Below are 72,089 nucleotides of genomic sequence, written 5' to 3' on the forward strand. Positions count from 1 at the left end.
AAAGTATTTTAAATATTGAATCAGTTTTAACTTTTGTGGAAAAGTACCGTGTTTAGTAGAAACTCAAAAACCAAAATAGTTGTATTCTTTTTCACTATTAATGCTATCATCTCCCATCAACAAATCTCTCTGAATTAAAGAAAATCCTAAAAATTTAAAATTCTGAAATTTAAAATACCCTATCTAGCTTGACAGGCACACTAATAGTTAACTCAGAAATATGTCAGGATTTCAATTTCTAGCTTGAGTATTCCACACTCAGACATCTGATATTTATAAAATGAAACATAAAGATAAACCTTTGGTAAAATATTATGAAATAGACTTCTAACTTTGACATCAACTCCAAACTTTCCTGTTATCACTCTGAACTTAACAGCAGGAATTGTACATATTACTAAAAACTGGATTTGACCCACAGTGGAAAAAAAAAAAAAAATCGATTGCTTAGTAGTTAGCTCCCAATCTCCTCCCAGCAACATCAATGTTGAATTTATCCACAGACGGGAAATAGGTTTGGTTTGTCTGCTTGCACAATAGGACAATGGATCAGCAGACAGCTTACCCATAATGTCAGCATTACTGAAACTATAGGTGGTAAATCCATTTAATCCAAGTATTTGTAGCCCAAACTTTCAAAGGGATGCTGGTCTAAGCTTAAGAGGACCCATAATTTTAAGAGAGACATTGTCTTCAGAGTTAAGAATTCCAGTGGAGAAGCACTAAACTCTGTTGAGAATCCTATAAAAATTAGACTTTTAGAAAATGGATCAACAATACTGAAATAAGCCTACCACACTATTCAATTTGAGCGTAAAGCAAAAAGAATTCTAAAGCAAATAGTCATTTTTTTCTTTTTTTGCTTACTAAAAATGAGAAATAGTTTAAATAGGTCTCAGATTATTTAAGCCAGCATTGAATATAAGACTGAAAACTTAGTTTTCAGTGTTTACAAATCAATTTAATTTTTAATACATGATTCATTCAATCAACAGATCTATTCAAGAAATATGTATTGAGTACTAGGACAGAGATTGTTTATTGCCTAGTGTAATATCCATTGTCCCTACTTGAAAAAAGATAAAGTGTTAGTCTCTCAGTTGTATCCAACTATTTGCGACCCCATGGACCGTGGCCCACCAGGCTCCTCTGTCCATGGGATCTTCCAGGCCAAAATACTAGTCATTCCCTTCTCCGGGGGATCTTCCCAACCCAGGGACCAGACCTGGGTCTCCTGCATTAGCAGGCAGATTCTTTACCACCTGAGCCACCAGGGAAGCCCACTGTCCCTACTTAGAAGTCCTGATTTTTAGCTGGGTGCGTGGATGTTGGAGTAAAGATCTGATCCCAAGTCTCCCTTTTATCCTGGCTCTTACCACTGGAAGGGTGAGAGGTAACCAGAAATGTTACGTAGCAGCTTCTGAGAAATATCCTTGAAAAGCAGCCGGTATATATTCTTTGCTCTGTCTTCTCGTCTTTCTCCACCTTGCTGTTTAAAATGTGTCTCTAACGAAAGAGGCTCTCTCTTGCACAAAACAATGAGCACACACCCTAGGGATGACAGACTAGAAAGCTAGAATCCACATTCATTCCTGAGGACTTTGTAGGTCAGAGCTACCACATCTGTCCTAGACTGTCCATCTTCAGACTTCAACGCAAGTGAAAAAAATAAAGTCCTATATTTTAAAATCACTTGTATTGGGGGGTTTTATATTACTGCAGTGAACCTAATCGGCACAATCTGTAAGGTAAGTACTGAAATACAAGATGACTGAAGCAGATTTCCTTGCACACAGCCAGCTAAAGTTCTAGCAATCAGTACTGAAGTATAAAGAACACTGAAGTGAATTATGACTGTTTTTGCCTGTTTGTTCTATTTTCAAACCAACTCCCTTCTTCTGGTAACAACAACCACTTTTCTTTAGAAGTTTTTCTCCCATATTATGAGATCAGATTTTCATCCCTGTAGCCTCATTCTTCAGCCAATCTATTTTGGGGGGAGGGGTGAAGGGGAGAGGTGGGAATGTAATCCAAGCCTGGCCAATTAAAGTATCAGTCAGTAAAATTGATTCAGAAATGAGCCAATTAAACTTGGCCATTTAGAATCCTGCTGTGTCACTACAAGATGTCGCATAACAAAACAACTCAGGACTCAGTGCTTACAACAACAAGCACTCATCACAGATCTGTAGGTCTTCTGGGCCTCCCTAGCTTTAGGCTGCTGACTGGACGAAGGTCTCCTCCACGTCTCTCATCCTCCTTGGACTGGCAACAACCTGAGTGAAATTCTCTTAGTGATATATGGCTGAGGCACAAGTCAAGCTAAATCATACAAGCAATTTAAGGTCTCTACTCATGTCATTCAGATTAATATTCCATTGGGGTGGGGAATATTCTGCCCACTATAGTGAACTATAAGGTCACATAGAGGATATGAAGAAGTGGAATTAATAAGGCACACAATCGATGTGTCAATTATGCACACATCTGGAGTTGCTGACACCTCTAGGGTCACAGTGGTCTTAAAAGGCTCTAAGCTCTAAGCCTTGGGTTGCATGTGCCAATCGTCCAGGCTAAAAGGATGAAGCATGTCTTCAATGGCAGAGAATGACTTAACACACGGAGAGAAACAAAGATAGCCAAAGTAAGGATGGGTGGATAGATACACAAAGCATACTGAATCCTTTACTTCAAAAGAGGAACATGCCAGAAAAAATACCAAGAATAGCAATAACAAGTGTTGTGTTGTGAGGATTCAGAAAAGTGAGAAGACCAGAGAAATTTTTGTAGCAGACATTCATTGGAATGACAAGTAAGGGTCATCTTCACCAGAGTAGACATAAAAATGATTTTCAGAAAAGCAAATTATGCAGTCTCTAGCAGTCATTGTTGGCTATACACCTAATTTCCTTGCCCTGCCTTCTGTTACAGAGGTTGATAAAACTATTCACTTCCCTAGAATCCATTGTTGCAATATAAGTTCTGCTGGGATCTCTCAGGAAAACTGTTTCTTCCTTACAAAAATGAAAAGGCAGCTTTCCCTCCCACTACTCCCTACATCTTCCATTTCTATCTTTTTGCCTGGAAGACAATATGTTGCCTAACTGCAGGGCAGTCATTCTGCTCTTAAGAGAGAAAGCCAGAATAGACTTCTGAGGGGCTGGTCCTGAAATAATGAGCCAACAGTTGGTTCTTTTGATATTGTTTGGCTAAACAGATAAAACTTTACCCTGATTCAGATATTGTTAGTCAGGTTTTCTGTTACTTACATCTGAAAAGATTCCTAAACTGATTTAAGCCTAAAATCAAGGTAATATCTGTTTTAGGTCAAGAACCAGTTATACAACTGATCTTTGTATTGCTATGTCCCCTTACAGTTTATAACACATTTTTGTACTCTTTACTCAGTTACTAAATTATTAAGGATTGCAGTTAAAGATAAAATCCTTGGCTATTCAAGTTAATAAGTTAGATTTTATTAAATGAGGCAGTAAACTGGAAAGCCTGATGTAACTGTCTAACCATTAAATAGATTTATGTATTACTATTATAAGAAAGGCAAGAAGCCATAACAAGTTTTTGAGAATGGGAATTCATCTGTGTTTATTTAATAATGGACTGTAAAAGATGGGTTGGAAAAACTAGACTGGAAGCAAAGAGACCTGGGAAGAAGCTCTGATAAATGAAGGATCCACTGACAAAATAGCAAGGGATTCTAGCCAGGATGGAGTAAGGAGCACCAGGATAGCTCTGCCAAGTTACAAAACAGGACAAAATGTATGAAATACCTATTTCAGATGCTGAAACACAGGCAGAGCAAAATGTGATCTCAGAAAAAAAGGCAACAACTGAGGTAAGCCTAACAACTGCCCTGGTTTTATGCCTGGAGACACTTTCAGACCAAAGTGCACATAAGGATATCCTAGCAAAGTTGGTATGAAGAGACAAAAATTGAGTTTGGGGAGTATGAGATGTCTGGAATTTGCAATTAGGAGTGCAGAAAGGAAGAACTACTCGGAAAAGTTTCAGAATATGCTTTAAGACTTCACTTGAATACTTCACTTGAATACACTGTGCATGTACAGAGTAGAAGCTCTGAAAGGCTGGGCAAAAATTAATCACCAGGGAAAAAAGAATCATTGGGGAACCACAATCTGAACAAATAGATTCAAGAGAAACAGATTCAAGGGATTAGATCTGACAGACAGAGTGCCTGATGAACTGTGGACAGAGGTTCATGGCATTCTACAGGAGGCAGGGATCAAGACCATCCCCAATAAAAAGAAATGCAAAAAAGCAAAATGGCTGTCTGAGAAGGCCTTATAAATAGCTGTGAAAAGAAGAGAAGTGAAAGCAAAGGAGAAAAGGAAAGATATATCCATTTGAATGCAGAGTTCCAAATAATAGCAAGAGAGATAAGAAAGCCTTCCTCATGGATCAGTGCAAAGAAATAAAGGATCAATGCAAAGATGTACTCAATAAAGGACAGAAATGGTATGGACCCAACAGAAGCAGAAGATATTAAGAAGAGGTGGAAAGAATACACAGAAGAACTATACAAAAAAGATCTTCATGACTCAGATAATCACAATGGTATGATCACTCACCTAGAGCCAAGATATCCTGGAATGCGAAGCCAAGTCGGCCTCAGGAAGCATCACCATGAACAAAGCTAGTGGATGGAGGTGATGGAATTCCAGTTGAGTTATTTCAAAATCCTAAAAGATGATGCTGTGAAAGTGCTGCACTCAATATGCCAGCAAATTTGGAAAACTCAGCAGTGGCCACAGGACTGGAAAATGTCAGTTTTCATTCCAATCCCAAAGAAAGGCAATGAAAAAGAATGCCCAAACTACCGCACAATTGCTCTATCTCACAAGTTAATAAAGTAATGCTCAAAATTCTCCAAGCCAGGCTTCAACAATACGTGAACTGAGAACTTTCAGATGTTCAAGCTGGTTTTAGGCAAGAGAGGAACCAGAGATCAAATTGCCAACATCCACTGGATTATCGAAAAAGCAAAAGAGTTCCAGAAAAACATCTACTTCTGCTTTTTTGACTATGCCAAAGCCTCTGACTGTATTTCGTTCAGTTCAGTTCAGTCGCTCAGTCCTGTCCCACTCTTTGCGACCCCATTGAACGCAGCACACCAGGCCTCCCTGTCCATCACCAACTGCCAGAGTTTACCCAAACTCATGTCCATTGAGTCAGTGATGCCATCCAACCATCTCATCCTCTGTAATCCCCATCTCCTCCCGCCTTCAATCTTTCCCAGCATCAGGGTCTTTTCAAATGAGTCAGCTCTTTATCTCAGGTGGCCAAAGTACTGGAGTTTCAGCTTCAACATCAGTCCTTCCAATGAACACTCAGGACTGATCTTCTTTAGGATGAACTGGTTGGATCTCCTTGCAGTCCAAGGGACTCTCAAGAGTCTTCTCCCACACAATTCAAAATCATTAATTCTTCGGCCCTCAGCTTTCTTTATATTCCAACTCTCACATCCACACACAACTACTGGTGGATCACCACAAACTATGGAAAATTCTTAAAGAGATAGGAATACCAGACCACCTGACCTGCCTGTTGAGAAATCTATATGCAAGTCAGGAAGCAACAATTAGAACTAGACATGGAACAACAGACTGGTTCTAAATAGGAAAAGGAGTACGTCAAGGCTGTATATTGTCACCCTGCTTATTTAACTTATATGCAGAGTACATCATGTGAAATGCTGGGCTGGATGAAGCACAAGTTAGAATCAAAATTGCTGGGAGAAATATCAATAACCTCAGATATGCAGATGACACCACCCTTACGGCAGAAAGCAAAGAAGAACTAAAGAGCCTCTTGATGAAAGTGAAAGAGGAGAGTGAAAAAGTTGGCTGAGAGCTCAACATTCAGAAAACTAAGATCATGGCATCTGGTCCCATCACTTCAGGGCAAATAGATGGGGAAACAGTGGAAACAGTGACAGGCTTTATTTTTGGGGGTTCCATCAATGCAGACGGTGATTGCAGCCATGAAATTAAAAGACGCTTACTCCTTGGAAGAAAAGTTATGACCAACCTAGACAGCATATTAAAAAGCAGAGACATTACTTTGCCAACAAAGATCCGTCTGGTCAAGGCTATGGTTTTTCCAGTGGTCATGTATGGATGTGAGAGTTGACTATAAAGAAAGCTGAGTGCCAAAGAATTAATGCTTCAGCACTCAGCATAAATGTGGTGTTGGAGAAGACTCTTGAGAGTCCCTTGGACTGTAAGGAGATCCAACCAGTCCATCCCAAAGGAGATCAGTCCTGAATGTTCATTGGAAGGACTGATGTTGAAGCTGAAACTCCAGTACTTTGGCCACCTGAGGTGAAGAGCTGACTCATTTGAAAAGACCCTGATGCTGGGAAAGATTGAAGGCAGAAGAAGAAGCGGACAACAGAGAATGAGATGGTTGGATGGCATCACCAACTCAATGGACATGAGTTTGAGTAAATTCCAGGAGTTGGTAGTGGATCCGGAGGCCTGGCGTGCTACAGTCCGTGGGGTCGCAAAGAGTGGGACAGGACTGAGTGACTGAACTGAACCGAACTGACAATCTTTACAACTACTGGAACTCATAGGAAAGTAATTATTTGAGTTTTATACAACTAGAGAATAGAAACTTTATTGGAAGACCTGTGACATACAATAGAAGGCTTAAGCCACTCCTTAAGAAGAGAACTAGAAATTCTTATTACAAAAGGATAGTCTAGACGCTCACAAAGTTTAATAAGCTACTAGAGTAACAGCCTCCCAAAATAAAGCCCAATACTCTTTTAAAACCTGGATATTCAAATGTATTCATTTTATAATGCTGTCATAACAAGTTGACACAAATTTAATGGATTAAAATAATACAATTTACTATCTCTAAATTCCATAGGTAAGAAGTCTAGGTACAATGGAATTGTAACCTTCCATTTAGAACCTCACAAGGCTAAAATCAAGACATCAGACAGGTATTGAATTGAACATCCAAATCCATTCAGTTTTTTGGCTGAATTCAGTTCCCTGAAGTTTTAAGACTGAAGTTCCATTTCCTAGCTGGCTGTCTGCTGGGGTCCGGTCTTTTTTCTTTTTTTAATTGGAGGATAATTACTTTACAATGTCTTTAATTTCTGCCATTCAATAATGTGAATCAGCCAGAAATATACATTTATTCCTCTCCTGCTTGAACCTCCCTCCCATCCCCATCCCACCCTGCATCCCAACCTCCTAGGTCATCATAGAGCACAGGGCAGAATGGATGAACAAATTGTGGAATATTATTCAGCAACAAAAAGGAACTCCTATTACAAAACAGCACCATGAATCTCAAAAATATGCTGAATAAGGCAATCACAAAACAATACACACCATTTATTTTCACGCAAATAAAGTTCTAGAGCAGGCAAATCATATCTTTAGAGATATAAATTAGATCAGATGGGGGTAGGGGTTTGACTGAGAAGGGGCATAGAGAATTTCAAGGTTGTGGAAATGTTCTATATTTTGATTGGGGTGGTGGACATGCTATTGTATACATTTGGCAAAACTCAGGGACCGTACTTTTAAAATGGGAAAGTTTTATTGCTCTAAGTTAAACCCCAAAGTGTAGACTTTTTAAAAATAATTTTTAAATAAAAAACAAGGTAAAAGTTTTAAGGAGAGGTAGATAGGCAAAATGCTACAGAAAGAGAGACAACACTGAGAAATGAAAATAACTTCGATCCAAGAAAATCGTTACTGATTTTAGAAAATACTTAATTGAAAAAAAAATGAGTAGAACCCAAGATGTAAGACATTTCAGTCATATTTACATAAAATGTGAAATTCAAATAGGTAACACAAAGACTTTTCTATTTTAATCTGTTGTTCAGTCAGCTAAGTTATGGCTCACTCACTTGAGAACCCATGGACTTCAGCCCACTGGGCTCCTCTGTCCATGGGATTTCCCAGGCAAGAATACCAGAGTGGGCTACTAGGGATCCAACCCAGGGATCCAGCTGCTGCACAGGCAGGCAGATTCTTTACCACTGAACCACCTGGGAGGCCCTTCTGTTTCTATTAGTGCTTCTCAAATTCTCATGTGTACATTAATCACCTCGAGGTTTTGTGAAAAGCAGGTTCAGATTCAGGATGTCTTGGGTGAGACTTTATATTCTACATTTCTAACAAGATCAGTCAGTTCAGTTGCTCAGTCGTGTCTGACTCTTTGCCACTCCATGGACTACAGCATGCCAGGCTTACCTGTCCATCAGCAACTCTCCGAGCTTGCTCAAATTCATGTCCATCCAGTCGGTGATGTCATCCAACCATCTCATCCTCTGTAGTCCCCTTCTTCTTCTAACAAGATACCAGGCCAATATTGCTGACTCACCTCCTATACTTCAAGTAGCAAAAATACAGATCACTTTTCTGGGGCACTGATAGTTTACGTTAAGTGCCAGTTTGGCCTAGAAGTTCGCAAGTTCTACGGAATCCATTCCTACCCCCAGTCACCTGTGGACTGACAACCTAGTCCTGTCTGTGTAACTGTCTGTGTAAACAGTACAGGTGTTTATGATGTTCTGGAAAATAACAGCTAACCCCTGTGATCAAGTCCCCACCTCTGTTTCTAACCAACAGATAATCTGGGTTAGTCATTTTTAGGAGGCAAAATAAGAACTCTTCTGGTTTCTCTTCTCTAAACTATTGCTTGAGTCTTACAATAGAAAATGTAAGTCAAAGTGTTATATGAATCATAACCTTAAAAGAAAGAATGTCAAACAGAAACCAAAGAGGGGCAAAAGAGATCTTGAGTACCTCGGTTTTCTAAAGGGGCGGAACCTAAAATAAGAGGTGGGGCTCCGGAATTATCCTCGTGGGCGTGTTAGGAATGCGCCATATTACAGGGTAGGGGAGCCCCATTTCTACAACAATCTTAAAAATAAAGCTTCTGGAGTTGAAATTACCCCTAAATGACGAAAACTTGAAACACAAACTTTTCTCCCATTAAACTCGTCAACCGGCACCTAACTCAAAAGTTCAGCGATACTATTTTGCCTCGGTCTAGCGATTTCACCCAAAGTTCTCCCCGCGTATCTCTGGCCGTGTCCCCCAGCCCCGTCACTTTGCGGCCCACGCGGCCCCCGCCCGGAGGCAGTAGTTTCCCCTACGCTAAAGGGGGAGGTGATAACGGACTCCTGTATCTACTTGCCTCGAGGAGGGGCGTGTGAGACACCGAACGGTGAGACATCCGGGCCAGGAGACGCGGGATCAGGAGGAAATCCGAGCCGAGGCCGCGGCGTCGATGCAGCCCGGGAGCTGCGGGGGTTGGCGGCCGCCGATCGAGCGCGCGGCTTCGCCCTCCGCGCCGCCCCACCGTTCTCCCCTCAGAGCCTCGGAAGGATGGCACCGGCGGGAGGGGGCGGGGCCCCCGGGAGGGGGCGGGGCCCGCACGGGCTGGCTGCTCGGCTGCGGCCGGAAACAATAGTGAGGAGCCCTAGCCGCGCGGATCGGCGGTGGCTTCGGTGGCGCGCGAACCCGGACGGTAAAGCTCCCGCTCCCCCTGCCCGCGCCCTGGTTCCCGACCCCGCGGTCCCGCCGCCTTTGCCCTCTGAGCCCCGCGGCCCCCGTCTCTGTTGCGCGCGGGGCGCCCCGACGGACGGTCGGGGAGAAGGACGCGGCACCCTGAGGGGCGGGCGCGCGCCCCCAAACGCCGGAGGCCGGGCGGGAAGCGCTGAGTCCGTACGGACCGGCTGCTGGAGCTTTCGAACGCCTTCTCCCCGGGTGGGAGGAAGCCGCGGGGCGAGAGGACGCGACGCTCCCGCCGGCCGGGCTCTCTGGGATCCAGCACCGCCCGCCCTCAATCCCCGGCCGGGCTTGGCCATCCCTGCTCCTCCGGCTGTGCCCGAGCCGCTCCGCTGAGCCGCTGCCCGACCTTCCGTGCGGATGCCGGGGACACGGCTGGACCCCCTCCCTAGTGTTCACTTTTTCCACGTGCATTTTGCCTGCCGCGGACCTGGAATAGCAGACCTCGCTACGCCGAGCTAACGAGACGCATCTGAGGTTCCCACAATGAAGTAAGGAGAGCGGTGTCCCGAGCGCGTCGCTCGTCCTCCCTTCGACAGCGTAAGGTTGACAGACCCCGGTAGCTGAACAGGCCGCGCTGCTAAGCTCTTTGCGCGCCTGGTCGGGGATGGAAGCGGTCTAGAATACCCGAAAATTGTTCTTCATCAGCTCCCCTCAACTAAATACAACGCAGGACCAAAAAAGGCGCTTGGGCATAGTGTCACTTGCGGCTGGACTTTTTTTTACTAGCTTTGTGTCCTTGGACAGTAAAAGTATTAGTGTAGCGATGCTTGTTTCGTGCGGCTGTTGCCTTAGATAAACTGAAAAGCATCCTTCTCTTTCCTAGAAGTTCCTACTATTGCCGTGATGACAAGTACTTGAAATTGTGTAACTTTGTTTTTCTGTTTCTTAATAGGGGCATTATGAACGAAGAGGAGCAGTTTGTAAGCATTGATTTGAATGATGACAACATCTGCAGTGTTTGTAAACTGGGAACAGACAAAGAAACACTCTCCTTCTGCCACGTTTGTTTTGAGCTAAATATTGACGGTAAGGACACAGGATAAATTCATTTTATGCCGTGAACTTTACAGAACTACTTCATGCTGAACTCTGGTTATAAGGTAAAACTAAAGTTTCTTGAATGATTGTAAATTGTGCCAAGCGGAAATCTGTTAAAGATAAAGGTTTCTGGAAATGAAACTGAAGGTAGCACAGCTATGAATTTAAGAGAAACTATTTTTTTCACTCCCACAGTATTAACTCAGTTTTACTAATATAAAAATGAGTATTGACTGCTAAACTTTTCTGTTTTGAGAGCTTATTGAGTTGTCAGATTTCAACAGATCTGTATGTTTTGTTTTGGTTTAATATTAAGAACTAACATAACCAAACATTTACATTGATAGGCAAATATAATTTTGTTGTTTTGGCCGTACCATGCTAGTACATAATTGAGGTGAGCTGTAATTTTTTCTCCAGTGCTCTTATCATCTGAAGCACATTTTTAAATTTTTAGATAACTTTTCAATGATCACATACGCCTTTAATAATTTTTAAACTAAAAAAGCTTTTAAAATGTCCCAGTAATACAACAGTACACAAATGAGTTCTCCGAATACTTTTTTTTTTAATCTCTATTATTAAAGTTTTTAGGTTGATGCACAGCTAATGTGCACAGCAAACGTGTCTGTGGATATCAGTAGTTTGCCTCCAAGAAACATGTGGGGTACGTTTCCTTAATCTTGATGTTACCTTGATAAATTCTGATTTTTTTAAATATTTATGTCACACAAAAAAGGATCTTAATATTTCTGATAATAAGTTTGCCTTCCATTTGAATTTTGAATTGTAATATACCAGTAGAGAGATTTTGTTAGACCTTTAGATTAATATTCTTTACTGGTTCTGTTTATTAAGTAGGAGATAACAAATGTTCTTTCCATTTGAAAAAAACAGGATTATCTACCTTGAGATTCCTCTTAAGACTTGTTTTTCAGAAATTGTTGTAGGCACCAAATTAATATATTTAGATACTCTGTAGTAAAAGTCAAAATTATAACTATAAATAGACTAGTAAAAACATGTAGAGTTAATTATATGACATTCATTTTCCATTTAAGATATTGGTTGTGACAGTTTTGCCATTGTACTCTCAGAAGTGTAGTTGCTAAACATGACAATCTATGGAAGAACATGGATTTTCTGTGGCTTCCATAAAACAATATTGGCCCTGTATATTCTTTTCCACTGAAAATTTTGGTTCTAGATGGACAGAGACAGTGGAAATGACTCAGCCCAAAGTTGTGTTTACATTGAGGAAAACTGACAGCCAGGTAGTGGGACTGTTCAGGGTTGCTCTGGTGGTGATGGCAAGCTGTTGTTTCGTGCCAGGCCCTGCACTAAGCACCTTATGTGGATTATGTTATTCAACTCAAAATAGCTCTGTGATGGCTACTGTTATCCATTTTAAAGTTGATGGAGCCTAACCTTTAAGACCTAGAAACTGCACTTTGAAGTTGCTCAGCAAAGAATGACAGTGCTCGACTACGGAAGCCTGCCAAACTAGTTCTAGTATATGTCCTTTTAATTCCATTGATCTACTGTCAATAGTTATTTTAGTTGATGGGGTAATATTAGAAACCTATTCTCCTGAATCCTAATTGCTGTCCTTGATATTCAGCCAGCCAACTTTTAAAATGTTTTTGAACATTTTTTTCCCCTACCAAATTCTAAGCGCAGTACCAATCAATAAATGTTTGATAAGTAAGTGGGGCTTTAAAAAGTGTGACATTTAACTTTGCTACTTTTGGTATAACCTTTCTGTAGTGTGGTAATGTTGCTCTCACTTGGTTTCTTAGCTTTCTAACTGCCAAGTTTGCTCTAAAGCCTTCTATTCATCTTTCACCTAAGAAGCTAGTTAAAAATTTTCTTGGAATTTTTTGAGTCCACAGATTCATCGTAAACAAAAATATTAATATCTTACACCTTCTGGATTGTAGCTTATGTCAAATCAAAACTAGCCTAATCAAATGTTGCTTGCATAAAATTAAAATTAAGCTAATCAGATTTTTAAAACTGTGCATACATATATTTATAAAATGAAAATGAAGAAAGAAATAAACTAATCTTGTAGGAAAGATTTCATATTCTGAGCATGGCTCTAAGTTGCCTTTTTTCTGTGTCTTTGCAGTACTTGCAAAGAAATGAGTACCTACATTTTATATACTTTGAAACCAGAGGTGATATACTTCAAGAACCTAAGAAATACACTTTAAGAAAATTGATTTGGGCAAGGGGTGGGGAGGGACACATAATTCACCATTGGAATTACTTGTCTACTTCTAGCAGTAGGACAAAGATGCATAAACTTCTTAATACTTATGACCTGTCCTTGGCACCAAGACACTATAAACATTTTATGCATGTATAATCAAATACATTAATGTGCATCATAGTTCATGGTACTCAAATATTTCTAAAGTTCTTTACTGACTACCATTCCCTAGGTTATTAAGGCTGGGAAGAAGGTAGCCCAGGGTAGTCAGGAGCCAGTCATGAAACTCAGCTGTAATATAGCACAGTCAGAAATGAAACTAAAGATGGGGGGTGGGGGAGGTCCAGGGCTACAGTCTGTTACTTCATAGTATCAGTTTTCATTTTGTGCCAAAATACTGACTGTGCGAGTAATTAGTATTTTTGTGTATATATGTGTTAGTCATTCAGTGGTGTCTGACTCTGTGCGACCCCGTGGACTAGCCTGCCAGGCTCCTCTGTCCATGGGATTCTCCAGGCAAGAATACTGGTGTGGGCAGACATTCCCTTCTCCAGGTGTTCACCCTGACTGAGGCTCGAACCCAGGTCTCATGCATTGCAGGCAGATATTTTACTGTCTGAGCCTCTAGGGAAACCCTTAGTATTTTTACCTTCCTCCTCTAATAATTGACTTCCTTTTCATTCAGTAAAGAGGAGCTTTTTATAAGACAGAGATCAATTCCTCTTATGCCAAAGTTTTCAGTGTGAGTTGATCTTGCTAGTTGATTAAGTAAGCATTTCAAATAATTACTAGTCCATCCTAGGCTGTAAAATCCATCTCAGACTTCATTCTCCCCTAATTGGTTGAACCTTCTGGAAACTTTTTTAAAAACAGACCCAAATTGAGATTCTTAGTAATCTTTCCAGCAAGAAGTCTGTAGATGTTTTCTCTTAGTTAAGGCACTGGTGAACCCAGTGCTCACTTTTAATCTCATTTTTCCTTGATTCTCTGAGTCTTTGACCAAAACATTGTTCCCATGGCCAATAGTCATAGAGCATTTTGAATCTCATATTAAATCCCTGATTTAGCTTGGAAGTCAGGACTGATTATTAACTACTCAAAGCCTGTCAACAGCTCTTCCCTTTGTCTTGGTTTTAACACATCAGCATCTTTCCACTTGAGTAAAGGCCCACCACTTTACTTGTGATAGGGAGGCTGTATGTTGCTAACTCCATCTGGCATTAACCTCTTTCTCTTGCTTCACATAATGACAAACATCATGCCTTGCTATTAGCTAAAAGAGCACTTTTAAATATAAAGCCTGATGTGACTTTTGAATTTAGCTTAGCTGTCTTTATACTTAGAAGTACAGATGAAGAATTAATTTTTTAACTGCCTTTTAATGTCACTTTAAATAAATTTGAGCACTTTTAAAATGGCTCTAACGGTAGAACCTCTTTCTTTGGACAGGAGTTAGGAGGGATGGAAGTGAAATTGTAGGTTTAATTGGTGATAACTTTATAGAATATTTCTTTAAAAAGATAAAGCTAGGCTAAGCCACATCTAGTAAGCTAACAAGCCATATCTGAGGAGCCAGGTTCCAGATTCTTTTCCCTGTCCTAATTTTATGATGGCCTCATTTTAGTTACTTCCAATTTTTTCTCGTTTTAACTTCAAACTTTCTAATTCTAAAGTTTAGGATGAATTTAAAATTGAGATCATATATGAATTTTGGTTGGAAAGATATACCCATTAGAAATTAAGTCTGGCTATATGTAATAAAAAATCGAAATAATAATGATGAAATAGTATAGAATGGACATTTACATATCTCATAGTAAAAAAAGTTGAGTCTGGAGTCTGTGTGGTAGCTCCATGATCAGAAAGACTCAAGCTGCTTCTGTTTTACTAGTCCACTTTCTTTAACACATATTTGCCATCATCAGTCATCTCATGAGCCAGGATGGCTGCTGGAACTCCAGCCATTGCTTCCTTATTCTCAGACAGAATAGAAGGGGCATCTGACAAAAGGTACATAGTAGCCTTCTCTCCTGAATCTATAAAGGAGCTTTTCCTAAAGTCCTCCTTAACAATTTGTTATACATTCCACTGCCCTTTCAAGAGAAGCTACTCCAAATAAAATCAGCATTTTACAAAGAAAGGGGCAAAAGACATTGATTGTTCACCTAACAAGATCAGCCATAGAGAGGCCTTCTAGTAATTGAAGGTTACCATGTTGAAAGCAAACTATTTGAGCTACAACTAAGACCAACAAGTAAAGCTCCGGTGATTCTTCTAACCCAGGAGTTTGAAATGGAATGGATTTTTACAAAGGAAGCATTGTATTCTGAGGATAGGCATACAGCCAGATCTCATATGAACCTGTTGCGCAAAAGCTATGAGAATTTTCAAGTTTCTGACCCATCTCAGTACATAAAATATAATGGTTAATGCTACTGCTCATAATACATATGTTAGATACTATAAATTTAGGAAAACTTGCTGCTTTCTCCCAGCCTCTCTTCTTGATACAGTAACATGGTAATTCTATCTTCCTCACACCTTTCCAGTTCAGTTCAATTCCTTAGTCATGTCCAACTCTGCGACCCCATAGACCACAGCACACCAGTCCTCCTTGTCCATCACCAACTCCCAGAGTTTACTCAGACTTGAGTCGGTGATGCCATCCAACCATCTCACCCTCTGTCGTCCTCTTCTCCTCCTACATTCAGTCTTTCCCAGCATCAGGGTCTTTTCAAATGAGTCAGCTCTTCCCATCAGATTCCAAAAATATTGGGAGTTTCAGCATCAGTCCTTCCAGTGAATATTCAGGACTGATTTCCTTTCAGGTGGACTGGCTGGATCTCCTTGCAGTCCAAGGGACTCTCAAGAGTCTTCTTCAACACCACAGTTCAAAAGCATCAATTCTTCAGCACTCAGTTTTCTTTATAGTCCAACTCTCACATCCATACATGAGTGAAAAACCATAGTCTTGACTAGACAGACCTTTGTTGGCAAAGTAATGTCTTGGCTTTTTAATATGGTATCTAGGTTGGTCATAACTCTTCTCCCAAGGAATAGTGTCTTTTAATTTCATAGCTGCAGTCACCATCTGCAGTGATTTTGGAGACCAAAAAAATAAAATCAGTCACTGTTTCCATTGTTTCCCCATCTATTTGCCATGAAGTAATGGGACCAAATGCCATGATCTTAGTTTTCTGAATGTTGAGTTTTAAGCCAGCTTTTTCACTCTCCTTTCATCAAGAGTCTCTTTAGTTCTTCTTTGCTTTCTGTCATAAGAGTGGTGTCATCTGCATATCTGAGGTTATTGATATTTCTCCTGGCAATCTTGATTCCATCTTGTGCTTCCTCCAGCCCAGTGTTTCTCCTGATGTACTGTGCATATAAGTTAAATAAGCAGGGTGACAGTATACAGCCTTGACATACTCCTTTCCCGATTTGGAACCAGTGTGTCATTCCATGTCCAGTTCTAACTGTTGCTTACTGACCTGCATACAGATTTCTCAAGAGGCAGGTCAGCTGATCTGGTATTCCCATCTCTTTCAGAAATTTTCAGAGTTTGTTGTGGTTCACACAGTCAAAGGCTTTGGCATAGTCAATAAAGCAGAATTAGATGTTTTTCTGGAACTCTCTTGCTTTTTCGATAATCCAGCGGATGTTGGCAATTGGATATCTGCTTCCTCTGCCTTTTCTAAATCCAGCTTGAACATCTGGAAGTTCTTGGTTTACATACTGTTGAAGCCCGGCTTGGAGAATTTTGAGCATTACTTTACTAGTGTGTGAGATGAGTGCAATTGTGCAGTAGTTTGAGTATTCTTTGGCATTGCCTTTCTTTGGGATTGGAGTAAAAACTGATCTTTTCCAGTCCTGTCACTTCTGAATTTTCCAAATTTGCTGGTATATTGAGTGCAGCACTTTCACAGCATCATCATTTAGCATTTGAAATAGCTCAACTGGAATTCCATCACCTCCACTAGCTTTGTTCATAGTGATGCTTCCTAAGGCCCACTTGACTTTGCATTCCAGGATGTCTGGCTCTAGGTGAGTGATCACACCATTGTGATTATCTGGGTTGTGAAGATCTTTTTTGTATAGTTCTTCTGTGTATTCTTGCCACCTCTTCTTAATATCTTCTGCTTCTGTTAAGTCCATACCATTTCTTTCCTTTATTGAGCCCACATTTGCATGAAATGTTCCCTTGGTGTCTCTAATTTTCTTTCACCTTTCCAGGAAAGATTGCTTTTCTACAGCTGGGTACATCTACCACTGCTCGCCTTTTGCTCCATGTGGGCCCTGGACTCAGACCTGGCCTTGACTCTTGACTCTGCCACTTACTAGTTGGGTTTTCTTGGCAAGATACCTAAGTTCATTGTGTCATACCGGTTCTCAAATGTTACCAGTAAGAGCAATTTTGTGTTTTCATTTCTTAATCTTGAAATTATTGTGCCAGAATCTAATTCAGAAGGCTGAACTCCAGTTGTTGCCGTTTGTTCCAAGAATACTTGGCAGTATAAGCAGTGGTGCTCAGATTTATTTGCTCTTGATACTCAGAACGAAGCTGCAGAGTGTTTCTCCCCACTCCTAAACTACACATCTGTATATGCAGCTAATCAGGAGACATCCTCTCTTGTATAGCCCATAAGTACTTCACACTGCATGTCTAAAGGTAAAGTATTATCCTAAATACTGCGTATATTTCTTTTCAAAATGAATGAATAAATAAATAAGCAAATTCCCCCTCCATCCCTGCAACAAAAAATGTTGGGGTTGGAAGTGAACTATGGAAAAGGTGAAGACATACATGCCTGGCTAAAATACTTGAGAGGTGGTGCCACAGCAAGAACCTGCCTGCCCTAATTTTTAAGAAGTTATTAATACTTCTTAAAGCAGCCTTCCCTGCCCCCCAACCCCACTGTCAACCCCCGTGTTTTTTTCCTCCTAGCACCCTTTTCTTCATGGCCCTTGCTATAATTTGTTGCTGTAACTACTGGTTTATTTCTTTGTTTCTTCGTGTTCCCCCCTCCTCCATTTCTAGCTCCATAAGGACTTGAGTTTGAGCCTCCTTTATTTACTAGTATATAATTAGCAGTACCATGGGGATTGGCCAGAAGTTATAAATGAGTATTTGAAATCTTTGATTGATGAGTGAATTAGCCTAAAGGAGACTGTAGAGGACTGTCTTTTTTTTTTCTGTTTTTCCCTTAATCTTGCCCACAGTGAAATTCTTCTGCTATTTTTCTGCCCTTCCACAGAATTGTCTGAGATCTTTCTAGAGTCTCCTAAAAGCTTTGTGACTCTTACTAATAGAACTTTGTATTATATTCAAAAGAAAAATGTAGCAAATAATATTAACAGTGATATCTGGTTATTTTTTTGCCATCAGGAGGATAGAAAACAGATAGTATTTTTTTCTCCACAGAGCAATAAGTCTTAAACAGGACTGTGCTTAGAGTGGGAGTGTCTACATTCATTTACATGCTGCAAATCTTATTATTCTGAACACCTCAGCAGAGTGGTGTTTGCTCATGATGATGACTCCTTCAAGGTGTTTGATGATCTGGAGTGCTTGTTAAGTCTGTGATAAAAGTATGCTCTTTAAATCAATGATTTAAAGTTGAAAACAAACAGTATACTACCCTGCATATCTTATTAATAGAAGCATCATGATTATAAATAAAGCATTTGTTACAGTAGATAAAAATGACATTCTGATTCAAATTCATTATTCATTTCCACCCAGTGTGTTGGCAGAGATGAAGAGAAATGTTTTATGAGTTATCCAGAAACAAATTAAATCGAGATTGGAAATCTTTTAATTGTTAGGTCAAAATTATCTATCCTCAGTAAAGGGATACACTTTTCATGATTGAAATAATTTTATAATAACTGTTACTGGAAAGCTGATAAAGAGAAATCAGCTGCCCAGAAATAATTTTTCTGTTGCATACAAAATAATACTGCCTGTGAAGAAAGAAGACAAAGGTAAATTTCTCTACCTAGGAAGAAATAATAGCTCTCTGGTTGGAGAAGCTAGTCACTTTTAGGTAAGTGACTTATCTAAATAATAGGCATTTATCAGCTATTCTGTGTTCCACATGCATTATTTCATTCTTAATACAGCTAAATGAGATAGGTGGTAGGTTATCCCAATTTGATAAATGAGGGAAGTAAGGAGAGAGTCTGGGAGGCTAATCTAGAATCACACTGCTTAGAAGTCCAAACCTGATCCCAAAAGTCCAAGTGCCTAAATCATTTCTGCTTCCAACGAAAATTACATGAACTCTTAAGAAATCTCAGAGATACTAACTAACTTGTAGGCAAAGTTACAGATGAATTACACCAGTGTTAATGTTCAAGCAAGGAACAAAATTTGGGTCCCGAGAAGTGCTTGCTTTTTAAAAGCTATTTCTACCTGTGATGCTGTTTAATTAATACACATTTGGTGGAATATCCAAAAGTAGACATTTTTCATGACCTAAGAGAGCAGGATGATACAGTCTCCATATAGGTTGTAATCTAAATAGTCTGTCAAGAAAATGTAGTCTTCACAGCGCGTAGATTAGATCATCAGAGAAGAGGGAAGGACTGGGAAGAAGAGACACACACAACAGTCTTGCTGCCCAGAAGACACAAGGAGGCTGAGCTGTAGACTGACCTTTGCTCCGGAATCATAACAGGTGTCAGCTCATCATGAGGCATGTTCTGACACTCCTCTCCATCCTTCCAGCCATTCAAGTAACAGAGGCTAACATACTTAGCCTGATTAGCATTCCTCTCGAGAGGGAATAAGTTCTGAGTAAGTGGAGGCAGGCAGTACGAACTAAAGTAAAATTATCAGCACCAATCCTGGAATTGCACGCTATCTCCTTCGGTAGGTGAGCCCGAAATACTTCCTAGAAAGAGAAGAAGCAGGTGGTAAGACAGCATAACTTCATATAGCACTTTAGATGTTCAAAGGTACTTTTGCAGCATCTTAAATTTAATTTCTACCTTTTAAAGAATACTAACACTAATGATGAATTTCAAATAAGGTGTTAACATGGAAAATGTAACAAGTAATTGAAATCCAAGTGCCTAAGTAACATTGCAGAATTATCAAAATGCTGTCACTTAGAGTTCTAGTTAGAATGAATTTAAATCATTCTAATCCAGTTTGGCACACCATCTATTAGGATTTTGATAAGGGGAATAAGCGCATTAAACACCGAGCCTTGGATTTATAGTTTGTAATAAGGGAAGACAGTGTCTGTTTACAAATAATTTTAAACTAGTGTATCTATTTCAGTTAGCTTTTTGGCATTACTGTCTCAACTGTATAACAGCAAGGCAAAATAATGGTTTGTGGCACCCATGAAAATCTGAATCTCAGAGTCAAAGCTATGTTCATAGAGATTTTTATACACATTCATTCAGTAAATATTAATTAAGCAACTGCTGTGTGCCAGCAATTGTTTGGTAGCTAAGGATAATACAGTTAACAAGAATAAGGTATATGGTGTATTAGAAGGCAATATAGAGTCATTTGCCTTTTATGAAGAATAAATTTAGTCACCATTATATTTTTCCATGTATTACCTTATTTAAAATTCACACTTGGTGTTCATTTCCTACATGAAATGGAGATTAAATTTAATAGTAAAAGCACCTTCCAACCACCGGAGTGTTATTCAAATACCCTTGAATGACATCCTCAATGTCTAAAACTCTTGATAACTGGTTAAATAATATTGCCATGAATTTAGTGAATGATAATTGCTGGTCTGTTGTGAAAACAGTTCACACATAGAGGAAGTCTGGTGGTATTAAAGTATCCTTCATAACCTTGACCATGTTACTTTGACTCACTGGAATAATTTCAGCATGCCAACAATCAAGTTCAGTTCAATGTCAGTCAACATTTTGGCTGTATTTATACTACAAAGTAGAACAAATACAGTATAATAATTCCTATGTAATGTATAAGACAGTTCTTAAGAAAACTTAGTTTTTGATTACCAATGTATTTACTAACCAAATGAAATAGCAGTCGTAAGTATCTGAGGAAAGAAATTAAAATATCACAATTCCCAGTCGAGACTAATTAAAGCAGACTTTAATTTCATGTTTCTTACACCCTGTCTCTCTTTTCTACCACCCACTCTTCATTTATTCTTGCCTTCATTTGTTTTATCGTATACTGACACATCATCTTGAATACTTACACTTATCTGCTCCGTAACCTGACAGATTGACCAAAAGATTATTAGAATGGCAGAAATGCTCCTGTCTCCCATATTTATAAGAAAAAAAATCAAGGGAGAAATCTTTCCTCTCTGTCCCTTAAGCTATAGTTCTCACAAGAGCAGTGTCCATTCAGTGTCTCCTCTGTCCCTCCTGCCCACTTCCTCTTCAGTGCCCCTGTAATTGGCCTCCTCTTTTGCTTTCACCAGTGACTTCCTAGCTGTAAACACAATAAAGAGTTTCATGTCCTTGCCATTTTCAAAATCTGACATTTAACATTTCCCTCTTTTTTGAAACACTCAGCTCCCTGGGTTCTCTTTTAAAATACCTCTGGCCTCTTATTTCTGCCCTCCTTTCTTCTTCTTCAGTTCATTAGCTATTGCAGATCCCTGAAATACTACTGTTTCGTTGAATTCTGTCCTTGTTTTTCTTTTCTTCTCATATTTCGCTATCTATTTCTTTCACTGCATGAGCTTCAGCTATACCTTATAAGCTAACGGAACTCCATAAACATATCATAGACCAATTTTCTTTTAAATTCCAGACCTATTCATCCAACCACCTTCTAGGCCTCTCCATTTAGATATTCTACAGGTGTTTTAGACGCTCAAAGACACTTGCTCCTTGGCAGAAAAGCAGTGACAGACCTAGACAGCATATTAAAAAGCAGAGATGTTACTCTGCCTACAAAGGTCCATATAGTCAAAGCTATGGTTTTTGCAGTAGTCATGTATGAATGTGAGAGTTGGACTATAAAGAAAGCTGAGTGCCGAAGAACTGATGCTCTTGAACCGTGGTGTTGGAGAATATTCTTGAGAGTCCCTTGTTCAGCAAGGAGATCAAACCAGTCAATCCTAAAAGAAATCAACCCTGAATATTCATTGGAAGGACTGATGAATCTAAAGCTCCAATGCTTTGGCCTCCTGATGCGAAGAGCCAACTCATTGGTAAAGACCCTGATGCTGGAAAAGACTGAAGGCAGGTAGAGAAGGGGGCGACAGAGGATGAGATGGTTGGATGGCATCACTGACTCAATGGACATGAGTTTGAGCAAACTCCGGGAGATGGTGAAGGACAGGGAAGCCTGGCATGTTGCAGTCCATGGGATAGCAAAGAGTCGGACACAACTGAGTGAACAACAGCACAGGTATCTTGAATTTAAGTTTCTCAGACTAAATTTATCTCCTTATTTCCATATACACCTGTGTTTTTATTTCCTTCATCTTTAGTTCACATGGAATTCCAGGTCCAATACCCCAGAGATTGTGTTTCAATAGATCTACAGTTGAGTCCCAGAATTTGCATTTTAACAGGAATCCCAGCTGACTCTTAAGCAGGTGGTCTCGGGACCAAACTTTGAAAAACCTGTGAATGAATGGTTCCAGTTTCTTCAGGACTTTGCATGTGAAGTCGTGCAGTTGAGGTGATGGGTTGTGGCTGAAGTCTTACCTAAGCTCTGCATTTCGAGCTGTATGCCTTTATTCCTTCTTACACTACCACCTCAAGACCCGCTTAGGTTTATAGACTTGATCCCCCTTCCCCGTCACTACCCTACATCCCTAGTTCTCTCGGTATCACCAGAAGGGTCTTTAAAGTGCTAATCTGATATGCCATGAATTTTCTTAGAACTCTTCACTGATTCCTTACCATTTTCTTCTGGTTAGACTGTTAACTCCCTAACATGACACATGAGACATTTCATGACCAGGTATCTACTTAACTGGCTACCTTCATTACCTCTTCAAAGGCACTCTACAAGCCAGTTATCCATGCCCACTGTCTCTCCCTTCCTCTAGTTTCCTCCATTTCTTTCTTACTTCCATACTTTGGTTATTTAGTTCCCTGTGTCTTAAACACAATTGACTTCGCCTTCCTCTTAGTATGCAACTGCCTAAAGTGTATTGATATTAAATAGAGGTGATAAATTACAGTTGCCAGTGTTCACAGGGCCACTTCAAGGATCACAAAAAGATAATAAGTGTAGGAGCTCTTTGGTAACTATATCAGCAGCATGTGGTGCAACTGTTCATGTTGATTTAAATTGAAATATAGAAGTGTTTTGTTTTCATCTCATCTGAAAAGATGAAAGTCTTCTGAAAAGATAATTCTGACTCATTTGTGTATTGAACAACTCTCCCACTGCCAAAATAATTCAGTGTTTTACATATATTGAAGTCTGACTTTATCCTCAGTTTCGGTCGCACTGGGTCTTAGTTCCTTCATGCAGACTCTTAGTTTCAATGTGTGGGATCAAGTTTCCTGACCAGGGGTAGAACCTGGGCTCCCTGCATTGGGAGGGCAGAGTATTAGTCCCTGGACCACTGGGGAAGTCCCTTGAGTTTGCCTTTTTTATGATTTAGTTTTCAGTAGATTTTTCTGCTCTAGCCCCCGTAATTTCCCTCATGTAGCAGCTGCCCTAGTGGCTCAATGGTAAAAGAATCTGCCTGCCAAGCAGAAGACGTGGGTGCAGTCCCTGGGAAGATCCCCTGGAGAAGGAAATGGCAACCCACTCCAGTATTCTTGCCTGAGAAATGCCCTGGACAGAGGAGCCTGGCTGGCTACTGTCCATAGCATCACAAAGACCTGGACAAGACTGAGCAATTAAACAGCAACAACCAAAGCTAATCCTTTCCCCAGTTTCTTTCAACAATACGAATTGTGTTCACATGTCAGTGTCTTTTTCCCTCAGTGCCTTTGAAGTCTTTGGGTCTCCAACAAGGATTTCCAGATAAAACTATGCAGTGGTTATAATCTGACTTCGGAGGAGGGGAATCTTTGATTTGAAAGTTATCCTTTGCTAGATACATTGTAGCCTAAGGAAATTTTTAACCTCAAAAATATTCAGAATAATGGGATATTTTAAAACTGTGTATCTTTTATCATTCCAGTATTATAATTTTTTTGTTTTACTTAGTTCATTGGAACATACAGTATATAACTTAAAACCTAATTTGTCTTGCATTAAGACACACTGTTTTCTTTCCCAAACCAAAATATTTCTTTATAGGCTTTTTAAAAAATGTTTTAAATTTTCACTATTTAAATGATGAAAGATTTTCTTTCTCTCATTGAAATGAAATTTCTCTCTTTTCATCTCTTTTTAATTTCATTGAAAAAGCAAACTATTACAGAAAAATCAAAATACAGGAAGCAGAAAGAATTTTAAGATTTATAATCCCACATATCTACCAATAATCTCTTAATATTTTTGGTGTTTTATAAATTATTTTCTGCAGTAGAGTATGCATGTATACATAGTAAATTGTGTTTTAAAATGAAATCAGGCTATATATACCATTTTGGTATAGCCTGGTCTTTTAATTTAATATATCAGAAACATCTTTTTCATATCAATGGATAAAAAGGTTGCACTGCATTGGACTGTAATTTTTATAACTCTGTTTCATCATGGAACAATTTTATTGGACACTAGCTCTCCAAACCTTTTCTGTAAATCAAAGTTCCTTTCACTCTAGAAATGCTGTAATTCAATTATAGTACATAATCATAATCTGTCTTTTTTAGTATTTTTCAGTATGATTCATCAGTTATTACCTTTTTGAAAAATCTTTAGTTTGTTTAATCAAATGGCTTCCCCATCAGCTTTAATTTTTACCATTTACTACCTATAGTAGTAATTGAATTATAAATGACTTCAAATTCACTTGCTAGTAAATCTCTATTAAATGCTGCTGTAAAGCATTATATAAGGAATAGTCAACTAAAATTTCAGGAACAGTGATTCAGATATATGCAAAGAAGTTGAGATACAAAACAGATGTTTTATAAATAACTGCAGGACAGCTTTTATTTTGTTTTTCTTATTTGTAAGAAAATAAATCAGGCAAAACCTTAACTAGGCAGACGGCAGTTTAGGAGATAAAAGGCAGAGTTCACATAGCTATCACATTTCTTACTTTTGAACTCATAAATTTCTTTTGTCATAATGGTTTATCCTCATTCATCTGTGTTATTATGAATGCCTTTTTTCTAGACTTACCTTTTGTTTAAGTAATGTGTATCTTTTTAACTTTGCCTATTTGGGGGAAGGTTTTACTTAGAAAAATGGAATAAGTAGAGGTTTATTACTTAGGTCAACTGGGTTATTTACTACAAGTTTTTATAACTTTTAATTCTTTGTGCCACTTAACAGTTATAGTCTAAACATAGTATTTTTAATGTGCTAGAAAAGCAGTTTTGGCTTTTTATATTCTGTGCTACTATGAGCTTAATATCCTAAAGATGGATAACTTCCATTCGTATTCTTTTTCCAAATACCCTTGTACTTCATCAGTTATCTATAGACAAGCTCCCCTGTCCAATTTGGTAACCTTGCCACAATGTAGTGATTTAAATTTAAGTTAATTAAAGTTAAAATTAAAACCTTAGTTCCTTGGTCATACTCGCTACATTTCACATACTTGGTAGCCACATTAGGCTAATGGCTATCGTATTGTATATAGCACAGAATGAGAACACGTCCACTATCACAGAGTTCTATTGGACCTTTCTCATTAAAATAGGTAACTAAATTTGAGAGCAGGATTGAATGTAGATTGTTATTTTTTGTACCCAGTTAGTAATAAACAGTTGTTATGTAGGTGTGTTTCTCCAGTTTCCCAACTGTTATGATGAGAAAGTAAAATTCACTGAGAAAGGTTTTCTTTTTGATAAATTATTTGCAGTTTATAGATCCATCATTACAAGAATTCAGTTCTACTGTGGCTTCGTTGGTTATTAGAGGTTGAGGTTTATCTTTTAACGTCAACCTTCTGAACTCTTTGCTGATTGAAATTTGCCCTTATAATTCATTTATTGGATTAAGCTGCTTTGATTAACTGCTTAATCCTTCTCTTCACACACACAAAAACCTTTGGCATAAACATCTCCTAAACTGAAATATGCTGTCCACAGACCACCTGTTGGTATATCTTTCTTTAAGGCAATGATTCTCAAAATTTGGAAAAGCAAGTTGCTGAGCCCGTCTGTGTATTGGCTTAGTGCAGTTTCCAGTAATTCCATCTGTTTCCAATGCAGAGATAAGCAATTCTCTGTTCCTTTCAACAGTATGTTGGGTATTTGAACATGACAGGCTCTAAAGGGATGTGAGGGGGAGGGAATGGAGCACTGTTAACCACAGAGCCCACTGAGGCACAGAGGACAACTGATAAAATTTTCCAAGAGGTAGAAGCCTGTCCTGTTGCGGATTTAAGGAAGTAGGTGCCCCAACTATTCATCCTCACCTTCCCACCTGCAGGCTAATCTGCCTTTCGTTAGTAAGAGCGTAGACAGTCTGAGCGCCCTCCCACTGTGTTCCTGTGACTGGCAGTAGATCTACAGGTGATCACTCTTGAATCATGGCTTGGCTGCTGCTTGATCATCAAATGCAGAGGAGCCTGGTCGCTTGGGGTGTCCAGCCATTACTGGGACAGCCATTACCTACACAGAAGCAATCCAGACCTATGTCATTACAGAGTCTCGGTGTAGTGTGAGTCACAAACCAGCATGGCTGTGCTTGCCGCTGGATAAGTCACAAGCACCTGCACACTCCCAAAGGGAAAGGTAAGGACTGTTGAAGAGCAATTGCCCAATTTTCAGGCAGTAGCTGCTTCTCATTATTAGCCATTTGCTGTCAGATCTTCTGATTTTGTTTTTAAGGGAAACCAAGAAATTGAAAACTGTAAGTGAATCTAAATTTTTTAAAAACATTTATAGGCTAAACAGAACTTGCTACAGTATGGATCCAGACTTCAGGCTGTGGGCATGCCACCTCTACTTCCAGAAAAGTGAAGAGTGTTAATCACTCAGTCATATCTGACTCTCTACGACTCCATGGACTGTAGCCCACCAGGTTCCTCTGTCCATGGAATTCTCCAGACAAGAATACTGGAGTGGGTAGCCATTTCCTTTTCCAGGGCGTCTTCGTGACCCAAGGATCAAACCTGGGTCTCCTGCATTGCAGGCGGATTCTTTACCATCTGAGTCATCAGGGAAGCCCCAACTTTTTCTCTATTCTTTTTTTCAGAAATGGGAACTTGGTCCTCAGAAACAAAGGCATAACAGCTCCTTCCTTTCCTTCTTAGTTCAGTAGAGTTTAGCTGTTTGCTCCCGTCTTTACAATTAACACTTACTGAAAAAGTGAAAACAGTGATACATACACTTTATTTTTTTGGGCTCCACAATCACTGCAGACAGTGACTGCCACCGTGAATTAAAGACACTTGCTCCTTGAAAGAAAAGCTATGACAAACCTAGACAGCATATCAAAAAATAAAAACCAGAGACATCACTTTGCTGACAAATGTCTATATAGTTAAAGCTATGATTTTTCCAGTAGCCACGTATGGATGTGAGAGTTGAACCATAAAGAAAGCTGAGCGCGGAAGAATTGATGCTTTCGAATTGCGGTGCTGGAGAACACTCTCAAGAGTCCCTTGGACTGCAAAGTGATCAAAGCAGTCAATCCTAAAGGGAAAGCAGTCCTGAATATTCATTGGAAGAATGAAGCTCCAATACTTTAGCTACCTGATTCAAAGAGCTGACTCATTGGAAAAGACCTTGATGCTGGAAAAGATTTGAGGGCAAGAGGAGAGATGGTTGGATGGCATCATTGACTTAATGGACATGAGTTTGAGCAAGGAGATAATGAAGGACAAGGAAGCCTGGCATGCTGCAGTTCATGGGGTCGCAAATAGTCGGTCATGACTGAACAACAGAGATGTACATGAACATGTAGGGGCTTGTTCTCCCATTCCTAGCAACCAGGATAAGATCAGCATGAAAAGAAAACACCTTAACTCTTGGAAAATTCTTTATGCTGGGCAAATGTGAGCCTCCATAAAAAAAGATTTTGAAGAAGTACTGTGAATTATTGCACAAATGTTGGTTATGTCTGGAGGCAGTGTGCTTAAAATTTCTGCACAGCCTGTTAACCTGAAACTTGAATCATAACTAAATTATCTTGCCTTACTTTAAAATTAAGAAAGAACACACAAACCGACAATTTGGAAAACCAGTACTGCCGGTTCTCTAATTTTTTATTTATTTTTATTTTTTGAGGCTGTAGTAAAATTTGAAATGCTTACTCCCTTAGAGCTTTCCAGTCTCCTGCTGATATGATAACAGGTATTACAGCATCCAACAGTTGGTTGTATTATATTTGCTCAACCTATGGAATATCAAATTATATGAAGCCAGTCCTTTGACTGAGAAATGAAATATAGCAGTCACATTCAGAAGGAAGACTAATTGACAGTAAATATGCATATGGCAGTCAGATGATATGAGTCGAGAACCTGTGAAAATAAGTGTAGTCGGCTGAGAGATGGTACTGTTTGATAGGACCAGCTGGGGAACCAGCAGGAAAAGATTGCTTTGCTTATCTAATTACCACCAACTCATAAATAAGATCTTCAAGAGGCTAAAAGGGAAAAGCAGAAGGTGATGGGACATGTCGTAGAACTTAAGTGTTTGGGGTTCTGTGGCTGTTTTTTAGTGCCATTTGGAGTATCATCTTGTGAGAGGACAAACTGTTACTACAATAAGCATATTAAATATATGCATGGAAACATCTTTATTTTAAAAGGGTGACAATGATAGGCAAACGAGAAGATCTACATTTGAGTGGCTTTTGCCCTTTTATGGCTTTAACCAAGTTTTCTTAAAACAAATTGATCCTAGAAAAGAATTTAAAGAATAGAAATGGAGATAGCATGGCAGATGGGTTAGTGGGAGGGTTTTCAAAGTATGTGAGAATGGTATAACAAAATCAGAAATGAAAGTGGGGAAAGACGTTATAAAGAAAACTATTGAATAGAAACAGCTTTAATTTTTTAAAATACCACTGTTCATACAGAAATGTCCACCTAAATAAATTTCCAAAATATTGTCAATTATGGTTGCCAAGTAAGGTCTTGGTTCTCTACTAATCAGGAACTCAAGACCCAAAGTTACATAGCCATCTGTGTGATATGTTTTAAAGTTTTCCTAATACTTAGGATGTCAATTATATTGGTCCTCAGAAGTTTTATTAGGAAGCTGTAGTACAGTTTTTGTGGAACTGGTTTGGAAATTACTTGTAAGTCAGTTTCTGAAAAGTACCCACTCATTTAATTGCATTTAGATTCATTTCCTTTAAAAACCTGCTGAAGAAACAAATTAGTGCTCAGAGCTGTTAACACTTGTAAATGCAATTAAAATTTATAAAGTCAATTGGAAAACTCACTGGGATCTCTGATAATAGCAGTGGTTGTTTAATTCTGATGAGGTGAAAAAAAAATCACTTCAGGAATTTATAAAATGACACATATTGTTGATACAAATTGAGTGGGCTACTCACATTCTTTTCTAGTAAGTGTATGAAGTGTCAGTATATTAAATTTCCTGAATTGGGTATTTTAAACTATCTTTACAAGACAAGTATTTTCAAATTAAACTTTAAAACTGATTCAGGTTTTAATTTTTTGTTTTTAATTGAGCTAAATAGGTATAGATACAGATCTGGATGAATGAGCTACAGTTTACATAAAACAGCCTTGTATATTCACAGTATGTATATTTATAATAAAAATAAGGAATTGAGTAGAAGTTCCTGATTTTATTTGGCAGATTGAATGATTTCCACTGGAATGCATCTCTATATATCAGTGCCACTCATCAGTTCTTGGGATTAATATTGTATTAAACCAAATGTAGGAGTAACTTCACTGGAAGATGTCTTTAACTTCTGTGTGTGTGTGTGTGTGTTCGCTCAGTCATATCCAGTGTGTGTGTGTGTGTGTGTGTGTGTGTGTTCGCTCAGTCATATCCAACTCTTTGTAACCCCATGGACTATAACTCACGAGGCTTCTCTATCCATGGGATTTCCCAGGCAAGAATACTGGAGCGGGTTGCGATTTCCTCCTCGAGGGGATCTTCCCAACCCAGGAATTGAACTTGGGTGTCTCCTGCATTGGCAGGCGAATTCTTTACCACTATGCCACCTGGGAAGCCCAGTTAACTTCTGAGAGCCGGCAAAGGTGCACAACCTAGTTACCTTGCAGATGGGCAAAACTTCAAAATAATAATTGGTAATAAATTTTAGGTTTGCTTTTTAAATACAGTTTTCATTTTCCTGTATTCATGTAATGACTTTATCTTGAGTACTTGCTATGTGCCAGGCACTATGATAATAAGGATGTACATAAAACAGATAGTGCTCTTTCTCACAGAATTTACCTCTAGCAGCAGATAAAGGCCAGTGAAGAAGCAATTTTAAAATGTGGTGCCATTAGCTGAGATGTAACTGGTTAGAAAAGGCTTCTTAGAGGAAGGAATACTAGAGAGGGGACGGTGATGAAGACCCAAATAACATAGTGGGAGTGGTAATGGGGTGAAGGAATATTTAATGTGCTAGATTTTAGGGGGAAGAAGTCTATTAAGATGGACAGTAAAACATCTAGGATGGGGCACATGGAAGAACGGTCAAAGAGGACACCCAGGTTTCTTCCTTGAGCAGTTGGGTGTGCCAGACTCAGGAGGAGGATTGGGTGTGGGTCTAAGAATGGAGGAAGAGGCAGGGTGAATGTAAAGAGCAGTTGGGACCTCTAGGGGCATGGCAACCCCCTCCAGTATTCTTGCCTGGAGAATTCCATGGACAGAGGAGCCTGGCGGGCTCCAGTCCCGGAGATCACAGAGTTGGACATGACTGAGTGAATAAGCACATGAGACATCTAAGTAGAAATAGTCCCACATTCAAAACACTTCCTGTCATGACACTTTTTTGTCTTTTATAGGGGATTTTTCACCTGAGTGTCTGACTCTGAAATTTACATTTACATATTTTCACAGTAAATTGAATATTGTTCTCTGACTTGCTTTTCATCTCAGCTGATTACCAGTACACATGTAATTGTGTGTTTACTGGGCTCCAAACATTCATTTGGGTGGGGATTTAAGTAAAAGTTAAAAAATTATTTCTGAAGAACAAAAAGTTATATTACATAAATTACTAAGAAGAAAGACTGGATTCAAAAAATCATTAACTTTAAAAGCCCACAGTATTCTTCAAATAAACATTTATTATTTTATTAAAGCTCTGGGGCACATTGGAAAATTTGTTGTTTCATATTTTTGTCTTTTTTTTAATACAACTTCTGAACATTCCAAATAAATTTTTAAAACTCAAAAAAAAACTAGCAGCAAAGAATAATGACTTTATTTTGGCTTCCCAGGTGGCACCAGTGGTAAAGAACCCACCTGCCAGTGCAGGAGATGTAAGAGACATGGGTTCGATCTCTGGGTCAGGAAGATCCCCAGGAGGAGAGCCTGGCAACCCACTCTTGTATTCTTGCCTGAAGAATCCCATGGACAGAGTAGCCTGACAGGCTATGGTCCTTGGAGTCACAAAGAGGCAGGCACGACTGAAGCAACTTAGCGCAAATGCACATGGCCTAGTTTAGAATCCTTTTATACACAGAAGGATTTCCTCTAATATATAGTAAAGGAGAAATACAATTTACAACGTTTCGATTCAGCTAAACCATTGCTACATAGATTAGTGCTGAGCCAGTGGACCGAGAATGAGACCATTTACGGTTTCAGGGATTGGCCAGCTCTCTGTTGGCAGTGAGCCCTAAGAGAGTAAGAAAGCTCCTTAAAGAATTTCCCAAAGTTAGTAAAATAAGCGAGCTTCAGGTTCTCTCTGCCTAGCAATCAGTACTAGAATCAAACAGCAGAATGGAGGTATTTCTTATTTTTTTTTAATTTCTTATTTTATCTGTAATTGACACTAACTACCTCTTTGTCTTATTTATGATATTAAAACATACATAATATTATAAAGTACTTTTAACATTTTCATTTTAATCAAGATTTGTGCACTTGCTTTCTATGTTAAGGTTTCAAAGGCATACACACTGTTGTCAAATAGAGCTTTGAAGTTTTGTACTTGAATATTTTAATTTTGCAGGAAATTTGACCTAACCAGACAACAACTGGTAAAAAGTATATACACACACACTTGCAGCACAGGCACCAAAGGGGTAAATAAAATGTGTATGCAGTTGTTTTAAGTTTGGTTTTTGCACTCAGTGGAAGAAACAAGACTGAGATAGTTGAGTTTACCTGGTGAGGCACGTCTGCTTAATTAGACCGTTAGTATTTAAGAGCGGTACCCCCATAGCTTACTTGTGAGGGAACTGACAGCCCAGTTAGTACTGGTTTTGGCAGGACCCACCATTGGCTGATGTGATGTTGTTTTAGAACAAGTTAGTATTTGTGAGTATTTTGCACCTGATTTAATACTGTTAAAATATAAATACATCACTATCTTAGTATTAGCCAGGGTTTGCAAGTCAGTGAATAAAATTATTACAACTTCAGCTTTTAAAACAATGGATGAATACAGAATGTAATTTTTTCTGATGACTCAGTTAAAACGTTTTTAAGCTAACACCTGAGTGGCTCTCAACTTCCTGTTTTCAAAGCTAAGCAGTTTAGACTGCTTAATTCTTGCAGGCATTAATTTTCCATTCCACATCCCATGTTCACCTTCAATATGAAAGCACTGCTGTTTTATTTTAAATGGTTTGAACTTCCAAAAATGTTACAGTGTTTTCTATATTTCAAAGTATGTTGTATATTTGAAAATGTATTCTCTCTTTTAAAACACAATAGAGATAGCACACTTGAGCTCTACTAAAAAGCTGGAAATGTAAATGTGTTAAGATTTTCCATGATTTGTGTTATATAATGAACATTTGTGAGTTGAAGAATTATATTGGCTGTTGTATCTTGGTAGATTGAATTTGTTGCTCTGTGAATAAGAATTGTGTGTTGTGCATTTCTTGATAAAGTTTTAGTAAGTATTTAAACATGTGAAAACATTTTAGATGTTTTTATTTTCTTACTTGAAAAAATCAAAACAGTTCTTTGACTTTTGAGGCTTTTATTAATGTATATTTTTCTGATTCCCCAGTAAAAATATAACTGTTAATTTTAAATCATGATTTACTATGTCTTTTTGTTAGGGAAAAAATTGTGAAGCATTTCTCTTATTAAACCTATAACAAAAATTTTTACAAATGTGTAATTTCAGGAGAGCTAGTAAAGAAAGCTTTATAATGTACAGGTCAAGATTCTGTAAGTATAAATTGCTGGTTCAGTGATATTTTTTAATATTATGCAATAACATGCCTCTGGACTGAGATTGAAATTGAATCATTAAGTCCTTAAGAAAGGCTTTGCTATTCATAAGAATTTAATATTTCTGCTATTCAGAATTTATTGAATATATAGTTAAACTGAAGCATAAATTATTAGGCTATATCATTATTGTAATATATACATGTATATTATTAATACTAATATTCTTTAGCATTTTTCCACTAATTTGCAAATTAATCGGTGACTCGGTATTTTACTAAGATTTGTATTTTTTAATGCAGCTTATCAAAAACAAAATTGTGTCAAGTCTTACTTCTTTTTTTTCTTTAGGAATACCAAAATCTGATCTCTTGCACACCAAATCGTTAAGGGGCCATAAAGACTGCTTTGAAAAATATCATTTGATTGCAAACCAGGATTGTCCTCGATCTAAGCTTTCAAAAAGTACTTATGAAGAAGTTAAAACTATTTTGAGTAAGAAGATAAATTGGATTGTACAATATGCACAAAATAGGGATCTGGATTCAGACTCCGAATGTTCTAAAAACCCCCAGCATCACCTGTTTAACTTCAGGCATAAGCCAGATAAAAAGTTACTCCCACAGTTTGACTCTCAAGTACCAAAGTATTCTGCAAAGTGGATAGAAGGAAATGCAGGTGGCCTCTCAAACTGTACGCAACGAATGTTGGAACAGAGGGAGAACACAGGCTTCGGGCTTGCTGTGTTACAAGATTCGGGTACCACGTTATGCCACAACAGTGTACTGTGGCCTCATAGTCACAACCGGGAACAGAAAAAGGAAAAGACAATCTCTGGTCCAGAGGCTCATGTCCAGACCCAGCATCCACATTACAGCAGAGAGGAATGTAAGTATAGGGAAAAGGGGTAAAGATTGGCGTTTTGTTGGTTCTTTATTATTTTTTTAATGTTTTATATATGTGATATGTCAAGAATTTTGCTGTGGAAGTACAGATTTGGTTAATTTAGCATTTAAATGACAGGTTTACCGTAGCAAAAATGCCATCATTTCTTTGGAACATTCCTTAGTATGTCCTAAAACTACTGGAATTCTAGAGTCCCATCATTTGTTTTGCCATTTTAAATTATTAACAGAACGGAATCAACAGATTGGGAATTAGAAAGTTCAGGGTTCATATAGTTTAGAAGTAGAGCCTCCACCATTGACAAACACACAATGTCATGTTGCTAATCCCTACAAGACTAATCGGCGCTGGTATTTCAAAAGCAGAAATCTGACATTTTACCAAAGACTAAAGGTAACGTGTGCACCTGGAAAAAGTGACTCATTCAGTCTGCATGTATTTCATCAAAAACACACAGGAGCGGAGTTAATTTTAGTTAACTTAGAATCAAGTGAGTTTAGGGCTAGAAAGGCACTTGGATATACTTTTATATAACTCCTTGATTCTACATCTGAGTTATCTCCAGTTGTATATGTAGACGGAGATGAAGTTAGTTCCTGGGGTGGGAAGATCCCCTAGAGTAGGAAATGGCAAACTACTTCAGTATTCTTGGCTGGAGAATTCCATGGACAGAGGAACTTGGGGGGTTGCAGTCTTATCGGGTCACAAAAGAGTCAGACACAACTTAGCGACTTAACAACAACATATAGCTAGATAAATTGATTTTCAAACTGTTTCCATAGTACATTAGTCTTTTTCAAGCTACACATCATGAAGCATGTGGCACTTTAGCAAAGTCAACTCAATGGGTAGTAACTAGCCCTTTTTAAAAACTGAAACAGCATGAGAAATATCAGAACCCACTGGACCTAATGCTAAGAATTTTTCAGTGAACCTTTTATTTCAGGTGGAGATAGACCGGTTGTGAAATAGACTGGTTGTGGATTGTGGGCAGAATTTGAAAACCCAGCCCTTTAGGAGTTAATGAATGAATCCTAGGGTCCTGTCAAATGTCATGTTCAGAAATAAGTGCAGATACTTTTTTTAAATAGGATGTTGTGTTGATGGTGTAGATAACTTATTTTCCCAGGTTGTCATGGTAGTAATGAATGTATTTTCATGTTTCAGTGAATTCGATGACTCTTGGTGAGGTAAAGCAACTGAATGCAGAGCTCCAACAGCAAATACAGGGTAAAGACTCATGTCAGTATTTTTCACATGTGCCAGGTTTGATACAGAAAATCCCTTATTAGCATTATTTCCGTTTAAATTTAGAAATGATCCTCTTAGAGTTTCCAGAGCAAAAAGAATTTTTCTTAGTCTTCTCTGTGACCAGCTGGTGAAGTAGATTCTTTTTCTGGTGAAAACAGAGACTACAACTTAATCTCTTACTAACATGTTTTTTTTACTACCCACTATTGTGCGAGGCACTGCACAGGTGTACTCCTTAGCAGATTTTTAAGGCAGGCAGTATTGGCCCCATTTTTTTTGTTTGTTTGTTTTGTTTTTAATTATTATTAACTCTTCCAAACACAAAAGTAGTCAGAATAATGTAGTGAAACCCTCTTTCCCAATTTCAGCTAGCTAATTTTCCTTCTTTTCTACTTATACCCATTTTCCTTCCCCTACCCTGACCTCTAGCATGGATTATTTTGGAACAAATTCCAGACAATATTTTGTTTTGTTGTCCATAAATGTAATAGTTCAGAATTTCTCTAAAAGATAACATTCTTTTTTAGGCAGTCACAACCCCATCTCTTTAAAAAAAGAACAGTAGTTTGTTAACATCATTCAAGTATGATGCTAATACAGTTAACAGTGTTCAGATTCCCCAATTGTCTTTTTTTCTTTTTCCCCTACAATTAATTCCCATTTAGGTGAGGAAACTGCACTTCAGAAACCTTAAGTTGCTTACAGTTGCTTCAGTTGCTTACAGAAATCTTGCATTCAGTAAGCAACAGATTAAGGATTCTAATTCCTGTCCTTTTAACTCCAAAGGTAGTGGTCTTTCTTGACCACACAGCCTCTCAGGATAATAACATAATAATAGCAACTTACATTTATCAAGTACTTACCCTGTGACAAGTACTTTACAAGTATGATCTTATTTAATCCTCACAGTGACCCTATGAGGTGCTTACTTTCATTATTGAGGTTATTCCATAAGAGGAAATTAAAACATAGTTTAAGTTATTTGCCTGAGAAGCATAAGAGTCAGAACAAAAATTCAAAAATTCAGGTAGTCTGATTCCAGAGCCTCTTAGAGGAGGTTCCAGACCTGGGTACTAACAGGCACTTTACTATCCATAAATCATATTAGAAATTCATTGAACCTGCTTATTCCGTGTGAGGAAAGGATCTCAGAGGTGATTGTTAACTGTCATCTCTGCTGTGCATCTGGGTCATTGCTTAGGACTCGCAAGTTTCATTTGATGGAGAACACCATATTCCAGTTGGCTATGCAAAGTGTACAACTTCCTAGGATAATCAAAACTCAGCTGTTTTCTTGGTTTCAAACTACTTTCGTTACAAACACTTGCCCAATGCGTTCATTTCAGCTTAAGTACATGAAATATAAATCATAGATTAGCTTTCTGTGTATTAAAAATAGAATTACTTTTTAAATTTTTACAGAAGTTTTTGAAGAGTTAACCCACCAAGTACAAGAGAAAGATTCTTTAGCCTCAGAACTCCATGTCCGCCACGTTGCCATCGAACAGCTTCTCAAGAACTATTCCAAGTTACCATGTCTGCAGATGGGCCGAACGGGATTGAAGTCACACCTGCCCATAAACAACTGAACTCAACTTACACTTACTTCCCATCCTCTGCCATTTTTTGGTCTGCTAGGCATGTTCACTTTGAAGAAGTTGAAGAAAGTTATGGTCAATTATTTTATGGTCATTAAATTTGCAAAGATTAAGGCAATATTCAACATGTTTGCCAAATAAAGCAGACCCATTACACTCTAGTCTTCTAGGGTTAATCATTTTGATTCATTTGGGGAATCTGTTTTCCCATAATTACAAACCAGCCCTCCCTAATTTATACCACATGTGACTACTTAAATATACTGTTACAGTGTGATTTTTATTAAACATGTTTTAATGTAATTCACCTGTCAAAACAACAGAAGGTTAACAAAGTTCTTATATTAGTCTAAATTACTAAAGATAACATTTAAGAGGGAAATGGAATTCATAATATCACCTCTTATTTATTGAGCAATATTTTAATAAGAAAATTTTATATATAAAAATGCTATTTTAGGTACCTTTTCATTCTCTTTATAATGTGTATTTGAATGGCTCTGTATATTATAGTTACACTTCGTGTGTGAATATGTTACCCATATTTCACATCACTGCATTTTATTCTCTTAATAATGTTTTTACAACTGTTATCTTGTTTTCCAAAGATAAATGTATTTTGGAATAGAAATCTATCTAGTTAACTGTTTTGACTTCTGATAACTCTTATGAAAGAGGAGTTAATAACTTTTTAAAGCAAGTATACAGGAAAATAAAAGACATTATTTTTTTCTAACAAAAGCAATTATGAGTTCAGGAAGAAAATACTAATCTAGTTTTTGTATGTCAGCTCATCTCTATAGAAGTAAAAGCCTATTCTAGTCAGTATTACTTTCAGTAATGACTTTGATGTGTTAGAATTTGGACAAGAGTTTAAGTCAAGCCTCACTTCCAAGTCAAATGTAGTATCTATCTTCAAATTTAATATGCCATGAAACTGTTGTCCTGTCTTTGAAAAAAATTAAAATCATTTTGTGTGCTCGATAAAAGTTCAAGAATTCAACTGTCCAAATTCTGTTAACATCATTGATAGTCTTGCCCAAAGAAAGCAATTTCTAAATTTTAGAATCTAAAGGAAAAGAGAAGATTGCTTATAACTGAAAAGTAAAACTCTAATTCAAAAAATTAAGCTCCTTTTTAAGAAGATATTCTTGTTAGTTGCTTCTCATGTTTCCAAGAGTTCTGAATAAATAGGTTTTCTCAAACAAATAAGTTTTCAAACCATATAGTTTAGTAAATGCTATAACCAATGCAGATTTAAAATGGGCTCTAAATTCTGTTTTCTGCTGGTACTTAGAATGTATTTATAAGACAGGATCCTTTGCATGAAAGCATCAACAGAAAAACCCATTAACTTGGCAATTTCATACATAAAGATATGAATAACTTCTGCCTTAAATTTGGCAGCCTGCCCTGGCTTGGGTCACTCAGATTTTAGTCTTGAACACAAAGAGTATTTGACCAAGCAAAGAAACGCCTCCATCTAGTAGAAAACAAGTTTTTGTCATGCTAAAATGTAAAATGTGTTAAATTTGCCTGAGGATACTAAATGATATGTTACTGATTTTTGTCTTGTTTTCTTTGAAATGTGACATAACTGCTTTTTGGAGGGAGCTTTTGAAAGACACTTTGCATTTCTCTCGATTCTTTGAGTCATCCAAAATGAATTTAAAATCCAAGGAGTGGGGAATGAATTCATTGCCTTAGTTTTGATAAGCTTTAAATTGAATGTGTGCAATATCAAAAATCCCTACAAATTGTAAGTTGAATAGAGATCTTTCCTGATGCCAGTAAGTGTCTCAGTCCTTCGTTGTTACGGACAGATGTTCAAATTTGACTTCACCCTCTTTTTTTGGCATAATTCATTTAGGATGTTACCAGCCAGTGTGCTACTTGCACACATTTGAGCTTCTATTTAGATCACTTAGGGACAGTGGTAAAAACTGGGGATGTGTTGCCTTTGATAGAAGCAGTAGCTTGTTTCCAGAACAGCAGGCATATGATACAGTCCTGAATACAACAGTGTTATCCAAAGAAAGTGTTTGCTTATTTCCGGCAAATATGTAGCTTTACTACTGAGTTTGGCACAATTCATATAGGTACCAAGGTCCTATTTGGAGACTCTGATTTACTCCATTTAGATATTTATACGTAAGCTCTTCAAAGGCACGGTGCTCTTAAAAAATATCTGTGGTGCTGGTACTCAACACTAGTACTTGATTTGGATGGATATTCTAGTTTAAAAAATTTTTTGACAAAAGTATTTTGCAGAGCAGTTTATCCAAATATTTGGTAAACTTATTTTATATTCCTATGTTAGTTTTCTTGAATATGCAGTTATTCTATATGCTAAAGTAAGGATAAGGGATAGAGTTGAGTTCTACCGTCAGAGAACATGAAATACTGCAGATATTGGTTACCATACTTGGCCATTTTTTGGCAGAGTTGTTAGTACTTTTTGAGGATGTTTAGAAGAAAATCTCACCTATACTTTCAGTTTCAAAAATGGCAAAAAAGAGATTGCCAGTCAGCCATTACTGACATTTTAATAGCTTATATGATTAAGGACAGTGAAGTAAGACTAAAATTTTTTCACTTTAGATTCATAATTAGGCAAGTTGAATTAAGTTTAAAAAATTGGTTTGAAGTTGACAGTGATTTTGACAACACAAGATTTTTCTCTTTAAAGATTTAAAATGCTGTCAGCCTTTTAATTAAGCTAAAAATCTGTTTACTTAGCGATTATTACCCTTTGATCCTAGTATTTAGTTTCCAAATTAGTCTTTTGAAAGGCATGCACTTTGAAACCAGACCAGTAGTAGATGATGCATTCAGGCAGCCAGGTAGTGTTCCATCCCATTATGTAGGTTCTTACAGTGTTGGGAGCAAAGAAATGATTTTAGTTTTTTCAAATTATATGTTCATTTCACCAGAGAGTGCCCATTTTTATATACATTTGAGGATTATTTTTAAATAAGTTCATGCTGGGAAGTGATTTCAGAAATATAGTCAAAATATATTATTGGCATCTTGAGATTTCTCAGGTGTTTTTATTTTACCATACTCTTTACCACTGAAAATGGTTTACAGTTCAGTCTTTTTTGTTTATATATTTTTTTACCTTAGTGTTTATGCTGTTGCTTTCAGTCAGTTTTGCTCTGTGTGTGTGTGTGTGTGTGTGTGTGTGTGTGTGTGTGTGCATGTGTTTAATTAATTTGGGGGGATAGATATGTGTGTGTTAATGTTTACAAATTTTGGCTTTATTTTGTTTTAGAAGAAATCTGCTAGTGTTATTAATGTTGTAAAATGTAATACAAAATGGTATATGCTCAAAACTTCAGTAGGAACTTTTAAAGAATAAATTATTTGTATAGTTCAGTAAGCAGTTCAGGCTAGTGACCATAAAATTAGGTTATGTGACATAAAAACTTTCAAATGGTACAGTGTAAAGTTCTTGTAGTGTTATTTTTATGCCGAAGTAAGATGTTTGAGTACTTTTAAAGTACTTAATAAAAAAAGTTTAGTACTCAAGTATCTTTTGTTCAGATGTGGCTGTAAAACAAAGAGAATTGATTTCAGTCTTCAATTGCGTTTTTAACTTTAGGTTGGTGGAAATAATTATTTGAGGACATTTGTGGTGGAACGGGAGAGAGTTCATTGACCAAATAATAAGGTAATGAAACCCTGGCACAAGTTAATGTATCTTGGAGAAGAGCTGTAATATTGTGGTTGGAATAACAGGGTTCTGTCCATCGTCTCGGTATTTTCATCCACTTCATCCTTTCATAACTGCCCTTATTAATAATGTAGCCTCACCTATTAAGCAACTTGATCACCTTGCTATGAACCATATCATAGCAAGTCTCTAAAACTGAGAGATCTTTAACACCTAGTTTGTAACATCCACTTTTCATACTCTTTTTCAGTTTAAAAGAATCCAGATTACTAATGCATTTTAGTGATGTTGAATTAGTCCACAATTTTAACCTTACCAAATTAAAACATTCAAAAATCATGCAAGTGATTATTGCCCTCCACCCTCCCTTCACAAAGTGTTACTTGGAGCTTCCCTCAACTGCACCAAAAAAAGAATTTTAGTGAATGTGTTTCTTCTTTCAAACATATAGAATGTTTATTTCCATCCTACTGCCTCCAAAAGAAGCATTTTAGAAAGTATTCAGTAGTGACTTCTGTTAAATGCTATTCACACTTTTACAATCTGTGTGTGTGTTAACCTTGCTTTAAATTTGAGCAGAAATTCATACAAAATTGTCTAAGATGTTTGAGAAAAGAAAGTGAAGCTGCCGTGATGAAAACCAAGTTGGTTTCAAAAAAGTTTATTTAGACATTACTTGGCTGTTATACTTTCCTTTTAAAACTGCAATAATTTATATATTTCTATTGCTCTGCTTTGGAACAGTAACTACATATGCTTGTCTATTTTTAATTTTACAAAAATAAAATAAATATTTTATTATCTGTTAGCTTTAGTGGCTATTTTTAAGTGTCTGTATATTTTCTCTAAATTATTGACCAAGTGAAAAGTTTCATTTTCAGGTTTAGGAAGTCTATACTTAAGAATGGTTATCTAACAGTTTCTTAATTCTTTGTGAGAATCTTTCTTTGATAATATTCCCTATGCCCCAAGAGTTCAGAAGCAGAAAATATGATTCTTGTGGCTTTCTAGATGCCTGTCCAACTTTTTAAGGCTTTAAGTGTGTTAAGTTTTAATAAGTGCATACAACTGTATAACCATCCCCTCAGGATGCCTTTCATATCTCTTCCTTCTTCATTTCCTTTCCAGTGTTCTGATCTCTGTCACCGTACTTTGCATTTGTCTGCCTTAGAACTTTACATAAATGTTATTCTACAGGATGTACTTGTTTGCCTCTGGCTTTTTTTTTTTTTTCTTTTCCACTCAACTGGCTGCTTTAAAACTCATCTGTATTAGTGCAAGGATCAGTAGTTCATTCCCTCTTTTTTTAGCTGACTAGTCTTCTATTGTATGTATTATAGTTTGTTTATCCATCCATCCTGTTGATGGACTTTGAGTTGTTCCAGTTTAGGGTTCTATAGATAAAGCTGTTGTGAATATTTTTAAATTGGCTTTTAAAAGGATACTAAAGTAGAAATTATTCAAGATTACTTGTGGTTAGCACTATGAATCTGAATATTTTTCAAATTACCACTTTTCCCACAAATGATTTTTAAAGTAATTTATATACCTGTAGTATTAATTTAAAATTAGGAAACAGTTGTTCAAGAGATCAGAAGTAGATTATAAAATAACGGGTGTTTGAGAACTTAAACATTAAGTTCTCTTCAAAGTCTAAGACCACTTTTCCAGAAAAGGCAATGAAGACCAAAAGAGTCTGGTTTGGAGAAAGTACTGGAAAAAGCACCAAACCCCAAGCGAAGCTGTTCTCCTGTTTAGCTTTAAACTATTCTGTGACATTAAGGAAATACATCACATAAAAGTCTTGAGTTCACTGAGCTACAGCAAACAGTTGGTAAAATGTAAGCCTAATGCTGCTTAATCATTTTTGTTCCTGCCCAGGTTCTGAGCCTTAAGAATTTTCAAATTACTTGTAAAATTATTTGTTTACCCTCGTTATTAAATGTCATTATAGAACCCCAAATTTTTTACAGGTGTTTCAGAGACTGACAGGCAGCAGTATGTTGATAAAACTTCTCTCTGTCCTCCACGAATAAAATGGGAGCTGCCAGCAGGACGCCTTTTTCATTGTTATATATAGGGGTTCTAAATTATTTGTTCAAAGGCTTTTAAAAGTTTTATCTTTGGAATCTGATCTGGATGATGTTTTAGATCCCTCCTGTCTTAAGTTCCACACGACTTGCAAATAAACATCAGTGGATTTTACTTTTTCAGGGAAAGCGGGGAGGGGCATGTGCTCTGCATCTGAATTCTGGTGCTCAAATAGCACAGACCACTTTTACCTGTGGAGGCAAAATTTTCTCCCAACCTCCCTTGCATCTGGGACACTCCACCTAGTTGGTGAAGCAAAGAAATGGTAGGCGAGGATGAGAACAGCAGCGTCTAACCAGCAACAGGAGAACATCTGGTGTCTCATACCCACTGCAGGCAACACGTAAGCTCCTGGCATCTGGGCTTGAGTAGCCCAGATTTGAGTATCAGAGGATTTGACCTAGTAGCGGAGTAATCACCTTTGTTGCTGCCTAGTTTCCAAGCTTCCTGAGCAATCTCTGCCCATTGAATCAATTCCTTTTCAATTTAAATCAACCAGTCGCCTTCTCTGGCTTGCAAGTGAGAACGCTGTTAGGCCTCACTTCAATGATTTCCCGCTCTGAGATCTTTCAAAATTGGTTCCTAAAAGTGAACTGCTGGGAACCACCCCTTATCTAAGCTGCCCCTTAGGACCACATGGTCTGCATTTTGGGTTAGCTGCAACTGATGGGAAGGTTCTGAAGAGAAACCTTTTAGTAACATAGATGTCTGTTTTCCTGTTAAAAGTGTTGATTGTTCACGGTGCGGGGGAGGGGGGGTGACTTTGGAGCACTTCTCTTTCTCTCTCAGTAATTCTCCAGCATGAATTACTGAAAGTACTCACGTTTGTATCCACCAGGATCTTGGAGGAAGTGATATGAGACAATGCTAATCATAACTTTAGCTCTGGGCTTGACCTGCGTTCTCTCAGGTCATAGTGAATGACCCCAGCTCAGTAAGCATATGTTGAATGAAGGACTGAATGATGAGACTCCAGAGGCACACCAAGACTGCATATTCTCCATGTCAGTTGTCATTGTTGCACAGTTGTGTTCAACTCTGCATGGACTGCAGCACGCCAGGCTTCCCTGCCCTTCACTGTCTCCCAGAGTTTGCTCAAACTCACGTCCATTGAGTCCGCGATGCCCTCCAACCATCTCATCTTCTGTTGCCCTCTTCTCCTGCCCTCAATCTTTCCCAGCATCAGGGTCTTTTCTAATGACAGTAGCTACGGGGAAAATAAATAAATGCCTAAGGCCGTCATCCAGTGACTCAATACTGCACATTCCACATACCCAACTCTCCACAGCATTTCCGTGACTCAAGCCTTTGATGACTCGTACTTGTTCTGTCTCTATTTCCCCTCCAAACCAGTACGTTCTCTAACTTAGAGCTTCATGAAACTGATGTCAAGCGGCTGCACCTCCAGGGTTTCTCAATGACTAGGTCAGGGGTGAAACCCAAAAATTTCATCTAATGAATTCCTAGGTGATGCTGATCCTACTGATCTACATGGCATTCTGCAAACCACTGCTCCAAAATCATCCACTGCCCAAGTTTACTTCATAAAAGATACATTACTACTTTCCTCCTCAGACGTTTCTTGATTACTACTGCCTAGAGAATAAAAATCAGTCAGTCCTCACATCTCGACATTAGAAGCCTTCATCACCTGGCTCCCACCTGTTTTTAATTATTTCATCAAATTGAGATCATGTTCCAGGAACTCAACAAACCCTATAGGCTTAGGGTCTGAGAGATATAAAAGCCAACTATCGGCCAACTGAACAAGAGTCTGCCTGGAGGCTAAGGACTGAAAAAGGTGCACAGGATTTAGCCACCAGGATTTCAATGAGAACAGTTTTGCTGCACCTATGGGAGCAAAAGTAGATCATAATGGAGTGTGGGTGGGGAGGTAGGATAGTGGATTTGGGTTATGAGCTCCTAAAGAGTCTAACCATAAAATTGAAGTTACAGTGGTGGGTCCGAAGTTTTGTTTCATGTTGGGAAGTGGTGGAGTTGGCCAAAAATTTTGTTAGAAATGTTACAGGAAAAACGAAAGAACTTTTTGGGCAACCCAATACTTAAGCATAAATACTGAGAAGACAGATCTGGAAGAGCTAAAGATGAAAAGGCAGCGGTAATCAAAGGAGTCAAGTAGTACTGAAGAGGTGAAACAGTGCGGCACACCTAGAACGAATTGTCCTCAAGGAGGTCTAGGATCATCTCAGGCTTTGACATTGGAGAGAAGTTAAAACCACAAATGAACATATTTGAGGGTGATTCACTGGAGAGTAAGTTGAAAAAGTCCCTATCTGGCTGTTCCCATTTTCTGTGAGAGAAAAGGAAAAGATGATGGGGTCAGAAGCTCGAGGGAAGTGGTGATGTGCTAAATAGCTGCTTCTGAAGGAATGAGAAATGTCTTGCTACAACAGGAAAGGTTGCCACACTGTTTGGATGAAGTGGAGATTGGCACCCATGACTCACCATTGATTGAATTTCTCTAAATTTGCGTTCAGATTTTGTTACTGTAAATACAGAGAAGTATTTTTGCAATTGGAGTAAACTGAAAACACTACTGAAAATAGAGTCAGAAACTCAAATTCGTGGCTCAAAAATTCACAAAACACCACCCAATAGATAAAGTTTCAAGTGTGGGGAGAATGAGAAATTTGAAAAGCTCCTATAAATAGTATGTAGCTTTAAGCAATAATTTTCACTTGTCCTCTCAGTAATTGCTCCAACGGGCAAGGTCCTAAGGCTGTTTTGAAGGACAAGCCCTTACAGGTCAGTTGGTATCAAGCTTCAGCAGAGGGAAGTAGGGAAATTTGAACCTAGATAAAAGGAGTTTGTTGAGAGGCCATCAACCTCCTCACAGAACGTGGAAGAAAGCCAAAGCATAGCTAAACACAGAGTTTCAGATCTGTAACTTCAAAGGAAAGGAAAGGAGATGTAAAAGGAGAAAGGCTCTTCTAGGGGAAAGAGCCAAGTGAAACGAAAGTGATGAAGTCAAAAGAGGAAGCTGAAATGAGCAAGGCCATTGCTGAACTGAAATTCGGGAACTTGGGGCCTAACCCACCGCTGCCACTCCTGGGCTCCACTTCACCTCTCTTGGCCTCTGTTATCTTGCCTGTCAAATGTGGGCTTGAACTTGGTGATCTTCAGGGGAATTTCCAGCTCTCACATTCTGTGAAGATAATGAGTTTTAAGAAGACTGTGATGGACAGTTTCCTCAGCCTCTGCATGAACAGTAGAGCTGAGCTGAAAGGACATAGGAAATGTGCTTTCATTTAGAAGAAACCGTGAGGTGCTTTTACAGCAAGATATTTCTATGATCATCTGTAACAAAAGAGATAGGACACAAGAATGAGCATGGCTCATAAACAACCCTACAATTCCCTACGCGCTGTTTATAGGAAGAAAAAAAAGGACTGTAAGTCCCATTTGATACCTCATTACTTTCCTACTTTCTTCTATCAGGGGAAAATATTTGGGGAGACTGTTCTCTCACACTATCAAAAGCTGGGTCACCCACAGTACAGCTCCTAAAGACTGGCTCAGACACTGGGAAACTGAAAAACTGTAAATAAAGAGGAGCTGTGCATGAAGCTGTTCGGTAGGACATGATCTTTTCAATCAATAAAACTGTCCTTTATTTTGAGATTACGTTTTTTCTATCATGAGAGTAGAAAATTTTCTTCATGAAGTGATAACAGTAGATGGTAGGTTTTCATTTTTATTTGTTTGGATTTGAGTCCCTACATGGTAAATATTAAAACCGCAGTCTTATGTTGGTGCATGATTCAGGGTTCTCCAAATAAAACCAATAAGGATAGGTAAACAGTTAGGTGGGTAGACAGACAGGTAGGTGAAACTGTTACTTAGTCGTGCCAGACTCTGATCCCATGGACTATAGCTTCCCAGCCTCCTCTGTCCATAGAATTTCCCAGGTAAGAACACTGGAGTGGGTAGCCATTCCCTTCTCTGGGGGATCTTCCCGACCCAGGGATTGAACCTAGATAGATACACAGATAGACAAACAAGACAGATGGTCTGGGGAAGGGGTTGAATGATTTAAAGGAACTGGCTTACACAATTGTAGGGGCTACAGGCTGGAAATTTATGTTGCAGTCTTGGACCTGAAAGCAGTCTGGAGGCAGAATCCCTTCCATCTCAGGGAAACTTAGTCTTTTCTGTTAAGGCCTTCAACTTATCAGATGGGGCCCACCCACATTACAGAGATTATTGAGCATAATCTGCTTTATACAGTCTACTGATTTAAATATTAGTCACATCGAAAAAATATTTTCACAGCAATATCTCAACTGGCATTGACCAAACTACTAGGCACCAAAGCCTAGGCCAGTTGACACATAAAATTAACCATCACAGTTGGTTGCTAATTTTAATATTCCATGAATCTAATAAGTCTGGAAATCACAGATCTGGCATAGTCTAGTTGGGGTCTGCTGTCATAGGAGACCACAAAATATGTGGCACTAAAGGGATCTCATAGCTTTTCTTTGATTTACCCTTGGTTGTTTTTGTTTTTTTTTTTTGTTTTTTTTTTTACGAGAATGTTTTCTTCAAAAAAAAAAAAAAATCCTTTAAGAACAACTAAGCTGCAACATATATGAAAGTTGAGCTGCTTCTACTCTGTGTGAAAGACCGTGGAGATTATCCAACACAGCGTGCTTCACATCCTTCTCCACATCCTTCTCAGTTACTATCCCCCCCAGTCCACCAAAACTGCCACCACGAGCCTCCGAAGCAGTTCTGAGTGACCTACAGGCCTGGGGATCTACAAAGTACTCATTAGAAACTGATCTGGTCTCACCCACATAAAATGGCCTAAATTACTAAAGAAACTTCCAAACCATCTACAGTCCTTATTAGCCACAGATGCAAAGACTGGACCCCAAACCTCCTGATTCCATTTCCAGAGTTCCTGTGATATGATATCACCTCTGCCTGGGCTCCTAGCTTTTATTTCTATTACACAAGAATTCTGTTTGAGGGAATTATAGGATATATCTCCACACTCCGAGGGACCACAGAAACAGCCAGGAAAGGAAAACAAAGGGCAAAGAAAAGGTGGGGCAAGTTTTCCCTGCTAAGCAAAACAGGGTTTAGTCTGAACCATGACAATTGCTAGTGAATCCTGAGGGCACCTTATCTGCCCCTATTCTGGAACACAACCAGGATGGGCTACAGAGACAGTTCCCATCAGAACCTAAGACAGCGAGTGCCTTTCTTACATCAAAAAGCCAATTTTAGCAGCAGTCAGTCCTAGGAAATGTCAAAGCTTATAAATGCCCATTGCTTTTCTTAGAAAATAAAGGGAAACACTCCACTGCTCCTGACTGATTCTTCAAAGCAGAGGCAATAAAGTCATATATTATCATAGTCATACAGACAAGGGACTGTGCACAGTGTTGGGGGGATTTCCTCTGTCAACAGAAGGAAATGGTAATAGTGTGTAAAAGCCCCAAATATATTATATTATATTATGTTATATTATACCTCTTCTGCAGAAATTACATACGTCTGTACCATACCCTAGAACCAATGAGAAGAAGGCTAACATAGGGGTCCCAGCAAAAAGGGTCATTATGAAACCTAATTCCAATCTCATATGGAGGTGAATTTGAAATGGAAACCTAGTTAGCTACAAAGAAACTTTGAACAAGATCTGAAACTGTTAGTTAAATAGCCCTCTTCTTAGTCATTCAGTTCAGTTCAGTCTCTCAGTCGTGTCCGACTCTGCAACCCCATGAATCGCAGCACGCCAGGCGTCCCTGTCCATCACCAACTCTTGGAGTTTACTCAGACTCGCGTCCATCGAGTCCGTGATGCCATTCAGCCATCTCATCCTCTGTCGTCCCCTTCTCCTCCTGCCCTCAATCCCTCCCAGCATCACAGTCTTTTCCAGTGAGTCAACTCTTCGCATGAGGTGGCCAAAGTACTGGATCTTCAGCTTTAGCATCATTCCTTCCAAAGAAATCCCAGGGCTGATCTCCTTCAGAATGGATTGGTTGGATCTCCTTGCAGTCCAAGGGACTCTCAAGAGTCTTCTCCAAAACCACAGTTCAAAAGCATCAATTCTTCAGCACTCCGCCTTCTTCACAGTCCAACTCTCACATTCATACATGACCACAGGAAAAACCATAGCCTTAACTAGACGGACCTTAGTCGGCAAAGTAATGTCTCTGCTTTTGAATATGCTATCTAGGTTGGTCATAACTTTTCTTCCAAGGAGTAAGCGTCTTAGTCATTACCAGTAACTTAATACTCATTAGAAGTAAAAGGAGGACCTATTCAATTACCCACTGCTTGAGACTCTGGAAAACAAGAATTCATGTCTGTTGCAGCGTGCTGCTTGGCCACATGTCTCGGGGTGCTGAATTCTGATAAGTCAACTCAGGTAAAATCTCATTACTAGAGATGCTAGAAATACACCAGCAAAACAACCTAAGAAAGAGCAGTACGTTGTGTTGTCCCTTTTCCTTTCCTTCTGGAACAATTCAGTCCAAGAGCTATTAGGTGGGACAAACAAGGGTGGTATCTATGGGGGGGGGGAGTGGGGGGAGGGGGCGCGGCACCGGGGGCACTGCTGATGGGGGGTGTTAGACTTGAAGTAGGTTCTTATGTAGGTTGTCAGACTGACAGAGGATAAGGAGGGCACCATGGGGGTGTTAGGAGAAATAAGGGCCTGGATATGGGGGCTCAGAGCCTCAGTGGGCTAAAGAGGCCACCTGCAGAGGAAAGAGTGGCAATGGAAAATCGTGACACACACAGAGATTGATCAGATAAGTAAATATATTAACGATAGTGGGGGCCTGGTTTCTCATTCCTGAAGGAGTTAGAAAGGAAGTTTGAAATGGAAAAAACTAGAATGAACCCTGTGGATCTAAGTGAAATTGAAGATAATGAGGTAAACGCATCATTTTCAAATAGATACCTAAATACACAGATGCACACACATGGACACACCTGTGTTTGTTCACTAAGAAGTTCTGAGAGAGTGACCTCAGACAAAAGCAATGGGTACATCTAGAACTCGTGTTACTCTCTAAAATCACTCTCCATTAAATCAGCACCCCTTTGGGGAAATGACTGATTTTGGAGCTTAGACGGGGTATAGGGAAAGAGCAAATTAGCCAAGATGGAATAGTCAGGCTCTCTTGCCCCACGTTTTGTAACTGCTGCAGTCACTTACAGCACCGCCCATGTGCATCAGGAGGTACTCGCTTGGTCACGGGTTTTTTGTGTGCTTTACGCATGCGTGACCCCACCCATAAAGCTGCGGGAATGACCACTGCATCATGGCTGTGTCTGCTGGGTCAGCCACGAGAGGAGAGAATATAGCGTGAATACTGCTCTGGCTGCTGCAGTCAGCCAGGAGAGAAGACTGTTAAGGCTGCTGTGTCAGCCAGGAGAGAGGCTGCGTGCAGTTATGTTGTGTTGTTACGGCTACTGCTATGGCTGCCGTGCCAGCCAGAAGAGAATAAACATGTCTGCAGTTCCCATGGTGTCTCACGTCTTCTTCCGGCCTTCCAGCCTCTTAGCTCATGCCTTGCCTACCCTGGGTTCAGCGAACGGTGCCCGCAGTATGAACAGCAAGACAACTGGCACTGTGAACAGGATGAAGAGCAAAACACAGGGAAAGAAGAAGATAGGCCTTTTTGCCCCCAAAAAGGGCTCAAAAAAATGATATGGACATGTCAAATACGCAGAAGCTATGTTGAAGAGGATCCACTGACCAAATAAGAGACAATTTAAGTATCAAAATAATTAGTGAATCAGTTGAGTAAAATTTAAAAATATGTGTTCATACTGTTTCTTAAAAAATGAGTGAATGGAGAGTTCATCATGAGAGATGGGAGAGTTACTGATGCCAAAAATTTGACCTCTGTGAACCAGTGCCAAATCAAATCTTGGAGACAGAGTTTTGAGTGACATAGAAAGAATAGCTTTATTGCTTTACCAAGAAGAAAGGGACACTGAGGGCTCATGCCTCAAAAACCATGTGTCCCGACCTGGGAGGATTTGGGGAGGAGTTTTATAGCAATGATTCAAGGGCAGGGTTGCTGATAACATTAGAGAGTGTGCAGGGCCTACACTCATTTAATCTGGTCTTGGGTAATCTGTTAATGAGCTCCTCTGGTTCCTTCTGGCCTCTTCAGAATGAACAATGCTGAGTCCATTTGCTGGGGGTTTTAGTTCTATAAACAGCTCAAATATATTATTATGTGTATCCCTTGAAGTAGAACCAGGACGCCAAGGTTGCACTATCGTTTCTTAGCTGCTCCTCCCTTGTCTGCCCTCCCTTCCCTGATTAGCAACTGTTTGAATCTGCCCTTCAGGACTCAAGGAAGGTCATAGTGGCTGGAATTTGTTCCCTTGAAGAAAGGAATGGGGGAAGACAGAAAGGCTGCCATGCCCACGAGCCCCCCAGAGTCCTGCTCAGTTTCACGACCTCATCTCAAATTTATCTCCCCCCGAATAATTATTATTTACAAAGAAGAAAAAGAAAAGGTTTAAGTCTCTACCTTAATCAACTGATAAAGCCATATCAGGAATGAGGGTAAAAATAGGAATGAGCATGAGACTGCTATTTTTCATAAGAAAGTATAGTTGATTTTTTAAATAATATAAATGTGTAACTGTGATAAAAAATATTACTTTGGAAAAATTTTAACAAAAATGCTTATCTGTTATTCTTAGGTCTTATTCACTAGAATAAGACCTAAGAAAGCCAGAAAATAAACAACAAGTATCATAAATGAAGACCATTCAATGATAACATAGTATTTGAAACCAAAAAAAAACATGAAACAGTATTTATGAAGCAAAAAAAAAAAATATGTAATGGCTCTTAAAACTCCTGATCCTTAGAGTTTAAAATATTATCAATTTGAACGAAGCAATTCAAAAAATTTAGTGAAAAATATTATGAGTTATTGTTGGTAATAAAATACTATCTAGTTAACATTTGTAGAGTCTTAACATGCATTCATGCTAAGTCACTTTAGTTGTGTCCAACTCTTTGTGACCCCCATGGACTGTAGCCCACCAGGCTCCTCTGTCCTTGTTACCATTCCCTTCTCCAGGGGATCTACCCAACCCAGGGATTGACCTGAGTCTCTTACTTCTCTTGCATTGGCAGGTAGGTTCTTTACCACTAGCGCCATGTGGGAAGCCCTTGTAGAGTCTTCAGTTCAGTTCAGTCACTCAGTCACATCCAACTCTTTGCGACCTCATGAACCACAGCACACCAGACCTCCCTGTCCATTACCAACTCCCAGAGTCCACCCAAACCCATGTCCATTGAGTCGGAGATGCCATCCAATCGTCTCATCCTCTGTCGTCCCCTTCTCCTCCTGCCTTCAATCTTTCCCAGCATCAGGGTCTTTTCAAATGAGTCAGCTCTTCACCTCAGGTGGACAAAGTATTGGAGTTTCAGCTTCAACATCAGTCCTTCCAATGAACACCCAGGACTGATCTCCTTTAGGATGGACTGGTTGGATCTCCTTGCAGTTCAAGGGACTCTCAAGAGTCTTCTCCAACACCACAGTTCAAAAGCATCAATTCTTCAACACTCAGCTTTCTTTATAGTCCAACTCTCACATCCATACATGACAACTGGAAAAACCATAGTCTTGACTAGACAGACCTTTGTTGACCAAGTAATGTCTCTGCTTTTTAATATGCTATCTAGGTTGGTCATAACTTTCCTTCCAAGGAGTAAGCGTTTTTTAATTTCATGGCTGCAATCTTACTGAAGGAGAAAAACTCTTCTTAGTGTTTTATACCCATTATCATGTTTAACGCACAATTTCACTATGAGGGGAGTACAATTATTATCCCCATTGTACAGATGAGGAAACTGAGGTAGAGACTTTAAAAATCTAGCAGTCAGACGGATGAACTCAGGGAGTTTCCCTCTTGTGCCTATGCATTTAATCATTACACTGACAGTTTTAATCCTAAACTCTAACCTTTAGTGTTTTTCCTCCTCAGGTCATCTAAGATCTAGTAATGACATCTGTAACAGCTATCTCTGCCACCATGAGTATCTCAACCTTAAATCTAACCCTGCTATTTAATGCCTTAGTTATTAAGGAGACCTCTAATTCTTCTCTGTTATGCACTGAATATTTGTGTCCCCCCAGATTTCACATGGTGAAGCTCTAACCCTCAATGTGATAGTGTTAGGAGGTAGGGCCTTTGAGAAGTACTTAGGTTTATGTGAGCTCAAGAGGCTGGTATTAGTGTCCTTATAGGAAAAGAGACCAGAGCACTCTCCCATCTCCCTCTCCCCCTCCTTCTCTCTCTCTCTCTCTCTCTCTCTCTCTCTCTCTCTCTCTCTCTCTCTCTCTCTGCCTTGCAAGGACACAAGCGAGAAGGTAGCCATCTGAAGTCAGGAAGAGAGCCCTAACCAGGAACCAAATGGCCAGTAACTGATCTTGGTCCTTTCCAGGCCCCTAGAACTATGAGAAATAAATATCTGTTGTTTAATTCACCCAGCCTATGGTATGTGCTATAACAGCCTGATTAAGGTACTATCCCTAGAGTTGGACACAACTAAACAACAACAACTATATATATATATATATATATATATATATATATATATATATATAAAATGATATACAGACTCTCCCCATGTTGATACATACTCAAGGCTATCTCCCAAGTAAGTTTTCAAAGACAGATTTATCAATGTCACATTCCTACTTAAAAATATGTAAGGGTATGGTGCCTCAGGGCAGGATTCAAATCCTTCAGGAGGGTATTTGAAGCTTCATACCCTTGGACTCAATTATTCCTACTAACTTTATTTCTCACTATACTTTTCTCTGAAATGTTCCCTCCAGCCAATTACCCAAACACCCCCAAACAAATGTTTGGAAATACATCCTCTATCTCTCTGCCCCTATGCATTCTTTCTGACCATTTCTGGAATCCCCTGCCCCTATTCTCTCTCCAGAAATTTCCTTTTACCTGTTCAGACTCACTCTAAGTATCCAATCTTTTGAAAATATTTAGCCAAATCTCTGTGCTCCCATAAGACTTTGCTTATAGCTCTATTTTGACAAGCATTATTTAGGGTCAGTCTCCACCAAAACCAGGCTTCCCTTGTGGCTCAGCAGGTAAAGAATCTTCCCGCAATGTGAGAGACCTGGGTTCGATTCCTGGGTTGGGAAGATCCCCTGGAGAAGAGAAAGGCTACCCACTCCAGCATTCTGGCCTGGAGAATTCCATGGACTGTATAGTCCATGGAGTTGCAAAGAGTCAGACACGGCTGAGCAATTTTCACTTTGTTGTACAACATAATTTTTCACTATTTGCATATACCGCAAAAGGATGACTACAGTATGTCTAGTTAACATCTGTCCCCATACATAGTTACAAAAATGTTTTTCTTGTAATGAAGAATTTTAAGGTCTTTTATTAAGTCCTACTATGTACAGATGCTCAATACCAAAATCAGATTGAATATATTCTTTGCAGCCAAAGATGGAGAAGCTCTACACAGTCAGCAAAAACAAGACCAGGAGCTGAGTGTGGCTCCCATTGTGAACTCCTTATTGCAAAATTCAGACTTAAATTGAAGAAAGTAGGAAAAACCATTAGACCGTCCAGCTATGACCTAAATCAAATCCGTTATGATTATACAGTGGAAGTGACAAGTAGATTCAAGGGATTAGATCTGATAGACAGACTGCCTGAAGAACTATGGACAGAGGTTTGTGACATTGTACAGGAGGCAATGATCAAGACCATCCCCAACAAAAAGAAATACAAAAAGGCAAAATGGTTGTCTGAGGAGACCTTACAAATCGACGTGAAAAGAGAAGTGAAAGGCAAAGGAGAAAAGGAAAGATATACCCATTTAAATGCAGAGTTGCAAAGAATAGCAAGGAAAGATAAGAAAGCCTTCTTCAGTGAACAATGCAAAGGAATAGAGGGAAACAATAGAATGAGAAAGACTAGAGATCTCTTCAAGAAAGTTAGAGATACTAAGGGAAATTTTCATGCAAAGATGGCCACAATAAAGGACAGGATGGTACGGACCTAACAGAAGCAGAAGATATTGAGAAGAGGTGGCAAGAATACACAGAAGAACTATACAAAAAAGATATTCATGACCTAGATAATCACGATGGTGTGATCACTCACATAGAGTCAGACATCCTAGAATGTGAACTCAAGTGGGCCTTAGGAAGCATCACTACGAACAAAGCTAATGGAGATGATGGAATTCCAGTTGAACTATTTCAAATCCTAAAAGATGATGCTGTGAAAGTGTTGCACTCAATATGTCAGCAAATTTGAAAAAGTCAGCAGTGGCCACAGGACTGGAAAAGGTCAGTTTTCATTCCAATCCCAAAGAAAGGCAGTGCCAAAGAATACTGAAACTACCGCACAATTGCACTCATCTCACATGCTAGTAAAGTAATGCTCAAAATCCTCCAAGCCAGGCTTCAGCAATCCGTGAACCGTGAACTCCCTGATGTTCAAACTGGTTTTAGAAAAGGCAGAGGAACCAGAGATCAAATTGCCAACATGCGTTGGATCATTGAACAAGCAAGAGAGTTCCAAAAGAATATCTACTTCTGCTTCACCGACTACGATAAAGCCTTTGACTGTGTGGATCACCACAAACTGTGGAAAATTCTTCAAGAGATGGGAATACCACAGCACCTGACCTGCCTCTTAAGAAACCTGTATGGAGGTCAAGGAGCAATAGTTAGAACTGCACATGGAACAACAGACTGGTTCCAAGTCAGGAAAGGAGTATGTCAAGTCTGCATATTGTCACCCTGCTTATTTAACTTATATGCAGAGTACATCATGAGAAACGCTGGGCTGGACGAAGCACAAGCTGGAATCAAGATTGCCGAGAGAAATACCAATAACCTCAGATAGGTAGATGGCACCACCCTAACGGCAGAAAGTGAAGTGGAACTAAAGAGCCTCTTGATGAAAGTGAAGGAGGAGAGTGAAAAAGTTGGCCTAAAACTCAACATTCAGAAAACTAAGATCATGGCATCTGGTCTCATCACTTCATGGCAAATAGATGGGGAAACAGTGGAAACAGTGGCTGACTTTTTCTGGGCTCCAAAATCACAGCAGATGGTGACGGCAGCCATGAAATTAAAAGACACTTACTCTTTGGAAGAAAAGTTATGACCAACCTAGACAGTGTATTAAAAAGCAGAGACATTACTTTGCCTAAAAATGTCCATATAGTCAAAGTTCTGGTTTTTCCAGTGGTCATGTATGGATATGAGAGTTGGACTATGAAGAAAACTGAGCACAAGAATTGATGCTTTTGAACTGTGGTGTTGGAGAAGACTCTTGAGAGCCCCTTGGACTGCAAGGAGATCCAACCTAAAGGAAATCAGTCCTGAATATTCATTGGAAGGATGGATGTTGAAGCTGAAACTCCAATACTTTGGCCACCTGATGTGAAGACCTGACTCATTGAAAAAGACCCTGATGCTGGGAAAGACTGAAGGCAGGAGGACAAGGGGACAACAGAGGATGAGATGGTTGGATGGCATCACCCACTCAGTGGACATGAGCTTGAGTAAACTCCAGCAGTTGGTGATGGACAGGGAGGTCTGGCGTGCTGCAGTCCATGGGGTCGCAAAGAATCAGACACAACTGAGCCACTGAACTACTGTGTACAAGTATTGTTGTAAACATTATATATACAGTCATTAATCCTTGTAACACTATGAGCTAAATATAAAGATTGGGAAATGGGGCCCCAGAGAAGTCAAACAACGTACCCCAATGTTACAGTAGGTGGCAGAATAAGATCTTAACCCAGTTACCAGTTTCAGCCACATAATCAGCAAAGTTTTCTTCAATTTTCTTACCTCCTTTTCCTTATAGGGATATTTGGTTGCCCAGAGGACTTGTATGATGAGTGAGATGAAATAAAATGGACAAGCAGAAACACATATGGATACTTGCTTTGCAACAATATCATTGCAGACAGTAGGTATGGAAAATCTGCAATAAATATATATCTACATGTATTCCCCCCCCACCCCCCACCCTGAGAATTAACCTAGAGGTAAAAGGCAAAACAACAGGACTTCCAGAAGATAAAATAGACAAATATTCACGAACTCAAGGTAGGAAAGACTTCTTCAAGTGTCTGCCTGCAATGCAGGAGATCTGGGTTCAATCCCTGGGTCAGGAAGATCCCCTAGGGAAGGAAATGGCAATGCACTCCAGTACTGTTGCCTGGAAAATTCCATGGATAGAGGTGCCTGGTAGGCTACAGTCAATGGGATCGCAAAGAGTTGATCAGGACTGAGCAACCTCACTTCAAAACCTGAAGATGCCCTATGGGCAAGGACTACATCTCCTTGTCTTTGTATCCTCATCCTTTACACAGATAAGACAGTTAGACAGCATCAGTGACTCAGTGGAGAGATAGTGGAGGACAGGGGAGCCTGTATGCTGCGCTACACAGGGTCTCAGAGAGTCAGACAGGACTTAGTGACTGAACAACAACCACCCCTGCACAGGGACCTGTAGCAGACGCTCATTAAATTAATTTTGAGGGAGTGAGTGGAAGTTAAGAATACACTCTTTCCAAATTTTGACGGCCATTAACTCTGGCCAGAGTAGTAGATGATTTTAATGAGCAGAGTTTTATTTTAGTGATAATCTTGCTTATCTAATTTCCTAACCCTGCAAATTTCCTGAAGTTGCACATCCAGTTCACTGATCAACTATCAAACTGAAGGATAGCTTGTCATTACATCCGCAGTGAGTCAGTTGCCTGGGGAAAAGTACATGTCACACATTTACATTTTGGCCTCAAGGTAAAAGCACTTTTTATTTTCTGAACAGGGCAACAGTCGTGAAGCCTAAAACAGTAAATTTGATGCTGACTGTGGTCAGTGATGAAAACCGAGTATCACTTACAAACCTGTACAGGTTTTTTTGGAGGCATGTTCCCGGTCTTGGGCTGGTATATCTGACTATCATTAGTCCTGATGAACTGCCAAATCCCGAAGTCCCACACAGATGACTTGTACAAACAGAGCCTGTAACAAGCTATTCAGCCAAAATGTTTCTTTGAGAATTTTAACTGCTAACTGTATCACTGGTGACCTTAAAACGTCTACTCAAAGAAAAAGCCTAATATTTATATGAAAGCTTGTTCTGCTGCAGAGGGGCAAGAGAGATGGCTAAGGAGATGGCTAAGGAGAGGTCACTTAGGAGTCTTCTATAATAGTCTAGATGAAAGGAGACAAAGTCACTTCTTTGAAGTACCCTGTTGTTCTATTATACGAAGTCCAGCCTGCCATACCCAGAGACACATGGACACACACACACGTGCATATGCCCACATATACGCACACATACACTCACTCTTTCAATGTCTGTGTGTACCAGCACATTTGAACTTACAGTTTATGTTCTTTTCTGGATAGCAGTAGCATAAAAGAAAGAACACTAGACTAAAAATCAGGATATATAAGTAGAGGAACTTAGAATAAATGATAATGACAAATAATAATCACAAAAAGTAATACAATAATTACTAAATATTTACATATATTAAATGAATTATTCCTCTTAATCAACCCGAGAGGAGGGGACTTTTGCTTTACAGGTGGGAAACAGACATAGCAAGGCTGAGCTGACCACAGCATACGGCTGTGCATGGTAGAGCTGGGAATTGAGATCATACATTCTGGCTATGTCTGGGCTTGTAGCCACCAGCTCCAACAGCACCCAATTCTAGTATCTATTTAGAAAACGTATCACCTCATCACTTAACGATTTTTCCCATTTGTCTGGGTTTCTAAGCATCAGGAGATTTGTCTCCAAGCAGCCCTCATCTTAAAGAGTATCTATATGAGAGGAGAAATTATATAAATAGTTATGTAATATTATTAAATAGACTACAACAGAGGTGATCCTTTCATTTAAAAAGTAGGAGACAACTAATAAAAGATGCTGTTTCTTCAACTATCTTTCTCATGCCTATTCATAAACTTATCTTTAGGTCATAAAAACTCCCCATTTTGTAACAGGCACATAAACAAAGACCTCCTGTAGTTCAGTGATTTTATATCCCATCACCCCGCGCATTGGCTTTAATCCCACAAAGTGAAAGTAAGAAACATTGAAATCACTGTGGATTTAACCCTTCTGTTACCCATAAGTGCTTTCACTGGAAAACCTCTAGAAGCACTATTCAACTCACTCATCACTCTGGTAGGACAGCATCTCCTGATATGAACAGCACCAGCAAGTGCTGTTAGTAATTAAGTTAAACCACATGAGAGCATTTGAGTGTGCTAGGCGAGAGAGGTCCCTAGGAGGTCTGTAAGTGCTGAAATGTCTAGCAACCTTATCTCAGCAAAAATGTCTGATCAACTCTCTTTGCCTCATAATTTCCCAACTCCATTTTCACCAAGATTAAACGGTAGGATTTTATTTCTTGACCCAGAGTGGGAACGTGTCTGACTGCAGCTGTTTCTCAGTCTGCCAGTTTTATGGGACAGTGGCTAGAGTGCATTGAGTTATAAAACCACAACCAGGCAGTAAATTACAAGGAGGAAAACAAAAACAAATTTTGCTGAGCATGATTGGGTTTTTTGTTTGTTTGCTTGTTTTAAAAGTGGACGAATCTATTTTAACTCAGTCTGAATGAGCGAATAATAAAACATTTCTTAGAAATGTGTTACCACACTTGATCTTTATTTTGTCTTTAGTTTAGCAACAGAAGCAATCTTTGAAACAAACAGTTTCCACATGGATGAAGATAAGCTGAGAAGAGGCCAGTGTACCAGCAGTTTTGACAGTAACCAAGTAACCCTGTCTCAGGAACTCAGAATTTTGCTTTTGAAACTGTGGACAAACACACAGGGGAGAGAATCAGACTTAAATATTCCAGTCTTCTCAGCTGTCTTTGAACTGCGGAAAGTTAGCAGCAGCATCTTTTGCTCATGGAGATCAAAAGTTTTAGGAAGAGTCAATGGGGAAAGGAGACAGTGCTATGTCATAAAACAGACAAAAACCGGTCTCTGTGCCAAAGAGTGTAAAGACTATGGGGGCTTGGGTGGGGGTGTGGTGAATGGTAGTTCCTGAGGAGGCTGAGAGTATTGGCCTCCCATCAAAACTCTTTCTAATTTTTCAAACCACTTCCACCCCAAGAGCTGGAGCAAAATTGGACAAATGAAGGCCACAGCAACTTTCTACCAAAGAATAAAGCACAAAACTCGGTAGTTTCTCTGCTTGTTTCAATATCCCTGCTTCCTTTAATAATGACATAAGCAATCACCAGTTCAGTTCAGTTCAGTTGCTCAGTTGTGTCCGACTCTTTGCGACCCCATGAATCGCAGCACTAAAATGGACTGGAACGGGTGAATTTAACTCAGATGACCATTATATCTACTACTGTGGGCAGGAATCCCTCAGAAGAAATGGAGTAGCCATCATGGTCAACAAAAGAGTCCGAAATGCAATACCTGGATGCAATCTCAAAAATGACAGAATGATCTCTGTTCGTTTCCAAGGCAAACCATTCAATATCACAGTAATCCAAGTCTATGCCCCAACCAGTAACACTGAAGAAGCTGAAGTTGAACGGTTCTGTGAAGACCTACAAAAAGCAATCACCAAAGGCTCCTTATTAAATACTATGTGTGTTAAACTATAAAAGAAAAAAAAAAAAAAACCAAAACCTCATACATGAATGCTCTCCACCTATTCACAGCAACCCCCCATTATTCAAAACAACACTGAGGGAAGAAAACTGAAGTGACATTATCATGCTTCATAGGATGGAAATTAATGGTTTTATTCGCTGGAGAATCTGGGGTTCTAAGAATTTTTTATTTCTCCCAAGCCCACAAACTTTTCAAAAGTTCTGTTGCAGCGATTTTGAGAACAGAGAGAGGTTCAAGGTCAAAACTGCCCCCAGCAGTTTGCACAGAGGAGCTCTGAATCTTTGGGAACTTTCCTTTTTAACAAGGTCTCAGATGGTAAAGAATTGGGAGGGCTAAACTTTTATACCTTATTTTGTTAAGTCAAATTAAAATGTTTCATTAATATAGTTATACAATTCTTAAATCTTACATAGTTTCTTTAGAAATAGATTCCCTTCCACCTTCTGGAGAGTTAGCAAAGTTGTTTGCATAACAAATAACCATCAGCAAAAATCTTCATCAGAAGACAACTGACTCTTCCTAGAGGTTCAAGAGGTCTGTGAGTTTTGAAGATGATTCACCTGCAATTCAGAGAAGGCAATGGCAACCCACTCCAGTGTTCTTGCCTGGAGAATCCCAGGGACGGCGGAGCCTGGTGGGGTGCCGTCTATGGGGTCACACAGAGTCAGACACGACTGAAGTGACTTAGCAGCAACAGCAGCACCTGCAATTATGCTGAGAAAACCAATTAGCTCTTGTTTGAGAGGGTTCTGTAAAACAAGGCTTTTTCAAGGATCTTAAAAAAAAGTGGAGGAAAAAAAGAAACCAATACATGGGGATGGTGAGGACAGAAATTACGCTCTTTAATAAAAATGTTAAAGAGCAATCTGCTCACTACAACAAATAGAACCATGTAGTCAAAACAGTTACATCTTGGAATGGGAGAAAGACAGTGCCTGATAGAAAAAATAAGAGCATATAGAAACAATCACTGCTCTCAAACATTTTTTAGGCCACCTCTTAAATCCTAACACAGTAGTCCCCCCTTACACATGGTTTTGCTTTGCATGGTCTCGGTTACCCTTGGTCAACTGCAGTCCAAAAATATTAAATGGAAAATTCCAGAAATAAGTAATGTATAAGTTTTAAGTAATAGGTCCCTTCTGAGTGGCATGATGAGCTGTCATGTGGTCTTGCTCCCTTCCACCAGGGGTGCAAATCACTGGGTTATCAGATTGACTGTCACAATATCACAGTGCTTGTATTCAAGTAACCCTTGTTTACTTAATAATGGTCCCAAAGTGAAAGAGTAATGATGCTAGGAATTTTGATATGCCAACAGGAAGCCATGAAGGCTTCCTTTAAGTGAAAAGGTGAAAGCTCTCAACTTAAAGAAAGGAAAAAATTGTATGCTGAGGTTGCCTATGGAATGAAAGAATGTATGCCTAAGGCCTATGGAAAGAAAGAATCTTCTATTCGTGAAATTGTGAAGAAGGAAAAAGAAATCTGTGCTGTTGTTCTGCTGTCATATTTCAAAGTGCAGAAGTTAGGGCCACAGTGCATGAGAAATGGTTAGCTAAGGTGGAAAAGGCACTGAATTTGTACAGTAATATATTTGGAGAGAGAAGGGCCGCATTCACATAACTTTCATTATAGTGTATTATTATATAAGTTTTCTATTTTTATTATTAATTATTATTGTTACTCCCTTACTGTGCCTAATTTATAAATTAAACTTTATCATAGATATGTATTGTTATATAGGAAAAAACATAGGTTTCCCAGGTGACATTAGTGATAAAGAATCTGCCTGCTAATGCAGGCGATGCAAGAGATGAGAATTTGATCCCTGGATCAGGAAAATCCCCTGGAGTAGGAAATGGCAACCCACTGCACTATTCTTGCCTGGAAAATTCCATGAGCAGAAAAGCCTGATGGGCTACAATCCATGGAGCTGCAGAGAGTCGGACATGACGGAGTGATTGTTCACACGCACATATACATAATAAAAAACATAGTACAGGAAGGGTTCTGTACCATCCATAATTTCAGGCATCCATCAGGGGTCTTGGAGTGTATCTCCCACAGATAAGGTAGGACTACTGTATCTTAATATAGTAGCCCTGGAAAGACCTATAGAGACTCTTCCATTCTGCTTGACAAACTTAGAAGGAAAAAATTGAGGCCACTCTGAGAAGCTTATCTACCACTTCTGGAGACAGTCCTCAGGTTCACCTCCCTGTGTGAAATCTGTCTTAACCCCCCAGGTGGAGAGAGGGACTCTTTTTCTATGTTCTCAGAACCCTTCTTTCTGTTGCTACCATTTAGCACATGTCACAACCACATCATTATTTCTTTATGAGCACCAGTTGATAAGAAGGGATGACCTAGTACTCATGACTGTTTATGTGTTAATATCCTTTGTGCTTGCATGAAAAGATGATCAATATCACTAATTAATAGGGAAACACAAGTCAAAACCACAATGCAACATCATCTCATACATGTTAGAATAGCCGTCATCAAAATGGCAAGAAAAAACAAGTGTTGTGCACTGTTGGTAGGAATGCAAACTGGTCCTGTCATTATGGAAAACAGCATGGAGGTTCCTCAAAAAATTAAAAATAGAATATGATCCATCTATTTCACTTCTGGGTATTCATCCAAAGCAAACAAAAACACTAATTTGAAAAAATATATGCACCCCTACATTCATCAAAGCATTATTTACAATAGCCAAGATATGGAAACAACATAAGTGCCCATTAATGGATGAATGAACAAAGATGTGGCATATAAATACAATAAAATATCATTCAGCCATTAAAAAGAATACAACTTGTCATTTGGGACAACCTGGAAGGACCTTAAGGGTATTATGTTAAGTGAAATGTCAGATGGAGAAGGACAAACACCATATGATTTCACTGATGCATAAAATATAATCATAATAAATAAATGAACAAACCAGACAAACCAAAAACAAACATATTGATACAAAGAACTGAGCAGTGGTTACCAGAGGGGAAAGGTGGCAGAAAGGTGACAAGTAAAGGAGGTCAGCTGCAGGATGATGGATAGAAACTAAACTTTTGGCAGGGAACATGTATTGCTCATGAAATTTATATAATGCTATAAACCAACATTACCTCAGTAAAAAGAAAATACTTTTTTAAAAAAGGATCCTCTGTGCTTAGCAATGTCTGATTCAAAAAATGAGTATTAACTAATTGATTGCTCAATTCAGTGACAAATTAATAAATTAATGCATAAGAAAAATAAGGCCCACATTTGTTAACCAGCTACTTCATATCACACAGCTGTGTGTATGTGAATCACTCAGTGGTGTCTGCCTCTTGCGACTCCATGGACTATAGCCTGCCAGGCTCCTCTGTCCATGAGATTCTCCAGGCAAGAATACTGGAGTGGGTTGCCATTTCCTTCTCCAGAGGATCTTCCCGACCCAGGGATCAAACCAGCAACTCCTGCACTGCAGATAGATTCTTTACTATCTGAGCCACCAGAGAAGCCCCTTTGTATCAAATTACATCTCTTCAAAGGCCTTTAAAAATTTTTGGATACATAATCCAGCAAAGGGTTTTATCATAACAAGAAAAGAATTCCATAATAAAGTTTGGTAAAAACCTTAGCTCATAAACCAAATGTTTGCCAAAATTAGATATTTTCTTTTTTTAATATTTAAACAATAACATCATGCTAGAAGAGAATCTGAAGCTCCAGAATCAATGCCAAAAACAATCTGGTTCAGTTTTTCAACATAATTGTTTGTCTGTGGGATCTAGAGCTGTGCTGGGAACAAGGACACCAAGATGGATGGGACAGATACTGGCTCCCGGGGAGTTTACCATTTAGTGGAAAACAGAGAGATTCTTTCCATTTCTTTTTTAAATAAATGTAATTTCCTCAAACAAATGTAGTTTAAAAAAATAAGTAAAAGGAAAAAGATGTAGTAAAGGGGGCAAACAGCATCCGCTCTAATCTCTGGTGAGCTCTCTTTCTTGGTGGAGGGCTTTGCATTCAATCAGCAGGGTGCTTCTTTCTCAGAGCTATCCACTGCTCCGCTGCAGGTGACAGACTCATCATGGTGTTCTTAACATTCTTTCTTAGGCTGGCATAGTCCATATACACAGAAGGACAAGCCAACCCTTCACCACTCTTGTTACAAGGAGATAAAAAAGCCATGCCATAACAACATGGAGAGAAAAAAGGGCCAGGAAAATCAGCTCTAACACCAATCTTCTGCTCTACCATCTATATCTGCATCATCGGCTCTCCCACAACACCTCACTCAGTCTTTCCTTGGCATTCGTTTTCTCTTCCAAAAATGGCTAGAATCTTTGCATGGCCAAGGCTAGGACCAATGTCATGAACATGTGACCTGGCCACTCAGAAGAGCCCCATATTTGCTCTCTGTTCTGCTGTTGTCACCTTGAAATTCTGCGTAACTTTTTATCAAAGGATCCCTCATTTTCATTTTGCACTGGATCCCACAAATTATATTCTTGTGACCCCATTCTTTTAAATGGTACTAGGACTGTACCAGAGAAGAATAAACTTGACTCCCAATAGCCTAAAATAAACATGATAGCCCATTCTCAAGTCTCTGCTCCCAGGCTTGACCTTTAAGGTATAATAAAAAGGTGCAGAACAGAAAATAAGAGTTTTATAGGAACATTGTGACCAGACCTACCCAAACAACTGCAATAACAAAGGATTCCAGGGCCAGGAAGTCTGCAACAACTAGCCATATACTCTCTTCCTCACCTTTCAGTATAAAAGAAGCCTGAATTCTAACTTGGGTCAGATGGTTCTTTGGGATACTAGTCTGACATATTCTCCATCTGCTGGCTTTTTGAATCAAGTCTCTGTTCTTTCCCCCAATACTTCTTCTCTCAAATTTATTGGCCTGTCATGTGGCAAGCAGCACAAGGTTGGACTCCATAACACGACCACACGGGTTCCCTGTCAGCAGAGCACATGACCCGCGTGTGGTATATGGCCACCCACGCTGCATCACAACAAATTTTTACTGATGTCTAAACCGTGACTGGCCTTCAAGCGCTACTGTCCTTTCTCTAGTTAAGCACTAGAGTAAAAAGATTTGTTTAGATTCCTTCACAGGCTCAAGGGAGCAGTAACTCCCAAACAATGCCTATCAGGAAGGTTGGTCTTCTCATCAGTCACAGCCCACTGACACACTGGCACAGCCCAAACTGTTTCTGAGTCTCTCCACCATCCTCTTGGGTAAACAGATCAGGGCTAACTGGACAAAAGTACCAGAGGCTTAATTATGTTGCTAGCCTGTGGTTGATGCTTTTGAACTTATGTTGTTGGAGGAGACTCTTGAGAGTCTGGGAAAGACCCTGATGCTGGGAAAAATTGAAGGCAGGAGGAGAAGGGAACGACAGAGGATGAGGTGGTTGGATGGTATCACCGACTCAAGTGACATGAGTTTGAGCAAGCTTTGGGAGTTGGTGATGGACAGGGAAGCCTGGCGTGCTGCAGTCCATGGGGTCACAAAGACTCAGACATGACCGAGCAACTGAACTGACCCTGTGACTACACTCACACAATCACTATAGCTTATTACAATGGATCTAAAAATCTAGTGCCTGAAACTGGGGTATCAGTATCACCTGGGAATTTGTTAGAAATATACAATCTCAGACACATTGAGTCAAATTTGGGGATGAGGGACAGGAACTTGAGTTTAAGAAATCCATGCAGGTGATCCTGACGGCATTAGGAACCACTGAGCCATTAGAAATGGAAGAAATAATATCTTTTGGTTGCAAATACACAGCATCGATATGAAAAATGTTCTCCACCATTCCACTTAGAGGAAAGTTACACCATTTTATTCATTCATCTACTTTAATCATAATTGCTTTTATGCTAATGCTAAATATATTTGTGGATGTGTAAGCCCCTCAGATGACTCAGGCACTATATTGGATATAAAGATAATGGTTTGTGTCATGAAAGAGCTTATAATCTAATGCAGAAGAAGACAAGAGGCAAATTCATAAAGAGCTATTTATAAATAGCTCTGCCCAGAATGCTGGATGAGAAATTCAAGAAAGTGCAACGTGCATTTGGCTAAGGCAGAAATTACATAGTATGTTGGGGCGAGGTTAGGGAAAATTTAATGAATGCACAGTGTAGCTGACATGTAGTAAGTGGGAAAGAGAACCTTCTAGGCACATGAAGAGCAAAAAGAAAAGAGGTGAAAAAGAAGAGAGTGCATTTCAAGCATGCCTGTGTGCTCAGTTGCTCAGCTGTGACTGACTCTGTGACCCCACGGACTGTAGCCCACCAGGCTCCTCTGCTCATGGAATTCTCCAGACAAGAATACTGGAATGGGTTGCCACTTCCTCTTCCAGGGGATCTTCCCGACCTCAGGACTGAAACCACATCTCTTGCCTCTCCTGCATTGGCAGGAGAATTCTTTACCACTGAGCCACCTGGGAAGTTTAGAGTTTATTTTGAGATGAGCATCTAATTCTGTTTCATTAGAGTGTAGAATCTATGAAAATGATTAATCTGAGAAAGCAAAACAAAATACTAGAGTGGGGTCAGCTTTTGGAGGGACGGTCCTGATAGCGAGGTAGAATTCTCACTTCTGATGAGTGAGAACAGTGTCCCGAGTCCTGTAATAGAGGCAAGTAGAACCAGCTTCTCAAGTTCTCTATCTCAGCCACATCTCCACCTGGGATGACCACCAAAGCGCTTAAGCTCCTTGAGACACTGTTTTGACAAAGAGAAAGCATTCTTGTCCTATTTCACAGGAAAAAATGGGATGAGCAGAAATGAGTTGAAGTCATCTGGAGACAGAGCTACGTTCCTAGACCCACTGCTGGGGAGACCAGATATTTCTTCATGGCTCTTGCGGCCAATGCACAGGATTTGTAAGTCACTTTTTTTATTCTTTCACATCAGATTCCTTCCTGGCGAATGAGGACTTTTTTTTTTTTAAGTCAAGGGTAATTTGTAGTTTGGAAAGTATCCTGGACAAGGCTATGTTTAAGCTTCCACTTTTAGACACCAGGCTTCCGGCTCATCCGTCCCCACTCCCATCTCCTGCGTGGTGCTGTGGATGGACTAATGGGTAGCCATGGGCCTCTTTAAATCCAGGGACGAGATATCTGTGACAACATGATGGGTTCTGAGGCAAGGGAGGACTATCATTTGTTAACTACCTTGCTAGCTGTTTCTGTCTATTTCATTACACTCACTCTTTCAGACTTTGCTAAGCCTAGGCAAAGAATTTGTGGGCAAATTATAAAAAGGCAAATAGTCAATATATATATATATATATATATATACTTTAAAAATTCTCTTTTGAATGTTAGTTCTTATGGGCAAAGAGCATCTATGGTTAATTTTGAATAACATTTGAATGATATAAGGTAATTTGCTGCTTTGAGGGTCTCGGGAGCAATACTAAAATAGCTGAGGGAATGTAAATTACTACTATTTCTATGAACAGCATGTTGGCAATGCCCATCAAAACTTAAGTGTACAGTTGTGTCCAACTCTCTGTGATCCCATGGACTATAGCCTGCCAGGCTCCTCTGTCCATGGAGATTCTTCAGACAAGAATACTGGACTTAGTTGCCATTCTCTTCTCCAGGGATCGAATCTGGGTCTCCCACATTGCAGGCAGATTCTTTACCATCTGAGCCACCAGGGAAGCCCTATCAAAACTTAAAGTGCATGCAAAATGTGAGTCAAAATTCTGTTTCAAGGGCTTTATCTTACAGGTGTACTCAAATAGGCAAATTGGCTCTGTACAAGATTGTCCAATAAAATATTGTTTGTATTCATATTTTTTTAAAAGCATTAGAAACAACCAAAATGACCATAAATAGGGAACTGGCTAACTAAGGTATAGCCATAAATACTTGTTAGTCAGAGCAAAGAATGGGAGAAATGCTTTATGTACTGATATGGAGAAAGCTCTAATACACACGGGTTTTGACAAATGTGGTAGTACACTGTGATCAGTATATTACTGTAAAAAATTTTTTAAGGAATTCCTATATATTTATCTATATAAAAAATATGGGAACAAATGAAATACCATTGGCAACTATATGGAAAGAAACTTAAAGACATGAGATGGAAAAGAATTTCATTTCATAACCTTTCATTCCTTTTGAGTCTAAAGTGAAAGTGTGAAAGTCACTTAGTCATGTCCGACTCTTCACGGACTGCTCTCCAGGCCAGAATACTGGAATGGGCAGCTGTTCCCTTCTCCAGGGGATCTTCCCAACCCAGGGATCAAACCCAGGCAGGTCTCCCATATTGCAGGCAGATTCCTTACCATCTGAGCCACCAGTGAAGCTCTTTTGAATTTAGACCTGTGTTATCAATTAAGAAAATAAGTGAAATAAAATAAGAATTCTAAACAGGTTTTAAAAAATGACTAAATTATTAGCCTGAAAAAATTCTAATTTTTCTTAAGATAATCATTCTAAAAGACTATCAATTTTGAAGCTCTTTTTATTCTAGAAACTCAATGAAACTTCTCCACACTAAAAATAATGTATATATATCCTGCTAAGAAAAACAGGATGAACCAATTTTCCTTCTTCACCCTTACCCGAAAGAGTCAAGGCCAAAGAAATGAGCCAGTAAGGAAAAAAAGTCATTAGATAGCTATCATGAAAAATACGTGAAAGTGTTAAAGAGGAAGATTCATTAGGCCAAGTATTTATTTTTATGTCCCTCGTTTCAGAAAAAGATGTCATTGGACTTCACAAATTATAAGCCACACAAAAATGCAAGGTCCATAAGAATAAACCAGTTGTTCAATACAGATTAACTAATCACTCACTCAATGAGCACACAGAGTTTGGTAATGAAACCAGAGAAAGCCATTGCATGTGACATCATAAAGAAAAATACCATGCCAAGTAATGAATAACTGACCCAACAGTAGCCTTTCAGCAGTCAATATAAATTCACAGTGCTGCTATTTATAATATCTTTAAAAATAGGCAGAAGCCACAATCACAAAATATAGCTGAGTATAAGCCGTGGTACAAGGACCAAAACCCAGTGAAATCTAGATAAGCAACCCTGCCATAACCCATTTAAGTTAAGTGTGGATTTCAGCTCATCTGAGGAAAGGAGGACTGCATATTTTTAAAGCTGTCATCCAAAAATCTCTCTCTCTTCAGCAGATTTTTGCATCATACTCAGTGGCTGGGAATTTAATGTTATACTTCTTGACAAGTGCCTGGGGACATTCTCAGGTGCTGCTTTAGGACAGAATGATGGGTTTTAATCATCAACAAATGTAAGCAATGAATTAACATCTTTTAACATAAGCTGAAGAGTGTTTCCATACTCTTTGAAAGCAGAAGATCTAGCTACTTCTGTGAGTTGATAAAAGGGTCAACATTTCCCTTAAGAACATTTTAGGCCCATTCCAACATATGCATGAATGGAGGACTGATGCTTAAACCTTGACTGAAGTTCAATATTTTTACCTGAAAAAGAGAAATACATGTATAATCAAAAGTTCATCTTATAGTACTGATGAACCTATTTGCAGGGCAGCAATGGAAACGCAGACATAGAGAAGAGACTTACGGACACAGTAGGGGAAGCAGGGGAGGGAGACAAACAGAGAATATCATGAAAACGTATTACCACATGTAAAATAGATAGCCAGTGGCAATTTGCTGTATGACACAGGGAGCTCACACTGGTGCTCTGTGACAACCCAGAGGGACGGGATGGCGTGGGAGGTGGGAAAGAGGTTCAGGATGGAGGGGACATATGTATACCTAAGTATGAGTCATATTAATATATGGCAGAAACCAACACAATATTGTAAAGCAATCATCCTCCAATTAAAAATAGATCAATTTTCAAAGAAAGTTCATCTTAGTCATTTTGTAAAGCCAGAAACGCATTGAGAGAACATTTGAGTAAATGGCTTCATGGTAAAAGACCAAAAATAAACAAATTACAAAATGTACATCTTGATAACTTGGAAGTCAGATGACTTATATACATGTAAGCAAAAGCTAGTTGAATGTTAGAGGATGCTTAAATAAGAAAGCTGATTTGGCTATATTTTATTTGAAGTTTTTTTTTTTTTTTTTGGCAGTGTATCAGAATAAGTTTCAGTCTTGTCTAACGGGACAACAAATTAACAATAACTGAAATAAGAGAATTTTATTTCTCTTTACATAAAAGAAGTTTAAAGATAGGTAGTTTGGGGCTGGTACATTGGTTCAGTAGTCAAGGGACCAAGGTTCCTCAACCACCCTTAGCATCCTAGGATGATTTTCACCTGCAACGTCACCTGCATGGTCCAAGATGGCAGCTACAACTTCTGACAACATGCCCAAGTATGCAGAAGGAGGAGAAAAGAGTGAGTGTTGGGAAAATATAATTAAAAACAAAATCTTTTCCCAATCCAGAAATCATCTCCATAAAGGAAGTAGAGAAAGAAAACACTTGTATTCTTGAATATATATTACATCAGAATGTGATGTCATTAAAAAAAAATAAAATACTGTCATTTGCACCAACATGGATAAACCTAGATGGATAAACCTAGAAGTAAATCAGAAAGAGAAAAATAAATACCAAATGACATCCTTATGTGGAAACTAAAAGCAAAAAGGACACAGGTTAACTTATTTCCAAAACAAAGAGACTCAAAGACATAAAAAAAACAAACTTATGGTTACCAAAGGAGAAAGGGGAGTGGCTGCTGCTGCTGCTGCTGCTGCTGCTGCTGCTGCTAAGTCGTTTCAGTCATGTCCGACCCTTCACAACCCCATGGACTGCTGCCCACCAGGCTCCTCCATCCATGGGATTTTCCAGGCAAGAGTACTGGAGTGGGGTGCCATCACCTTCTCTGAAGGGGAGTAAGGAGAGGGATAATTTAGGAGGTTGGAATTAATGTATACATAGTACTATATATAAACTAGATTACCAACACGGACCTACTGTATAGCACTGGGAACTATATTCAATATTTTATAATAACATATAAGGGAAAGGAATTTTAAAAGCATATATATATATATAACAATAACTATATGTATATGAATAACTATATAACTGAATCTCTGTACTGTACAGCTAAAACTTACATAATAATGTAAATCAATTATACTTCGGTTAAAAATTTTTTTTAAAGAATGTGATGCCCAACACAGGCAATCCAAAAAGAGATTTTAAAAATCAGAGAGATTGGGACTTCCCTGGTAGTCCAGTGCTAAGACTCACACTCCCAATGCAGAGGGCCTGGATTTGATCCTTGTTTGGGGAGTTGGATCCCACATGTCGCAACTAAAGTCTCACCTGCCACAACTAAGGCCAACACAGCCAAATAAATAAATTTATAAAAATAAATAGCAAAAAACAACAGAGAGAAATCCCACCTCTCATCCACATAGCCAAGCAGATAGGATTCATTTCCTATAAGTTCTCAAGATAAACAATAACTAATCCTTAAGCACTATTTCACATAATTCATCCTACATTTACCTGGGTATTGAGATACCCATCTATGTTAGAGTCTTGGGTTTATGCAAAAGAAAAACTTCTCATATCTTTGTGTTAGAAGCTTGGAGCAAGGTCAGCTAGAGTTGGGCTCCTATACACCTGCTGAAACTTGGAGATAGGAAGCTATCTTCCTTGGATGTTTACATGGAAAAA

The 72,089-nt window shown here is 39.0% G+C and overlaps 1 protein-coding gene across 3 annotated transcripts; it reads left to right on the forward strand.

Moving 5' to 3' along the window:
* The first annotated feature begins 9,502 nt into the window (after positions 1-9,502).
* C1H21orf91 (chromosome 1 C21orf91 homolog) lies at positions 9,503-37,058 on the forward strand. 3 transcript variants are annotated; one of them, XM_068983246.1, is made up of 5 exons: positions 9,503-9,543; positions 10,480-10,613; positions 33,535-34,071; positions 35,257-35,319; positions 36,763-37,058. In XM_068983246.1, exons 2-5 carry the CDS (start codon positions 10,487-10,489, stop codon positions 36,927-36,929), a joined length of 894 nt encoding a protein of 297 aa, XP_068839347.1. In that variant the 5' UTR covers positions 9,503-9,543; positions 10,480-10,486; the 3' UTR covers positions 36,930-37,058. The 3 variants fall into 3 exon arrangements, with proteins under 3 accessions (XP_068839347.1, XP_068839348.1, XP_068839349.1); XM_068983247.1 differs by having other exon boundaries at positions 36,766-37,058; XM_068983248.1 differs by lacking the exon at positions 35,257-35,319 and having other exon boundaries at positions 36,763-36,822.
* Positions 37,059-72,089: the final 35,031 nt, after the last annotated feature.

Source organism: Capricornis sumatraensis, chromosome 1, assembly GCF_032405125.1.
Source record: "Capricornis sumatraensis isolate serow.1 chromosome 1, serow.2, whole genome shotgun sequence".
Taxonomy (NCBI): Eukaryota; Metazoa; Chordata; class Mammalia; order Artiodactyla; family Bovidae; genus Capricornis; species Capricornis sumatraensis.

Coding starts and splice junctions, on each gene's coding strand:
- C1H21orf91 (XM_068983246.1), top strand. CDS start 10,487: ATGAACGAAGAGGAGCAGTTTGTAAGCATTGATTTGAATGATGACAAC. Junction 34,072..35,256: donor ACATTACAGCAGAGAGGAAT/GTAAGTATAGGG, acceptor TTCATGTTTCAG/TGAATTCGATGACTCTTGGT. Junction 35,320..36,762: donor GCTCCAACAGCAAATACAGG/GTAAAGACTCAT, acceptor AAATTTTTACAG/AAGTTTTTGAAGAGTTAACC.